This window comes from Henckelia pumila, chromosome 3 (assembly GCF_033568475.1).
Source record: "Henckelia pumila isolate YLH828 chromosome 3, ASM3356847v2, whole genome shotgun sequence".
Taxonomy (NCBI): Eukaryota; Viridiplantae; Streptophyta; class Magnoliopsida; order Lamiales; family Gesneriaceae; genus Henckelia; species Henckelia pumila.
The window spans coordinates 113,436,655-113,508,743 of record NC_133122.1 but is presented as its reverse complement, the minus strand read 5'-3'; the positions used below and the strand labels follow the sequence as shown (position 1 = coordinate 113,508,743).

The window sequence follows — 72,089 nt, the reverse complement described above, 5'->3', positions numbered from 1 at the left end:
TCCAACTGGTTAGAGCCATCGCTGTCAAGTGGGCATGTAGGTAAGTGTCCAGGATCCACAAATGAAATGCAATCTGTACGGTCTTCTTCCTTCAAATATTTGTAGAGGTGACTGCACTCAATATTACATACATGGGTGAAAAATTTATCATAGAATGGACACAAACCAAACAAAATATTAAATATGCAAACAAAAAAATTAAGTGCAACATAACATACCAAATGTAAACCAAAATCTGTCTCGCACCTATCTCCCTCATCTCCATAAATGGAACGATATCTTCTCTAATCAACCGTAGGCTTTGAGAACATCCAAACATAGATTCCTCAAACTCTATGTGAATGCTGTCATCTTCGCCCATCAATCTAACAACATATGAGTAGATATACTTGCAAGCCATGGGTAACTTTTTTTCAATCTCCATGAACGTTTCACGCTGTCCAGCAACATCCATAATTGCAAATGGTTGAGGTGTCTCTTTCTACAATTTAGAATATTCGTACTATTTAGAATAAAGTAAAATATTATCCAAGAAACATATATGACAATTGCTAACATATAATTCAATAAAGATTTTAAAATACCTTTGTCCTTGGAAAAATTACCAACACTTTTGGCCAACCAACGATGGCTCCAAGTGAATCCTTCATGACTATTGGTCCACAATTCATTGGGATTGGAAGCTCTGCTGCTTCATCTAGGACAGCGTCAATCAACACCTTGAAGTTCTCTTCCCCAAGTGGAAGATCTTGAATCGTAACAGTTGGACCTCCACTTGATACTATTGTGCCATATGCCACCACATCTCCACGTGTTTTCACGACAAGGTGGCATTTTTTCCCCTTGAAAAACAATAAATTATCATATATACATATATAATTCAAGAACCGGAAAACTTGGTACACCCACGGTTTTGGCCAACCAAAGTGGTCGACTGATTCATCTGGTACTGCACTAACAGCTACCAAGTAAGCCATGGCCAACATGCAGATTATGGTTGAGGGAGTTAGGGATGATGCAGGCCTTATATAGTGATATATGACATGCACTTATTATTGAAACTGACTTCAATTATTTAAGCTAAGGGAAATAAAACAGGCTGGCTATGTAACCTTCCAGTCAACTAAACATCCAAATTTGAATTTCAGCCAGCGCTTGGGGAAATAAAACAGGCGAGCTATGTAACCTTTCCCACACACGCACTGTTATATATATATATGTATTATTTTATCAGTCCCTTGGCTTAAAGTCATTATCAATGATCTATGAATTGGTCCTCAAATAATCTATACCAAATTTAAATTCATGGGAAATCGAGTAATAAATAACCTTCATGTCTGGAGGGCCGCATTCATAAAAACCTTCAAAATCATCAGACAGCTTTGGGTTCAGATTTTTGGATGCATTTGGGCCCTGAATTTCGGATGACTTGTTTGATGCTACCATCTCAGAAGCTCGATTGGTGATGATTGGCATAACAGCAGCAAGCTGCACCTTCAATTTCTCCAAATCCTCCTTCAAAAGTTAAGTCTCTTCCAACTGTTTTTGGGAGATTTCCATCGTAGTTGTAGGGACTGATTCCCTTTTCTTTCTAGGAGTTTTAAAGAAAACTTGAGGTGTTACAAATCCGCCGACACCTCGAACCCTCCCATAATGTTCATGGCTGCCTAATGCAATGGTTAGGACATCATTCATTCCAGAAACTTTGAACTCTCCACTCTCCTTCTTTTCCAACAAGTCATCCTACATTTATAAACATAAAAAATCAATCCAAGAGATATATATATAAAGGCATTATGGAAATCGATAAAGTTAAAAATTTACAATTTTTGCAGCGATTTCTGATGTCTCTATATTTGTAATTTTTCCAGCTTTGTCTTCCCGAGCTTTGCGCCAAAGAATTGATCTGTCAACTTCTTCATCTTTGGCAATTATATTTTTTTCCTTCTGCAATTCAAAAATTCAAAATCTTAACTGAAGGGATATCAAAATATTTTCAAAAACAACATAGAGGATAATTATGTACACCAAATGTGATTAACAGATAAATATATACATGTACGTATATTCAAAAAAATAAGACAGTGTATTATACACGAAAAAATGACAATCGAATGACTCAAAGCTTACCAGCTCAGCCTCCAAGCCAATGTAACCTTTTCGAGACAGTCTATGGTGATATTTACAATGCTTGGTCCGGTCTTTTTGCTTTTCATGAGTAATCTATATCAGAATTTACTTCAGTTAAGTACGGAAATTAGTCATTATTAAAATAAACATGGAAATTCTTAAAGTACCTCCCATGATGGATGTAGTCTGGCATCCACAAATGCCTTCCAATCTGCTACTGGTAGCTGATATTAACTTGGTGGAGAAATCAACGTTTCAGGATTATGTCTGTTGGGCCAGACATATCTACTAGTCAATTTGTTTTTAAAATCTCTCCATTTTTGAGCTGTTGAACTCATCACAGCTGACTGGCTTTGTGGCGCTACTTCAAAGACATTCTGAAAATAAAATATGTTAGTTGAATGATTGAATCGAATGGATTCAATCCCATAAAGAAAATTTATGTGTATAGACAAGAAAACAGTCAATCTATAGAGTAATACAACAATGAACCAATTAATGTTCATATTTATTATGTTTGGAAGATAAACTTACCGATATCTCTTCCCAAACCTTCTGTTTTATGTTTTTTGGAACATCAGACCAAGACTTTATATTGATTGGCATCATGGATCTAGCAATGGAGCCAATGTATGATTGAAGTGCCCTCCCATTTGCATTGTATGTTGGCCGCCCCAAGTCATCATAGTCAATCTTTGATTTTTTTCCCCATCTTGCAGCAGCAGTTTGCTTAGCCATCATTGTACGACCTCGCTTGTTCTTTTGCACATCTACTTGTTCTTCTCCATTAGTAAGTGCATGTGGCTCTGCATATTCACGAGTCTTACCAACACTTAATCCATGCATCTCCTCAACTGCAGCTTTATTTTTCTGCCTTCTCTTACTCATTATATGTGTTGTCCACTGCATAAGAATATTCAAACCACTATTAACATATAATGATAACATAAATATAAACATAAACATGATAAATAATAACAAAAGACATAATAACATATACATAAACATAAGGAAGGGACAGGAGAGTTCATAACATAAACATTAATAATAACAATAATAAAACTAATAAAAGTTCATAACATAAATTTTTGAAATACATAGAGTGTCTTTACTCATACATAACAAAAAATGATATAAAAGTGCAAAACATCATTTTTTTCTGTTCGCTTCCCAGACACCCTCGTGTTCTGTTCTAAAGTATCTTCCATGAACGGGAATTTCATGAGTAACAACATTGTCAATTGGTCGAGTCTCGAGAATATTAGTCGAACAATCATCCTCCCCCTCATAACACCTATTTGGCACTGGGAGCACAATAGACCATCCTTTTCTTGTTGGGTCATCAATATAAAAGACTTGATTGACTTGACTTGCAAGGACAAATTCATCATTCCTGTGCCCTCTTTTGTTCAAATTGACCAAGGTGAAGCCACATTCGTCGTTGTTTATTACTCCTTTGTCATTCGCAACCCAAGCACACTTGAAAAGTGGAACTTGAAATTGATGATAGTCCAACTCCCATATTTTTTCAATCACTCCATAGAAAGACACATCAGCCATCAAAGGATTTTTATCTTTGGCACTACTAACAAGCATGGTGTTTGCAACTAGAGAAACCCCACTGTTTTGGCAAACTCTCTCATCATCTCGCGCCTTTGTCTGGTATAAATTGCTATTTACCACATAACTACTATACTTGATGACTTGGGAGCGTGGTCCATGAGCCAACCATGTCAATGTTGATGTCGTTCCACATTGCGGCTGTCTATTTCAGCAGCCACCTGAAATTTATTTAATTTGAACGAGTGATTAAAATAGTAGATGCAAATTACCGCAAAATGCTTCAAAAAATATTTATTCATCCACCCAACCTTTGCACGAAACCAGTCAATGAACCTCTTATTGTGGGCATCTTGTATCCATCTTTCATCTTTCTCTTTTTTCGGAAATATCAATTTCAGAAAGGTCTTGTGTTCACTGTGGAAATATTTTTCCATTAATTTTTAAAAGACAGCAGATATTGACAGATAAAAAAAGTGCAGAACTAAGTATTAATGCAATAACTTACATTATGTAGGGAAATACTTCTCCAGTATTTTCCAGCACAGTCAAATGTGCTTGTAGCATATCACTTTGTCGCACTGTCATTGGTGTGTTACATGCTAAGAAGCCAGGAACATTTGAATTGGGGTCTCAGATTGATTGAGGGATCCCAACAGGATCAACTCCATTGAGGTATTCAGAACAAAACTCAATTGCTTCTTCTGCTGAATATCTCTGAACAATGCAACCTTCAGGATGTTTTCGACTGCCTACATAACTCTTAAACACTTTCATGCATCTTTCGAATGGATACATCCACCGGAAGAAAACAGGTCCACATAATCGGACTTCTCGAACAAGATGGACTGTTAAGTGCACCATAACATCAAAGAAAGAAGGGGGAAAATACTGCTCCAATAAGCAGAGCGTAACAACCAAGTCAGATTGCAGCTTATCTAACTTGGCTACATCTATAACCTTACTACAAATATCTTTGAAGAAGAAGCATACTCTTATGATTGCGTATCTAACATGTTTTGGCAGCGCATCATGTATGAGTATTGGCAGGAAATGCTGCATTAGAACATGACAATCATGAGATTTCAAGCCAGACAACTTCAGCTCAGACATGAACACAAGACTCTTCATGTTCGATGAGTAACCTTCTGGAACTTTTACATCCATTAACGACTGGCACACTTGTAACTTCTCTTTTTTTGTGAATGAGCATGAACTAGGAGGAAGATATGTTTTTTTCTCACCAAATTTAGGTCTCAATTCAGGCCTAACTCCCATTTGAAGCATGTCCAACCTAACTGCCACATTGTCCTTAGTTTTTCCTTTAACATTCATCAAAGTATTAATGAGGGATTCAAAAACATTCTTCTCGATGTGCATCACATCGAGACAATGTCTAACATGTAGGTGTTTCCAATAAGAATGATTAAAAAAAATTAACTTCTTCTTCCAACATTTTCTGAAATCTGTTGCTCCTAAATCCTTTTCCTCTGTACTGCCTTCCACAATATTCTCCTTCTCCTTCTTTCTCTTTTTACCTTTCACACTGATCTTCTTTCCAAACTCACACTTTATGTTCGAAAACTTGTCATATAACATAACCCCAGATAATGGTGTAGGTGTTTCTCCATGTTCTTCTACGCCATTGAACTCCTTAGTTTGCCTCCGATAGGGATGAAACCGTGGTAAGAATCGTCTATGACCAAAAAATGACATTTTCCTCCCATTTTCCAAATGCTTTGCATAAGTATTTTCTCCGCATACTGGACATGCAAAATAACCATGTGTAGTACATCCACTAAGGTTACCATAGGCAGGAAAGTCATTGATGGTCCATAATAAAACTGCTTTAAGAGTGAAAAACTGTTTTCGATAAGCATCATAGACACCATCAACTCCTTCCCACAATCGTTGCAAATCTTCAACTAGCACATCAAGGTAGACATCTATATCGTTACCTGGCTGTTTAGGTCCAGAAATGAGCATAGTTAACATGATGAATTTCCTCTTCATGCACATGTTTGGAGGCAGATTATATGTGGCCAACATGACTGGCCAGCAGCTGTACCGACTACTAAGGTTGCTATGAGGATTAATTCCATCAGCTGCAAGTGCTAAGCGAAGATTTCTTGGCTCACTTTCAAAGTCGGGCCACATATGATCAACCAACCTACAAGATGGTGAATCAGATGGATGACGTAACTGACCAGCAACTCTTGTGGTTTCTTTATGCCAAGTTAAATTTTTTGAGGTCTCTAAAGATTTATACATACGTTTGAATCTTGGTATGGGGGGAAAATACCACATCACCTTGGCAGGAACACCTTTCTTCTCAATGTTCTTCTTGGTTAGCTTCCAACGCGACAAGCCACATTTAGGGCAGCTTACACAGTCTTTATATTGTTTTCTATAAAAGATGCAATCATTGGAACAAGCATGGATCTTTTCATGACTCAACGACAAACAACTCAATGTCTTTTTTGCATCATACGTTGAGGATGGCAGATTGTGATTATCTGGTAGCATATCCCCAAAATCTGTTAATAGATCTGAAAATAGAGCATCACTCATCCCATGCCTTGCTTTGGTATTGTACAGTTTCACTAGTGCACTCAACTTTGTGTAACGCTTACATCCATTGTACAATGGTTTCTCTGCGTCCTCCAAAAACTTCACAAATGCTTCTGGATTTTCTGTGTAGTTCTCGTATACTGCCTCACACATATTAGTTGTTTCAAAGTCTTTGTGATAATCATCATTTGAATCCTGGTTGGTACTCCAATTTACTCTATCATTTTCGACAGACTCGCCATGCCAAATCCAATTGACATAATTTTGACTAAAACCATGAAAAAAAAGATGTTCTCGAATGGACATAACCGGTCCTTTTTTTCAGATTTATACATTTGCAACAAGGACAATGAATTAAATTGGGGTCAACATGGATATTTTGCAAACAACTGCTGATGAACTGTTCAACACCCTCCTCATACTATTTAGATCTTCTATCCGAGCGAATCCAAGATTTATCCATAATTCACAACTTATCTTCAACCAACAATTAAATTTATGAAATTTATATATAATAACATATACTAAAAGATTAATATACAAGAATCATGAATGATTTCCACTTCAAGCACTAGTTACTTGGTTTTTAAAACCAAATGGATTTTTTTAAAAATGGATGGCTTACAACCACCTCTATAGCGCAAAACATCAATGTGACTCCAAAAATCAATGCTAATTTTAGGAATATTTCCAGAAAACAATTTTAAATTCAAATATGACTGAGCCAAGATCAAATACAGGAAACTGTTTTCAAAATCAAGAATGAATACTTTTGGTTGCAAAGTAGAAACTAAAAATTAATTTTACTAGTGAACAGAAATAAAAAATATAATATGCAAAATATTAATTTGTCAAGGGAATAACATGTCATATTGAGTAAACCTACGTTTTACAAGGGAAAGTTGCATCTTTTTTAAATCAAGTAAGTTAATAGGAGGAAATTAAATACTGTACGACACAAGTTGAATCAGCAAAACAGAATAATTATTGTTTGTATGTGTAAGTAGAGGGGAAATAATAAATACTTGTCAAATTGTTGTTGAAGCAACAAAAGCTATAGTGCTGGAAAACCAAAAAAAAAAAAACCAAATGGAGTGGTAACTATCAGAACAGTAGATTGTTTAGCAAAGAAAGCAACATAAAATAATTTACTAGCATTATATTGTGGAATGATTCAGGCATGTCCCAGTGCTGGGATCCAACACTCCAAAGACCAAACGAATTGATAGGTAACTTTTTTTCAGTGTTTCCTAGATTCAGACTGTCATCTACTCGGTATCACTTTCCCATTCTATTTTGCATCAAACCCTTACACGTTACTTAACTTGTCCCCAAGCCCCTACATGAAAAACTCTCTAACCAAAGACCAAAGCTGCTTCTAACCACAATGGCATAAAATAGAATAGAATAGAATAGAAAAGAATAGAATAGGTGGCTTTACTTTACTTCCTATCATGACAAGATGTTATAACCATACAAACAAGTATGGATAATTAGCACTTCAATTTTATCTAATCAGACCCACAATCATATGTCAACATCAATGTATGGAAATCATTAGAAAGAAAGAAACATGGTAATCAAGCAATACATCCTTCCCACTCATATCATGAAAATAACACATTTGCTCGCAGACCTAAACACAGAGATATACAGGGTTCGTCCTTTGACTAGAAAAAATAAATAGGATAATGTATGTTGATTAAACTTGCACTTCAAAGATTTAACTAAATGATCGTTTCTCATATGGTGCAAAAGTAGTTGGGCCGTGAGAATTATTTTCATTCATCATAATCTTTCAGGTGAGGCACCTATCACCCGTCACAATCAAGGTAATACTTACAGCAGATTTTACGAATCCATGAACACAAATGCGCACGAATATGAGAGCAACGTGAATTATGCCCCCTGGAGACACACACGACTCACCCGATCGTCAAGCATTTATACTAATTAGGCACAAATTTATAATGCATGCCGTTCAATCTCTAAAATATTTTAATCCAGACGAAATTAATGATGGCTAATATTTGAGTAGAATGAATCAATAGAGAAGTATTTTGTTACATTTGGAAAATGTGTTATCCATTCGGGGATTTCAGACAAGTTAACCAAATGCGGCTACTATCATACATACACAGCACATTCAACTATGAAACCAAAGCCAAGACCTAAGAGTATGAGATGAGCCCAAAGAAGGGAGACAGGAAGAGGGAAGTGGCAAGAATAAGTGAATGAAAGCAAAACAAGAAAACATTGAAAACCAACTAGTAACGCAAGTTCAGATAAAACAAGACACACAAGAAATTTGAAGATACAAAGGGAAAGAGGAGAAAAAGGGGACTTCTTTAAATGAAAAGGGATCGATCATCAACCTTTTCTGATATTCTAAATTTGCTTTTGACTAACAAAGCATGTAAAGATGCATAATGTAGTTCCGAAGCTATCGAACTATATAGTAGACCCAACAGTAACGCTGAAAAAGCGGGAAAAAGAAAAGCAAGAGAGGCCACACTACACACCAAAAAGAGGTTCAAAAGGAGGCCATCATCACATTCTACGCACAACACTGCCACTCTATAACCCAACCAAAAAGGAGGAAACATCAAGAAAAAAACTTGCTCCATTTAAATTTTCATTTTTTTTAAAGGTTAAGAAACAATAAAACAAGGAAATAAGAGGCAAAGATTGACACTTGAAGACCAGAAAACGGAACTCAAAATGCATCAGCATATGCATTCCACTTTACCTAAATTGAAACAAAAATAGAGAGATTCAGACCTTTTGCTTTCGAAATAGGGCGTTGGCGTCGGTTCCCGGCGGTGGTTGATGGTGGGCGGCTGAAGAAGAAAGGGATCGAGCACCTAGGTTTTCTTTCCCACGACGAAGAAGAAAGGGGATCAGATCGAGTTTTGTTTTTTCACAAGTGTTGAAAAAGTTAGGAAGGTCAAAATATCCGGTTAATCCTTTTACTTCATCAATTATAATAAAAAATATTAATTTTTTTACTTTTTAATTCATCAATAATAGTATGCCGAAGTAAAATACTGTCCAAATTAATTAGTGAAGCCCGCGTTTTTCAAGTACCGAAGTAAAAGGTGCGTTTTTACTTCATTCGTGTTATTACCGAAGTAGATTCTAGCCTTTTACTTCGTAATTACTAATTGGCGAAGTAAAATCTGACGAAGTAAAAGGCACAATTTCTACTAGTGTTCTCGCATGTGATTGAGTTATTTCTTTGATTGTTTGAATTACATGCGAGCATGCTTTATTATTTGAGAATTATTTGAATTACATGGTTATGTGATTTAATTTATAAAGCATGGACTACTTGAGATATAACTGTTTGTTTATCGACTTGTATCCGAATTCCTAAGAGGTTGAAGGGCACCGAATTGTATAGATTGAGATATCTTGTGTCCTAACCCTTTGATTATCAGATGGGTCCTCGTCGAGTAATTAACAGAAACCCACCGCCAGTTACTCCTCCGAACAAAAAAGCTAGTACCAAAACTGATCAGATGGACGTCACAGCAATGCCTATGGAAACTTTACTGAAGAGGTTTCAGTCGTTTAATCCGCCAACCTTGAAAGGGCATAGATCAGTTGTTTGATTCTCTCGACTATTCAGATGACCTCCGAATCAGGTTAGTGATTCATCAGCTGCAGGGTGTTTCTAAGAGCTGGTGGATTTCGATGAAAAGGGCTCTTGAGAATCGAGGTTCAGTTGTCTCAAGGAGTTTGTTCAAGACAGAATTCTATAAGCGTTTCTTTCCAATGTCTTATAGAAAGGACAAGGGTGCTGAGTTTGCCACTCTGAGGCAATGGAACATGAACATTGAAGAGTATGTGTCTAAGTTTGATAGCTTGCTGAAGTTTGCACCGCACTTTGACGACAACAAAGAAGCAAAAGTCGATTAATTCATTAATGGTTTGAACCCTGAGATCTTCATGTTGGTAAACACTACTAGGCCTGATAATTTTGCGGATGCCATGAATCATGCAAAAGGAGCTGAAGCAGGTTTGATGAGACAGAACCAACCATCTCAGTATCAAAATCAGCCATCGCATATATCAGAACCAACCACCGAGGTATGAAGGAGGAAGTAGTGGAGGTAACAGAAGGGATCACTTCAGAGAAAAGGGGAAACAGTTCAAGAAGCCAGGGAGCAGTTCTTCTAGCTCTAGTGGCTCCAAGCAGTTCGGTTCAGGATAGAGTTTTGGATTTTCATCTATGTTTTGCAACAAGTGTGGAGGTAGACAGTCCCAAGAGCAGCGTATAGGAGTTTTCGGGAACTGCAGCATCTTTTAGCAGCCAGGACACTTTGATAAGGTGTGTCCTCAACGAGGTAAAGAACGAGCTCAGAGTGGGAGTTCTTCTAGACCTACAGCTCAGCCTGAGAGGAAGACTTGTGCAGTTCACTCCTTCCAGCCTCAGCAACAGAATAGATAGGGAGGTAACCCGAGGGCAAACCAGCCTCCGAGACAGCAGGCACGAGTCTTTGCTCTGACTGAGGATCAGGCTCAGGCTGCACCAGACGATGTTATAGCAGGTAACTGTTCGAATTTCGGTTATTCTGCTCATGTATTGATTGATACGGGTGCGTCTCACTCTTTTATATCTAAGAAATTTTTTTTGATGCATGCCTTGTCTTGTGAGCCTTTTCCTGCTGTAGTAGCTGTTACTTCAACTTTGGGTGGGGGAATTGTGTCCGTAAGATTGGCTCGGAACTATGAACTTCATTTTGAAGGTAACATGATTATTTTCAATTTTGTTGTTCTTGGGTTGTCAGATTTTGACTGTATTATCGATATAGATGCTTTGACCAAGTACAGGGATACAATTGGTTGTTTTCAGAAAGTAGTCCGTTTTAGACCGGAGATGGCAGAGGAGTGGAAATTTTTTGGTAAGGGTTCTCGATCCAGAATTCCTTTAATTTTTGTTTTGTCGATGACTTGTTTGCTACAGAAAGGAGCGGAGGGATTCTTGATCTATGCAGTGGATGTACTAAAATCTAGCCCAAAATTGGTTGATATACCAGTGGTTAGAGAATTTGCTGACGTCTTTCCAGATGAGATTCCTGGTTTGCCGCATATTCGAGTTTATAGTCGTGCCGTTCAGTTTGACTAATGATCTTGCAGTTTTCATGGGTTTGATGAACTATATCTTTCAGCGTTACTTGGATGAGTTTGTTATTATTTTCATCGATGATATTCTAATCTATTCGAAGAATTGTACGGACCATGAAAAGCACTTGAGGATCGTATTGCAGATTTTGTGGGCTGGACAATTGTTTGCCAAGCTGTCTAAGTGTGAGTTCTGGTTGGATCGAGTTGTCTTTCTCGGTCACATTATTTCAGGAGATGGGATTTCAGTTTACCCCAGCAATATCGAAGCGGTTATGAGTTGGCCTAGACCGACATCAGTGCCTGAGATCCGAAGCTTTATGGGTTTAGCTTGTTGTTATCGCCGATTCATCGAGGGATTCTCATCTATTTCAAAACCGATTACTCATCGAACTCAAAAGAATGCGCCTTTTTTCTGGACTGAAGAGTGCGAGGCCAGTTTTATTGATTGGAAGAAGATACTGACCAGTGCTCCGATTCTATCTATTCCATCAGGTACTGAAGGTTTTACCGTTTATTTCAATGCTTCTCACCGAGGTTTGGGATGTATTCTTATGCAAAGGAAGCATGTGATAGCTTATGCATTGAGGCAACTAAAGCCGCACAAGACTCGTTATCCGGTTCATGATCTTGAACTCGCCGCGATCGTATTTGCTTTGAAGATCTGGTGCCACTATCTTTATGGTGAGTCTTTCGAGATCTTTTCTGATCATAATATCCTTAAGTATTTGTTTCACAGGAAGAACTGAAAATGAGACAGAGGAGATGGTTAGATTTGTTGAAGGATTTCGACTGTGAAATCAAATACTACCCGGGAAAGTCGAATGCAGCTGCAGATGCTTTAAGCCGAAAGCTTTGTTCTTTATCCCTTTCTACTATCGGTGTTTCTCAGTTGATCGATGACTGTTGGACTTCTGGTTTGGAGTTTGAAACAATAGGAGGACTATCAGAGTGTTTGCTATTTAAGCCGAGCCAGAGTTATTGGTGATGATAAAAGAAGCACAGAAGTATGATCCGAGCATTCAGAATTCGATAGAGAAAGTCAGATCTGGGCATCAGTCTGAATTTCAGGTCAGGGATGAGGTTTTGTTTGTGAATAACCTTATTGTTGTGCCTGATATTTCTTAGTTGAGACAGCGTATTCTTTGAGAGGCACATTGTAGTTGGTTCAGTGTTCATCCAGGTGGCCGGAAGATGTATAACGATCTGAAGAATCAGTTCTGGTGGAAGAAGATGAAGAGCGATGCTACGAGATTTGTATCACGATGTTTGAACTATCAGCAAGTGAAAGCAGAGAGGAAGCGACCGGATGGTCTGTTGCACAGTTTAGCTGTTCCTGAATGGAAGTAGGATCACATTTTGATGGATTTTGTCACGAAGCTACCGCTTTCTGTTCGAGGATGCGATGCTATTTGGGTAGTGATCGACAGATTGATGAAGTCTGCTTGCTTTATTCCGTACAGGATGACGTATCGTCATGATCAGATGGCTGAGTTGTATGTTAGCAACGTTGTGAGATTGCATGGTGTGCCAAAGTCGATAGTTTCAGACCGATACCTGAGATTCACTTCACACTTTTGGCACAGTCTTCAAGAGGCACTTGGTAATCGATTGCATCTGAGTACAACATATCATCCTCAGACCAACGGACAGTTAGAGCGGACTATCCAGTCTCTAGAGGATATGCTACGAGCAGTAGTGCTAGAATTTGGCACTAGTTGGCAGGATTCTTTGCCTCTTGTCGAGTTTTCTTACAACAACAGTTATCAAGCGAGTATCGGACTGACACCTTTTGAGGCTTTGTACGGTAAGAAGTGTCGATATCCTTTGTTTTGGGACTATGTGTTCGAGTCACCTGATTTGGGACTGGATATGCTTAGAGTCATGGCAGAGCAAGAAAATATCATTCAGACGAGAATGAAGTGAGCTCTGGATAGGCAGGCGAAGTATGCGAATATCAGACGTAGATATTTGAGTTTCGATCAGGGAGACCGAGTATTCTTGGAAATTTCTCCTTTCAGAGGCACTGTTAGATTTGGGAAGAGGGGAAGTTATCTCCGAGATTCATCGGACCGTATGAGATTCTTGAGAAGTTAGGCGATCTTGCCTGCAGAATTGCACTTCCTCCATCTTTATCTGGTGTTCACGACGTTTTTCACGTCTCTATGTTGCGGAAATATCATCCAGATCCTTCTCATATTCTTCAGACTGAAGAAGCCGAGCTTGACGAGACTCTGAGCTACTTTGAGCGACCGATTCAGAACCTTGACCGAAAGGAGAAGCAGCTCAGAATCAAGTCGATTCATTTGGTGAAAGTTCATTGGAGCCATCACAGAGTCAAGGAAGCTACTTGGGAGACAGAATCTGACATGAGACAGCGGTTTCCAGAGTTATTCGGATGATGTGAGTTCTTCTTATAGTCTTAAGTTCTTAATTCTATCTTATGTAATTGATTCTTATTGATTTCGAGAACGAAATCTATTCTTAGAGGGGGAGAATTGTAACGCCCCAAATTTATCTTAATTGAGTTTATTTGAGATAATCGGAGATTATAGAATTCGAGGATCGATTTGTTTTTGATCAGGGTCTATTTTACAATTTTTGGATTTTTCAGGGACTTAAATGCAAAATTGGACTTATTAGATATTTAAGCTCCTTTGACTTGTCTTCTTCACTCCTCCATCACCTCCAACACGCCTCTCCTCCATGGAAGACTTCCAAATACATCTTCAAGATTTTATTTTTCGGTTTCCGGTCGATCCGTCCGGTAGAATTTTAATCCGAAGTTAGTTTAGCGATCCCGGCAGCGAGAGCTTTGTTCTATAGTAAGTTTTTCTCCGATCAGTTATATTTCTTTTTTCGGATGTTGTCATAATCGATTGAGTTTTGGATATGATGTTCTTGAACAAGTTCTTATCGTTTATTCTCAGTCGGATCGGAAAAAGAGCATTGTTCGGAATTGTTATGATTTTTGTAGCATATTTTGAAAATGGGAATTTTGTGATTTGTTGGTTTTGAATCGATATTGTTGTTTTGGTAATGGTTTGAGTTGATTGCGATGTTATACTGCTGTCTGTTTTTCCAGTTTGATCAGAATATAGCCGTTATGCCGCCGGTTTAAGTTTTGGGAATTTTGATTCATTTGAATTTTTGAACCATTAACAGTTGTGTTTGATTGTTGTTGTTGATCTTCTTTTGCCTCCGTACTGATTGATTTGAAGTTTGTTGAGCCCAGAGTTAGCAGAAGTCGATCGTCGAAGAGTTAGACGAAGAGCGGTAAAGAGTTTTAACTTGAGCGTTTGTTTTAGTGGTTGTATGGATTTTGATATAATCTCTTTTTGTAGAGTATCCAGAGTTGGAGCTATTTGAATCTAGAAAGGTACAAGCAGACATCGTTTAAGCGGGATAGAACACTCAAGACAGATGGTTCTTGAGTTTTTCTTAAATCACATACTTGCATCAATACTTGTTCTAGAGTGGGGAACATGTATTTTGTGATTGAACTCTTGTTATTAATTGAATTATGGTTTAATGCTTTTTGTTTTCTATATGCATTCATCTCAAGCCTAAATCTTGATTTCAGCGGGCTATACGGCCCTTTTTGTTAGACGATCTGGGGGCTATAATCGAGGGGCCTGGGTTGTAGAAGTTCACTTAGTGTCAGCATAATCCTTGTAGTCGGACCAAAGTCTAGAGGATGGAGATACGTGACACCACCTCGATCGGTAGAGTCGGTGAGTTGTTAGGAGATCTCATTCTTGGGATCCCAAAAGAGTAGCAGAAATTCCTTGATTATCAGATTTGATATCCCGATTTTAAAGACATGCATTTCATTCGTATTAACATTGAATATGTTGTCTTTATATCATGTTATTGAGATATTACTTGTTATTGCATGTTATGTTTCTTTTTGTAGTGACCCGTATCCATAATTAGCGATTAATGAGTATGTTAATCATGTGATCATGTTTTGATTTATTAATACATGATTCAAAGAGATTCCAGATGGATTAACGGACTTAAAAAATGGATCCAAAACACTCGAAAATGGTCCAGAGAGTCCCAAGACTCGAGTGGGATCGGAGCCACTGATCCAGGATCGGAGCTTCCGATCTTGTTGAGTTTGGAACCACATCGAAAGCAGGACGATCGGAGCTTCCGATCAGCAATCAAAGTTTTTGATCGGCCTTCGGTGACAGGTGTGTGGTTGCATGTAAAAGAATCGACGCGTGGAAATCGGAGCTTCTGAAGCAGGAACGGAGCTTCTGATCTACGGCGTTCGGAGCTTCCAATCATGGAACGGAGCTTCCGATTGCTGTCTATAAATATAGGTGCGAGGGCCTCATTTCAAAGCGCACTGAGTTCCTCTCCTTCGCCTGCATGGCTCTCTTTTAGGGCTTTGGGTACTCTTATTTTAGAGTTGGAGTAGGAAATATATTATTGCATAGTCAGACAGTGTCTCACATAGTAGCGGAGCGGCATCCGAGTAGCGGAGCGGAACTCAAAGCTGTGGAGCTGCAGCAGGGGTGTGCCCCTAGTTGCGGGATAGTCTCCATCAGTGGGATGACGATGAACGTAGGTATAGCTTTGGTCTCCTTAAATAATTTAGGAGTATGCAATAGCTTAGTTAATACTTTTAGAGCTTATTTAATGATGCATGGGTATTTGCATTGTAGAGTTGATGATAGGATTGGAACCTAGAGTAATACTGCTAAGACTTCTTGTAGAAAGGTACGTAAGTACAGACTGAGATGGCCAACATGATATATATTATATGTGTTGCATGAGTATGTGCTATATGTTTTACCATGTTTTACGGCTTTAGCACATGCATGTTTTTACGGCGGACGGCATATGGTATGATGTGAGTCATGACAGTTTCCATCGGTGAGGGGTTACTCCTTATGGATTCGTGTCTGGGGACACTTAGCCCCTGGTTTTGCTATCACTAAGAACGGAAACGATGGTGGGTTTTGACGCTTTAGTCGATAGGAGAATATGAGAGCGGCACCGCGGATTAGCTATTTGGCACAGCCCTGCATATTCTTGGCGCCCTGAGTGTACTATTTTACCCTTGTTTTAAATACACTTATGTGCTGCATATATTATATATATCATTGCTTATGTATTGAGCTTAGAGCTCACGTCCAGTATTTTTTGTATATCCTGTAGGTCTTTACCCTTAGGATTATTTGTAATTCAATTGGGTTGTATATTGGATTATTTAACCAGTTGTATTCTGCCGGTCTGCTTTTATTTTAAGTCTTTTGCAGCGATTTATTTTAAAGGCATGCTTAATTATACTCTAACTCTGATTAGGTAATGGATCCGGGTTGGGTCGCTACACTTTTACTAAGAATATCATTCTCATTGGAGTTATCCGGTTTTTGCTTTTTTTTTTGTATGTGTACTTGGCAACAGGTGGGGCAGGATCGAGTCAGAGGAGACTTGGTTAGCATCAAGATGAGGGAATATAAGTGAGACTCGGTTTAGAAGTCGAACAACATGTCAATCTAGTTGTATTTTGAAGCATGTTTAGAACTCGAACTTGTTTGATGTTTGTAGTATCTAATATTCTAATATTGAGGATTGAATGTTTTCGTTGCATGTATTTTATACCTCGTTATGTATTGAATGGAGTTTGAGTTGGAGAAATGAGTCGAGAGCAATTCTGAGTTTTTGTTCAGGGTTGGGCTCGCTCGATCTGCAGTTTTTTACCGATCGAGCGAGGAGTCCTAATTCTGTGAGGCAGAACTTTTCTCGCTCGATCGGTAATTTTTAACCGATCGAGCGAGAGGGCCTGGTCTTGGACAGGGTTTTGCTCGCTCGATCGATAAAGATTTATTGATCGAGCGAGGCCTGCAGCAGGAGCAAAATAAATTTTTTTTTTATTTCCGTTTCTTATTGCTTCTTGTATGGTTAGTGATCGTGTATCCGAGATTAGAAGTTTAGAATCGAGGTCTCACAGTAGAGAATTTATGTCCCATGCGGAAAACAATGAAATGTAAAACTCAAAACAACCATGAACTTGACAACATAAGAGGGGGGGGGGAGGGGAAGACCTATAGCCCTATACAATACTCACATTTAACAGAATGAGAAGGGAGGCAAAGGAAATGGTCCCATCCCGTGGCATATAATTTTAAAAGAACGTATTCCCAAAATTTTGCTTAAACAAGATAGAAAGAAAAAAATATATTACCAACTAATACCTTGGACTGTTTCTCCTTTACAGCTAAGAGCATTTCTTCCTATTTCTTAAGCGTCTCAGACAAATCAAACGACTGTTAATATGGTAGACTAAGAGTAAGTAACAAGGAAACAAAAGAAAGAAGCTAAAAACACAGAGGACAATCTCCAAAGATCAGGAACATCCAGAGCAAACTTACATAGTTCCAAGGAGATGGTGGTCATCCATGCCTGCAGGCATGCAACCAAATAATTATCATTATGATTCATGCAATGGTGTGGAAAAAAGGGGAGGAGGGGTGGGAAAAAACAAAATAATGGTTATGAATTGAGCTATCATTGAAGGGATGGTTTTTAGAATCTGAGCATGGATTTCAATAGTTTTGAAAACCTTCACGGGAAAATGTGTTTTAATAAAAGAGTTATCATGTTTCCGCTTCAAAATAGTGCAGAAAATCAAGCATCCGCAAAAAGACAATTGTGAGGGTGAATTTTCCTCATAATACTGACATGGAGGAAAAATAAATGACCGGCAAAAAACAAGCCTTCAGTCCAAGAAGAAAGTGCTGGTGTTACAAGGAGGTGAATTCTAAATCCAGAGATGTCTGTTCAAGTTATTAAGGCTATAAAATGGTGAATTCTTCCTCTTTTTCACCATTTAGAGTATCAACATAAATTGGCCACATGTATTCTAATTACAAGAAGTCAGAAGAAGTGAAATATGCTTAAAAAAATTGTTAAAAAGCAGTGAAATATGCTTCAGAGATGAGCTTTTCACATTTCGGAAGAGCCAGGAGACAGTGTAACTCAAGCTTCAAACCTATCCATAACAATAGTACATTAATTAAAATGAATTCTCAATACACAATGATAAGTGCATTTTGTGTGCATTATTTTTTGTTATTTTTATGTTTATTTTGTGTGCATTCATTTTATTTTATGTATTTTTATGTGTTTTAAGTGCATGTGTGTGTATTTCACTCCTCGGGTTGATTTTGTAGGAAAGTGGATTTTTGAAGTGTGAATTATGGAGCAGCTTTGGTAGAAAAATATTATTTAATTTTAAAGAGATCCAAATCCGATCTTCACTGTTCAGAATGAATTTCAAGATGTTTTGAAGCTGCTGTCAAACTTTCAGCTCGATCCAACGGCTAAAACTTAATATATGAATTTTTCAAAATCGTCGCGCGGAGCAGAAAAATTGACTCGCTCGAGCGAGAGTCTATGCTCGCTCGAGCGAGCGAGACCTGGACTGAAAAAAAATATGTTTGGACAGAGAGTTACTCGCTCGAGAGAGAGGCTATGCTCGCTCGAGCGAGCGTGGCGTGCAGATTCCATATATTTGGAAACTCTTGGTCGAAATAGATGCTATCTTTTAGAGATCCTTGGACACTTAAATACCGATTTTTGCATCAGATTGAAGGGTTCGAACACGCAGAGGTCGCAGAGGGCGGCTTCAAAGCTTGGGAGAAGATTTCTACACTTTTTCTTCTTCTGTTCTTCTTTATTTTTATTTATTGAATTATAATTTCAATTATTGAGTAGTTTGTTTTCAACCAAGACGGCGTGATTGAGCCAAACAAATTCATGTAGAAAACTTGGATGTTTGTTTTGGATTTTTCAGAGTTGATTTTATTTTATTGATTGTCAGATTTATATTTGTCTTGTGAATAGTCTGATCAACTGTTTGCTTGCATGTTAATCGATTCCAAGTCGATAGAGGAGGTTTCGATTTTGATCACTTTGATAATCAACATATTGTAAAACCTACTAGAAATAGAATTCGGTTTCAGTGTGCGGTTTGGGTGTAAACTGAATTTTCATAAATATTTAATGCATTCAAATTTGATTAGAATTACGAAAGACTAATCCGTCAATATTTGAGTAGGTTTGATTGTTCTAGAAATAGACCTTTGAACAAGATAAGAGAATTCCCGTGATCTAAGATTAAATCTGAGTCATGAATCAACTACATGTTACATGATTTGTTTGGTACCTACGTGTGTCTTGGTTGTCTTTGTTTTAATTATTTTTATCTCCAGTTATTTTTATTCTTATTTCTTAAGCAGTTTTTATTTTATATTCTTATTTTATTTAATTCAAAATCCTTTCTATTATTTTGTCTAGATTAAGCTAAATAATTAATTTTTGAGAATTGACAACAGTCCCTGTGGGATCGATACTTGGACTCTCTGTCCACTTTACTATTACTTGACCTGGTACGCTTGCCAGTAGATTTATATCACACCGATTTTGCCGGTCATGTTTTTGGCGCCGTTGCCGGGGACTGTTTAGTTAATATTAGGATAGATTATTTGCTTGAGACTAGACATTTTTTTTTCCTATTTTTTTGTTCCTTTTATTAATTTTAAATTTTAATTTTTTTTCTCTTTTTCTTGTGAGGTACTTGGAGATGGACCATCGACAGGTGTTCACAAGATTTGGCCAGCAATACTTGGAGCCTTTCTATGTTGCTTGGGGGAGATTCAATGATTTGACAAACAGATTTCAATGCCATCAGTTTTCGACTTACACCCTCACTAAAATTTTTTATGGTGGTTTGGATGAGATTACAAGAAGTTGGGTAGATTATGGAGCTTTGGCCACTGGCAGTCAATTGGTTAGAAGAAATGAAGACAGTGTGATGCACTTGTTAAATGATATGGCAGATTTCGACTACCATTGGCATTGTGATCCTTCATTGCAAGGTTGGAGTCACAAATATCCCTCAGATATCAACTGTAAAAATTTTTCGAACCAACCACCGGAGCGTCAAGAAGAGTGTGTATGGTATTTTGTGGATCATGTGGCTCAGTTGGAGAATCTTTTGCGGCAACAAACAGAGACAAATCAATTCTTAGAAAGCTGTATCAAGTTTTGGAGTTTTTTGGATGAACAGATTGCGCTTCTTAGAGAACCAAATTTGGAGATCTGCCAAGAGAGTGAAGTAACTGAGCCAGAGCATGAGGAAATTATTTTTGAAGAAGAGCCAATAGTGGACTTGGAGGAGGAAGAAACATACAAGGCTACATATTTTACCTCGTCAATGGTCGTTCCATGTACACCGTTAGAAGATTCTTTCTTGCCATTGACGCCACCTCTAGCTTATTCCATCCTCTATGACCTTCAGTCTAGATTCGGAGTCTCCTTCCAAAAGAAATAATTCATGCCGAGTGTTGTTGGACCGACAAGCCTCAACTGCATATATCACGCCAAGCTTGAGGGCGAAGGAAATAAAAACCCACATGTAGATTCGTATGATTCTTACTATGGGCGGCAGCCGCTCTTTGATGGTTGCTTCTGTATAGTCGGGCTGTAGACTATAAACTTAGCGCTTACTGGGAGGAAACCTAGTATTATTTCCCTTGATATTTTAGTTTAATTTTTTGTTTTTGTTTATTTCTATTTGATTTTTCTTCTTTCCCATTCCAGTTTGCCTAGCGTGCCGATATACACAGTGTGTTGTTGCTCTCCCAGCTGATACTGTCAAGAAGGAAGAGGATGAATCGAAAACCAGGGGAGTGTTATTTTTGTTCTCATTGTGTTTTTGTTCGTATTTGCATTTGTGTGTTTGTTATGCATTCTGTTCATTGTTCTGAAGCATTGAGGGCAATGTTTTGGATAAGTATGGGGGGTAGATAGACTAGTTTATTGCATTGTTTGTTATGTTTGTGTTGCATCTGTCATGTTTTGTGTTTGTTTGCATCTAATTTGTTTTTGTTGTTGTTTGTTTAGTCTTGCATGAGTAGGATGAGTCATAATAGCCAATGATGATGAAGTTTATTTGAAAAATTGGTTTTTTGAAAAATTTTGCTCTTGACTTGACATGAAAAACCATAGGTTGAACCGTGAATATTTATAAGCGCTAATGTTAGACCAGTGAATTGTAGCGAAAGATTTGATGAAGTTTCTGTCTGTTTGACCATTGCACGACAATAGGTGGTTTGTGGATCTTGATTGTGTTCTATGAATTTTGATAAGGCTCTAGATTACACTTATGATCTTGGGCGCACCTAGAAAAAAAAATTTCAATTCCATCCGGGCCTTGAAAGGAATAAAATCCTATAAAGATTAAATTTAAGTCTAAGTATGCGGATTAAATGGGATTGATGCTCCATCCGGGCTACAGATGAGGGGATTAGAAAGAAAAAATAGAATGATTTTTCGTATCCTATCAAAGTTTTAGCTAAGTATGCGAGTAATTATTGGGGCTAAAGCAATACCGGGTGCAAAATTCGGAGGTGTGTAATTCATTATCTCAAGGGAGGTGGGTATGTCTAGAGGTCATTGGAAGGAATGTACACTTGAAAAGTGAAACTTGCACTGGTTTGTCATAGGTCGCTAAGCAGTTTTGAGATGAATTCGGTCTAAACTGCATAAAACTGGAATGACATTCCACACACACACACGTTCACGTTAAACCGAAAGTGTATTATGAAAAGTTGAGAGCATGTCTGTGTTTCTGGCTTTGTGATTGAACTTCTCGGAGGCTGTGCACATTTATGAATTGTCCTTACTTATGTTTTTGTTTGCATAGTGTTTTTGCATGTTTTGCTCGAGGGCGAGCAAGGTTTAAGTATGGGGGTGTTGATAAGTGCATTTTGTGTGCATTATTTCTTGTTATTTTTATATTTATTTTGTGTGCATTCATTTTATTTTATGTATTTTTATGTGTTTTAAGTGCATGTGTGTGTATTTCACTCCCCGGGTTGATTTTGTAGGAAAGTGGATTTTTGAAGTGTGAATTATGCAGCAGCTTTGGTAGAAAAATCATATTTAATTTTAGAAAGATCCAAATCCGATCTCGACTATTCAGAATGAAGTTCAAGATGTTTTGAAGCTTCTGTCCAAATTTCAGCTCGATCCGACAGCTAGAACATTAGATATGAATTTTTCAAAATCATCGCGCGGAGCAGGAAAATTGACTCGCTCGAGCGAGAGTCTATGCTCGCTCGAGCGAGCGAGACCTGGACTGAAAAAAAAAATGTTTGGACAGAGAGTTGCTCGAGAGAGAGAGAGGCTATGCTCGCTCGAGCGAGCGTGGCATGCAGATTCCATATATTTGGAAAGTCTTGGTCGAAATAGATGTTATCTTTTAGAGATCCTTGGACACTTAAATACCGATTTTTGCATCAGACTGAAGGGTTCGAACACGCAGAGAATGCAGAGGGCGGCTTCAAAGCTTGGGAGAAGATCTCTACACTTTTTCTTCTTCTGTTTTTCTTTATTTTTATTTATTGAATTATAATTTCAATTATTGAGTAGTTTGTTTTCAACCAAGACGGCGTGATTGGGCCGAACAAATTCATGTAGAAAACTTGGATGTTTGTTTGGGATTTTTCAGAGTTAATTTTATTTTATTGATTGTCAGATTTATATTTTTCTTGTGAATAGTCTGATCAACTGTTTGCTTGCATGTTAATCGATTCCAAGTCGGCAGAGGAGGTTTTGATTTTGATCACTTTGATAATCAACATATTGTAAAACCGACTAGAAATAGAATTCGGTTTCAGTGTGCGGTTTGGGTGTAAACTGAATTTTCATAAATATTTAATGCATTCAAATTTGATTAGAATTACGAAAGATTAATCCGTCAATATTTGAGTAGGTTTGATTGTTCTATAAATAGACCTTTGAACAAGATAGGAGAATTTTCGTGATCTAAGATTAAATCTGAGTCATGAATCAACTACATGTTACATGATTTGTTTGGTACCTACGTGTGTCTTGGTTGTCTTTGTTTTAATTATTTTTATCTCCAGTTATTTTTATTTTTATTTCTTAAGCAGTTTTTATTTTATATTCTTATTTTATTTAATTCAAAATCATTTCTATTATTTTGTCTAGATTAAGCTAAATAATTAATTTTTGAGAATTGACAACAGTCCCTGTGGGATCGATACTTGGACTCTCTGTCCACTTTACTATTACTTGACCTGGTACGCTTGCCAGTAGATTGATATCACACCGATTTAGCCGGTCACACAACTTACTTCCCTTTCCTCTTCTCCATCATCAGCCTCCAAATATTATTGTCCCATTTCTATGGGAGTAGATAATGCAGCTGCTCTAGTTGAGCGCCGACGACATTCTTTCCGCTCCTTTATTTCAAGCAATTTTGACTCAACCGCTTTTATGCGTTTGAATCGAGCAATCTGAAGTAATTCCCAAGACTTAAATGCGGCGGAGTACAATCACTTGTTCAAGAAATCTAGTCGTAGTAACGAGGCGGACAAAGAAATTATGAAGTTCAATGAAAGACATCTGAGAGATGATGCCAACCTTCTTAGCTCTTTGATCAGCAGAGGAATTACTCCTTGATTGATAGATGATTCCAGTTCATATTCTGCCACTAGCTTCATAGCTTCAAAAAAGGAAATAAATTCCTGGACATATGGCCAAATGAAATTCGACATTTTACAAAAATATCAATAACTTTTGTAAGCACATGTCCTTATCGTGTGACCAAAATCTAAAACCAGTACCTTTAACATGTCTAGTGAAGCTTTAAGAATTTGAATCCGGTCTTTATATTAATTTTTTTCTGTTAACTCACCGAGATAATATTGAACTTGTATCAAAGACCGCGAGTTAAATATTTTTAAATGATAGCTTTCAGAGGCATCCAATACATCATATTATCACATAAATGAAAATAAGTTGTAGTTTTTTTTTCAATCACATTTGAAAGAAAGTGAGTTAAAGATCAAAACAGAAAACAAAATCGTACATTCACCCATTTAGACTAATTTGTCTATCATGACACTCCAAAAAAATATTCAACACCTACAAGAAGATATTTGAGGTTGGCATTACAGATATCATCCTTCGTCTCATTAGACGAAAATAACCCCAACTTTCCAATCATATACTGACATTTCCTCACGAGGTTGCAACCGTTTCTCACAGTTTCCTGATAATTATTATGAAAGAAAACAAAACATATTAATGAGATCGTGATCAAAGGAAAAGATAGCAGAATATAACCCATATCTTCGCACATTCTTTATTAACCTGTTCGATTGAGGAATCGGAGGCAATTTGGTGAATCTTTTGAGCCTGCTCGAATAGAGCTGGCAACGTAACGTCCTCCATCTGTAATTCCATAATAGCTGAATAGGTTTCTCTACTCAAGTTGTGAAATTGAAAACGCAGATTAAAATCAGAGGAGAATTCAAGAACTTTGTGTAACACAACTTTTCTGACATGTAGAAACTTGTGAACGTTACACTTATTTCAAGAAACTAACTACCACGATTTTTCAGCATTTAGGGTTGATTTTACCTGCTGTGTCACCAAGTTTCTGTTGGAAAATACTGGCGGTCAGATCAATCACGATTGATACCCGGTGCAGCGGAAGTTTAAAATTTTATCATGGAACAATTCCATGGTGTGGGTATCAACCATTCAACGATTAAATTATTGTGTGTGTAAAATTCAAATAACAATTAATTAAATTTTACCTTCAATCTCGAATCGAGATCAATGGACACCACACAGATTTCTCTGCGCTTCTTGTATCTCCCAGGAACTGATGAACTCCTTCAATCAGGTCCACGAATGGGGTTTAAATCCCTCTGATAGATTGCACTAGAAAATCTATCAGAAGTTTTTCTGCGAAGAGATTAAACGAATCTGATTCGTTATTCCTGACTGCGATTCAAAATCACAGACCGAAATTTCTCGGGCAGAGAACAGGGAGGGGACGGCCGAAAACTTTTGAGAGAGAGGAGGGTTTCGATTTTCTGTCTCAAAAATTATGAGCTGTTATGTCTAATTTCTGTACTGCAATAACTTATTTATAATGCAGGCCACTAACACCTTAGGGCCCATTAGTCATAAGTTGAGGCCCGACAAGCAAAGCCCGCTCGTTCAGAAATTAATATAAAATTCATCGTGACTCCGATTGATAAACGATTTTACCAATGTGCACAGAAACCATTTCTGCACATTTTAAAGTCAAAATAAATTTTCCTGAATCCGAATTCAGTGGTTTCCTAAAATGTCCATCCCTATGTCATTTTAGGAAATCCTACTCCCTTACTCTTATTTAAGAAGTCCAACTCATTAGTTCATTAAATTTAACTCTTTAAATTTAACTATCTCAACGGGGATTAAAACTCCATTACACTGTGTGACCCTCAATGGTTCAGGGATACAGCTAGCCGTGGGCTCACAACTCCTTGTGACTCGGAACAACACTTTCCGACTTGCCCAACGAATCAAGGTAAAGCGCCTAGCAACATCGCCCCATGATTCCCTAGGTATCACTGATAGTGCCTACAAGAACCAGTAGATTTTGGTTAGCGTACAGTACGGTCCCTTCATCCATATATCCCGATCGAATCAACAACCATTGGTATATCGAGAGTCGCTCAAGATTCGATAACTATGCAATACATCTTGAAGATCAAATTAGTGACATCGCATGTGCTACTAAGAAACCATTTCTTAAATCACATCAAGTACTCTGGCCAGAGATTTATCACACTAATATCTCCTCAGATCGCATAGGATATCCACACTCGCAAGTATGTGGTGAATCCTTGACAACAATGCATTGACTCCTATATGTGTCGTAACTGTACCAATCTCGACACCTGATGACCCCATAGAGTCGGTAAACGAGTCAAAGCACAGCACTAGCATATAGAGTCTCCATGATGTTTCAAGTCGTAAGGACTAATGGTGTACAACCAAAACCGCGGACTTTATCCACTCGATAAGTGATAACCACTTGGAAAGTCCGGATAGGGTAGTTCGATTATTCATCCTATGAATATCCATTTGCATGCTTCGAACATCTCCATGTTCCCTACCAATGAAACGTGGTACTCCGCATCGCAAATGCTAGTCTCAAACTCGAGCGATCCTTATCCTTATTATCGGACGGCTCAATCGACTAGGAACGGTTTTTAGAATATACAGTGACTATAAGATGTATTTCATGATAGACATCTCCATGTTCTACCACATCTTACATACACTATAGTATATTCAAGGTCTTTATCAAAACAACAATAGTATATCACAATAAACAATATGAAGTAATATAAAGTCATTGCCATAAAAGTGTAAATAATATAAACAAAAGATTGTTTATACAAAGAGTCATCAAAGCCCATAGCCACACAGTTGGCTCACTGGGCACCCACTCTTACATCTCCCACTTGCCCTATAGCCAACTAGTCATACTACGTAGACCCATTGCTTTGCGATGTTTGTCAAACAATGGTCCTGGCAAAGGCTTAGTAAGCGGATCAGCGATATTGTCTGCAGAGGCCACTCGTTCGACAATGATGTCTCCTCTTTCCACAATCTCCCGGATTATGTGGTATTTCCTCAGTACGTGTTTGGATCTTTGATGAGACCTTGGTTCCTTTGCTTGAGCAACGGCACCCGTGTTGTCACAGTACACCGGGACTGGACCAACAAATTCAGGAATGACGCCCAACTCTTGGACGAACTTCCTCATCCAAACGGCCTCTTTAGCAGCAGCTGATGCTGCAATGTATTCAGCCTCAGTGGTGGAATCCGCTGTGGTGTCCTGCTTGGAACTCTTCAAGAGACAGCACCGCCATTGAGCATGAACACAAATCCAGAGGTTGACTTCGAGTCATCCACATCACTTTGGAAGCTAGAGTCGGTATAGCCTTCCAATTTGAGTTCTCGTCCTCCATAAACCATGAACATATTCTTAGTCCTTCGCAAGTACTTAAGAATGTCCTTCACGGCTTTCCAATGCATTTGACCAGGATTAGACTGATATCTGCTCGTGACACTCAGAGCAAATGCTACATCCGGTCTGGTAGATATCATCCCATACATGATACTACCTATAGCTGACGCATATGGTACATGTGTCATATTCTCTATCTCTTCATCAGTCTTGGGACACATAGACTTGGATAGAGAAACTCCATGACACATGGGTAGATGTCCTCTTTTGGACCCATCCATTGAAAACCGTTTCAATATGGTATCGATGTAGGTTGATTGAGTGAGTCCTATCATTCTCTTAGACCTATCTCTATAGATCTGTATCCCAAGAATGTAGGATGCCTCTCCCAAATCCTTCATCGAAAATCTACCTGATAACCATATCTTTGTTGACTGCAACATCCCTACATCATTCCCAATGAGTAGGATGTCATCAACATAAAGTACTAAGAATGTCACCGCATCCTTAACTACTTTCTTGTACACGCAAGGTTCCTCCGGGTTCTTGATGAAACCAAAATCTTTTATTGTTTCATCAAATTTCTGGTTCCAACTTCTTGATGCTTGTTTTAGACCATAAATTGATCTCTGAAGCTTGCATACCTTATGCTCGCTTCCCATGGATGTGTACCCCTCAGGCTGCTTCATATAGATTTCTTCCTTAATGTCTCCATTAAGAAAAGCAGTCTTCACATCCATTTGCCATATCTCATAGTCATACATGCAGCTATGGCAATCAGGATTCTTATGGACTTGAACATTGCAACTGGTGAAAAGGTTTCATCATAGTCAACTCCTTGCCTTTGAGTATAACCTTTCGCCACCAATCGCGCCTTGTAGGTCAATACCTTACCATCAGGCCCAAGCTTTCTCTTGTAGATCCATTTACACCCTATTGGAACAATTCCATCGGGAGGATCTACTAAAGACCAACTTGGTTTGTATGCATCGAATCCAATTCTGACTGCATAGCTTCAAGCCATAAATTCGAATCCGCATCAGAAATTGCTTCCTTGAAGTTTCTTGGATCACATCCAATGTCGGGTTCATCTTGATCCCCTTCAAGAAGAAGACCATATCGAACTGGAGGTCTAGAAGTCCTTTCGGATCTTCTAGGTGCATGCGTTCCAGCAATGGTTCCTGAGGTGTAGGATCGTTATTTTGTATTTCGGGTTCTTCTCGAACTTCTTCGAGTTCCATCATCTCGCCTTTCTTATCCAATAAGAACTCCTTCTCCAAGAAGGTGGCATTCCTAGAAACAAACACCTTTGTTTCAGCAGGATAATAGAAATAATATCGATTGAATTCTTCGGATACCCTACAAAATAACATAAGCTGGATCGACTATCCAACTTATCTCCCACTGTCGCTTCACATAAGCAGGACATCCCCAAATCCTCAAGTACGAATACTTAGGAGCTTTGCCATTCCATAACTCGTATGGTGTTTTGTCCACTGCTTTAGTGTGGACGTTGTTCAACAACATACCGCCGTTTCAAGCGCATAGCCCCAAAACGAAGGTGGAAGCTCAGTGAAGCTCATCATAGATCGAACCATGTCCAACAAAGTTCGATTACGACGCTCCGATACACCATTAAGCTGTGGTGTCATAGGAGGAGTCCACTGAGAGAGAATCCCATTCTCTTTCAGATAGTCCAAAAACTCGGTACTCAAGTATTCTCCACCTCGATCGATCGAAGTGCTTTAATACTTTTACCTAGCTTGTTTTCTACTTCAGCCCTGAATTCTTTGAACTTTTCAAATGCTTCAGACTTATATTTCATTAAATATAAATACCCATACCTTGAATAATCATCAGTAAAGGTAATGAAGTAGGTGTGGCCATGTTGAGTCCCTACTCTAAATGGACCACAAACATCTGTATGGATCAAATCCAACAGATTCTGACTACGCTCAGGTTTCCCCTTAAAAGGAGATTTAGTCATTTTTCCTTTTAGGCAGGATTCACAAGTAGGTAGAGAATTAATATCAGACATATCAAACATGCCCTCTCCCACTAGCTTGTTCATCCTCCTTGAGGAAATATGACCTAGCCTAGCATGCCAAAGGTTTGCCGGGTTTTGACTATCGATTTTCCTTTTGTTTGTTGTCGCCGGTTTATCAACATAATTCACTGGAACGTCTTTTAGTTTTAAGTTGTATAGATCGTTTTCAAGTTGTCCATTCCAATTAAACATTCATTCTTGTAAATATTGCAAATCCCATTCACAAAATTGCAAGAATAACCATCTCTATCAAGCATAGAAATAGAAATAATGTTTTTAATTAAATCTGGCACAAATAAAACATCTATCAAAAGTAACTTAAAACCGTTCTGCAAAAAATAAATATTTCCCATAGCTATGGATTTAACTCTGGAACCATTCCCGAGCCTTGATTGGGTCTCACCCATCCTTATTCTATTACTTCTTGTTATCATTTGCAACTCATTGCAAATATGAGATCTACATCTGGTATCCAATACCCAAGAAGTAGTATTAAGAAAAACATTTATTTCAATGTAAAACATACCCTTTGCAGTTCGCAACTGCTTGGGGTATTCCTTGCAGTTACGTTTCCAATTACCGGGTTTCTTGCAGTCATGGCAAACTTGTTTAGACTTGTCCAATTTTGCATGTAACATTTGGCCTTGAGATCATGGTCCAACCATTTCTCTAATTCGGCCAACCTTTCGGCAGTTACATCAGCCGGGGCTGTTTTCGGAGAAGCCTTTTCTAACACTTAGAAAATCTTTTTCCGAACTTAGGACAATCTTAACTTATGGAATCATTCTGTATTGTTTGCGTCAATAAGTTTGTTTTGTTGGAGAACAGAAACATGTGGATTACTGAGATAAAACAGACAATTATCGATGATTGTTTAAATAATTTACTAAGACATAAAATTGGCGAATTTTATTTTATGAATCTCACTCCCACTATTTTAACGATTTCACCACCTCTAGTGAAAACGGGAAACTTTTTCCTTAGTGAGAACATGGAGTCCAATTGACAAACTTATGGTCCCGAATAATATCAGCCAACCATAATTCTCAAAAGGTAGAGCCCAATTGCTTCCAAAGCAACCCCCATGTGTTTACCTCATGTCCAATAAGGGCCCAATAATATGACGCCGTTTAAAGTGACATGTCAAGATGACCCATCAATATTAAGTTGTGATGGACGGTCGCCATGTGGATCCCCCAATAATATGAGCCGATCCCATGGGAGTTCCACCCAACTTACAACATTTTTCGATCCAATGTACAGCTTTCCGACGGACGGGCCCCCCCAATAATATGAGCCGGACCGTATCCGCGGGTAGCATCACATACATTGACCGTTGATGGAAGGTGGGAACATTTAAACAAATTTAAATTTCCTTTATTTATCTTGATATAAATTTTAAATCATATTTAAAATGAGGGATTTTTAATTATAAAAATATTTGTCTCATCATATTCATTTTATTGCATGCTTGCCGGATTCACGCAATTTATGTCTAAACATGCATACAATCATAATATCAAATATTATATAGGATGATCGATTCCATTTCTAATTGACCCGTGGTTGCCAATCACGGGTCTTAGTCCAATCCTAGGTAATATGCAGTATGCAATGCAATCCTATTACATGTGTAAGAGTGGGTGCCCAGTGAGCCAACTGTGTGGCTATGGGCTTTGATGACTCTTTGTATAAACAATCTTTTGTTTAATATTATTTACACTTTTATGGCAATGACTTTATATTACTTCATATTGTTATATTGTGATATACTATTGTTGTTTTGATAAAGACCTTGAATATACTATAGTGTATGTAAGATGTGGTAGAACATGGAGATGTCTATCATGAAATACATCTTATAGTCACTGTATATTCTAAAAACCGTTCCTAGTCGATTGAGCCGTCCGATAATAAGGATAAGGATCGCTCGAGTTTGAGACTAGCATTTGCGATGCGGAGTACCACGTTTCATTGGTAGGGAACATGGAGATGTTCGAAGCATGCAAATGGATATTCATAGGATGAATAATCGAACTACCCTATCCGGACTTTCCAAGTGGTTATCACTTATCGAGTGGATTAAGTCCGCGGTTTTGGTTGTACACCATTAGTCCTTACGACTTGAAACATCATGGAGACTCTATATGCTAGTGCTGTGCTTTGACTCGTTTACCGACTCTATGGGGTCATCAGGTGTCGAGATTGGGTACAGTTACGACACATATAGGAGTCAATGCATTGTTGTCAAGATTCACCACATACTTGCGAGTGTGGATATCCTATGCGATCTGAGGAGATATTAGTGTGACAAATCTCTGGCCAGAGTACTTGATGTGATTTAAGAAATGGTTTCTTAGTAGCACATGCGATGTCACTAATTTGATCTTCAAGATGTATTGCATAGTTATCGAATCTTGAGCGACTCTCGATATACCAATGGTTGTTGATTCGATCGGGATATATGGATGAAGGGACCGTACTGTACGCTAACCAAAATCTACTGGTTCTTGTAGGCACTATCAGTGATACTAGGGAATCATGGGGCGATGTTGCTAGGCGCTTTACCTTGATTCGTTGGGCAAGTCGGAAAGTGTTGTTCCGATTCACAAGGAGTTGTGAGCCCACGGCTAGCTGTATCCCTGAACCATTGAGGGTCACACAGTGTAATGGAGTTTTAATCCCCGTTGAGATAGTTAATTTAAAGAGTTAAATTTAATGAACTAAGGAGTTGGACTTCTTAATTAAGAGTAAGGGAGTAGGATTTCCTAAAATGACATAGGGATGGACATTTTTGGAAACCATGAATTCGGATTCAGGAAAATTTATTTTGACTTTAAAATGTGCAGAAATGGTTTCTGTGCACATTGGTGAAATCAGTTCATCAATCGGAGTCACGATGAATTTTATATTAATTTCTGAACGAGCGGGCTTTGCTTGTCGGGCCCCAGCTTATGACTAATGGGCCCTAAGGTGTTAGTGGCCTGCATTATAAATAAGTTTATTTCAGTACAGAAATTACATACAACAGGTCATAATTTTGAGACAGAGAAAATTTTCGAATCCTATCTCTCTCTCTGTTCGGCCGACCCCTCCCCCTCTGCCCGAGATTTTCCGGTCTGTGATTTTGAATTGCAGTCTGGAATAGCGAATCAGATTCGTTTATTCTCTTCGCAGAAAACTTCTGATAGATTTTCTAGTGCAATCTATCAGAGGGATTAAACCTCTGTTCGTGGACCTGATTGAAGGAGTTCATCGGTTCCAAGGAGAGACAACAAGAGCAGATCAAATCTGTTGGTGTCCAGTAATCTCGTTGCGAGATTGAAGGTAAAATTTAATTAATTGTTATTTGAATTTTACACACACAATAATTTAATCGTTGAATGGTTGATACCCACAACATGGAATTGTTCCATGATAAAATTTTTAAACTTCCGCTGCACCGGGTATCAATCGTGATTGATCAGAGAGCCGCGTATTTTCCAACAGTGGTATCAGAGCCAGGTTGCTCAGATCAAACGATTAAATTAATCAATTGTACAAAATTTTTGAGTCTCGGTTTTTGAAACAAAATAAATATTTTTAAATAAAAAAAAAAAAAAAAAATTTTCGGGTCAAAACCCGGGCAGCGATTGGATCGCTGCCCGGTGGGGCAGCAATTGTTGCTGCCCCGGGCGGCGCACGGCGCCGCCCAAAGGGGGCGCACGGCGCCGCCCAAGGCGGCGACCGTCGCCGCCCAGGGCAGCGCTGTGCGCTGCCCAGCGCAGCGCTGGGCGCTGCGCAGGGCAGCGCTCGGCGCTGCCCAGGGGCGGCGCTCGGCGCCGCCCAGGGCAGCGCACGGCGCTGCCCTAAGGGGGCAGCCGGGCTGCCCCCGGCCGCGCCCCGGGTGCGGGCCGGCCCGGGAGTGTCCCGGGCGGCCGCGGGAAAAATAATTTTTTTATTTAAAAATTAATTTTAATATTTAAAATTTTATTTTTGGTCCGGTCAAAAATTGTTTTTGATTGGTTCACGAGATTTCGGATCGAATTGTTCGAGTCCGTAAATTTTAAAATTGATTTTGGATAAATTTGAATTTTTGGAAAATTTTAATATTTTATCCGTAAATTGAATTTTGAAATCAATTATTTTGGTACAATTGATGATAAGATATGATCTTATGATATATTAATTAAAATATGATTTTATTTGTAAAATTGGATTTTATAGATAAAATATGATTTTATTTGATATAGAGATAAAATATGATTTTATATGTGAAATGAGATTTTATATATAAAATATGATTTTATCTTGTTTAAATTTGAATTGCCACAGCATGTTATCCAATAAATTAATTTTGAATTAAATGTTATTGGATAAGGATGATCGATTGCCATGACCAATTTTGTAGGTGTATGTTAGGAATTTACATTTTGTCTTTATTATTGTTGGTTTTATTAATGGGCCTGGTTTATGGCCCGATATGAATGTCATATGTAATAAAAGTGGGCTTGGTTTATAGCCCGTTCCCACCCCCTAAAAATGTATCCCCTACTTGTCATTGTTATTTATTGTAAATACATTAGATTTAGTGGGAGATCAAGATTTGAAGATGGTGGGCCCAGCAGACAATGAAGACTGAAGAAATGTAAATTGGAAGCATATGTAATAGGATTGCATTTGCATACTGCATATTACCTAGGATTGGACTAAGACCTGTGATTGGCAACCACGGGTCAATTAGAAATGGAATCGATCATCCTAAATAATATGTGATATTATGATTGTATGCATGTTTAGACATAAATTGCGTGAATCCGGCAATGCATGCAATAAATTAAATATGATGAGACAAATATTTTTATAAATAAAATCCCTCATTTTAAATATGATTTAAAATTTATATCAAGATAAATAAAGGAAATTTAAATATTGTTTAAATGTTCCTACCTTCCATCAACGGTCAATGTATGTGATGCTACCGCGGATACGGTCCGGCTCATATTATTGGGGGGGCCCGTCCGTCGGAAAGCTGTACATTGGATCGACAAATGTTGTAAGTTGGGTGGAACTCCCATGGGATCGGCTCATATTATTGGGGATCCACATGGCGACCGTCCATCACAACTTAATATTGATGGGTCATCTTGACATGTCACTTTAAACGGCGTCATATTATTGGGCCCTTATTGGACATGAGGTAAACACATGGGGGTTGCTTTGGAAGCAATTGGGCTCTACCTTTTGAGAATTATGGTTGGCTGATATTATTCGGGACCATAAGTTTGTCAATTGGACTCCATGTTCTCACTAAGGAAAAAGTTTCCCGTTTTCACTAGAGGGTGGTGAAATCGTTAAAATAGTGGGAGTGAGATTCATAAAATTAAATTCGCCTATTTTATGTCTTAGTAAATTGTTAAACAATCATTGATATATGTCTGTTTTCTTTTCAGTATTTCATACAATGAATTCGCGAAATCCATTATTCTCGATCCTCGAACAAAACAAGTTGACTGGCGCCAACTATACGGAATGGTTCCGGAAGTTGAAGATTGTCTTAACTTCGGAGAAAATGCTCTACGTGTTAGAGAAAGCACCTCCGAAGGAAGCACCAGCTGACATAAGTCCGGAGGAATTGGCCAAACTTGATGCATGGTGTGACCATGACATCAAGACCAAATGCTATATGCAAGCCTCGATGTCTGATGAACTCCAGAGGCGATTTGAGGACACGGTGAATGCTGCTGAAATTCACACGCAACTCAAGGAACTTTTTGGGGCTCAGTCGAGGGCTGAAAGGTTCGCTACTGTTAAGGAGTTGATGACGTGCCGCATGCGTGAAGGGACTTCGGTCCGTGATCATGGGGTACGAGTGATTTGGCTCATACAGAAGTTGGCGACCCTAGATTTGGTGTTGGAGCATGAACTCAATGTGGATTTATTGCTTCTGTCTCTTCCTTCTTCATTTGATGGATTTGTGATAAATTTTAATATGAACAAGATAGAGGCCACCCTTGAAGAGATGGTCAATATGCTCGTTACATATGAATCCACACTTAAGAAGGATAAGCCAGCTTTCTTGGTGGGCTCCTCATCTTCTGCGAAGAAGGGGCCAAGTATGAAGGGCAAGAAACGTTCTACCCCACCCAAGAAAGTCGAGCCCGAGAAGAAGCAAAAGACAAAGGCTTCAAACAATGGAAAATCCAAGGATGTTTGCCATTACTGCAAGAAGCCGGGTCATTGGAAGCGCAACTGCAAGGAATATCTTGAGCAGTTGGGAACTGCAAAGGGTATGTTCTATATTGAAATAAACATGTCACTTAATACAACTTCTTGGGTATTGGATACCGGATGTGGATCTCACATTTGCAATGATTTGCAGGTGATGACAAGAAGTCGCAGGCTTAGAATGGGTGAGACCCAGCTGAGGCTCGGAATGGTTCCAGAGTTGAAGCTACGGCCATTGGAGATGTTTGTTTGACTTTGCAGAACGGTTTTAAATTATTGTTAAGAGATGTTTTATTTGTGCCAGATTTAATTAAAAACATTATTCTATTTCTATGCTTGATAGAGATGGTTATTCTTGCAATTTTGTGAATGGGATTTGCAATATTTACAAGAATGAATGTTTAATTGGAAATGGACAACTTGAAAACGATCTATACAACTTAAAACTAAAAGACGTTCCAGTGAATTATGTTGATAAACCGGCGACAACAAACAAAAGGAAAATCGATAGTCAAAACCCGGCAAACCTTTGGCATGCTAGGCTAGGTCATATTTCCTCAAGGAGGATGAACAAGCTAGTGGGAGAGGGCATGTTTGATATGTCTGATATTAATTCTCTACCTACTTGTGAATCCTGCCTAAAAGGAAAAATGACTAAATCTCCTTTTAAGGGGAAACCTGAGCGTAGTCAGAATCTGTTGGATTTGATCCACACAGATGTTTGTGGTCCATTTAGAGTAGGGACTCAACATGGCCACACCTACTTCATTACCTTTACTGATGATTATTCAAGGTATGGTATTTATATTTAATGAAATATAAGTCTGAAGCATTTGAAAAGTTCAAAGAATTCAAGGCTGAAGTAGAAAACAAGCTAGGTAAAAGTATTAAAGCACTTCGATCGGATCGAGGTGGAGAATACTTGAGTACCGAGTTTTTGGACTATCTGAAAGAGAATGGGATTCTCTCTCAGTGGACTCCTCCTATGACACCACAGCTTAATGGTGTATCGGAGCGTCGTAATCGAACTTTGTTGGACATGGTTCGATCTATGATGAGCTTCACTGAGCTTCCACCTTCGTTTTGGGGCTATGCGCTTGAAACGGCGGTATTGTTGTTGAACAACGTCCACACTAAAGCAGTGGACAAAACACCATACGAGTTATGGAATGGCAAAGCTCCTAAGTATTCGTACTTGAGGATTTGGGGATGTCCTGCTTACGTGAAGCGGACAGTGGGAGATAAGTTGGATAGTCGATCCAGCTTATGTTATTTTGTAGGGTATCCGAAGAATTCAATCGGATATTATTTCTATTATCCTGCTGAAACAAAGGTGTTTGTTTCTAGGAATGCCACCTTCTTGGAGAAGGAATTCTTATTGGATAAGAAAGGCGAGATGATGGAACTCGAAGAAGTTCGAGAAGAACCCGAAATACAAAATAACGATCCTACACCTCAGGAACCATTGCTGGACACGCCTGCACCTAGAAGATCCGAAAGGACTTCTAGACCTCCAGTTCGATATGGTCTTCTTCTTGAAGGGGATCAAGATGAACCCGACATTGGATGTGATCCAAGAAACTTCAAGGAAGCAATTTCTGATGCGGATTCGAATTTATGGCTTGAAGCTATGCAGTCAGAATTGGATTCGATGCATACAAACCAAGTTTGGTCTTTAGTAGATCCTCCCGATGGAATTGTTCCGATAGGGTGTAAATGGATCTACAAAAGAAAGCTTGGGCCTGATGGTAAGGTATTGACCTACAAGGCGCGATTGGTGGCTAAAGGTTATACTCAAAGGCAAGGAGTTGACTATGACGAAACCTTTTCACCAGTTGCAATGTTCAAGTCCATAAGAATCCTAATTGCCATAAGCTGCATGGTATGACTATGAGATATGGCAAATGGATGTGAAACTGCTTTTCTTAATGGAGACATTAAGGAGGAAATCTATATGAAGCAGCCTGAGGGGTACACATCCATGGGAAGCGAGCATAAGGTATGCAAGCTTCAGAGATCAATTTATGGTCTAAAACAAGCATCAAGAAGTTGGAACCAGAAATTTGATGAAACAATAAAAGATTTTGGTTTCATCAAGAACCCGGAGGAACCTTGCGTGTACAAGAAAGTAGTTAAGGATGCGGTGACATTCTTAGTACTTTATGTTGATGACATCCTACTCATTGGGAATGATGTAGGGATGTTGCAGTCAACAAAGATATGGTTATCAGGTAGATTTTCGATGAAGGATTTGGGAGAGGCATCCTACATTCTTGGGATACAGATCTATAGAGATAGGTCTAAGAGAATGATAGGACTCACTCAATCAACCTACATCGATACCATATTGAAACGGTTTTCAATGGATGGGTCCAAAAGAGGACATCTACCCATGTGTCATGGAGTTTCTCTATCCAAGTCTATGTGTCCCAAGACTGATGAAGAGATAGAGAATATGACACATGTACCATATGCGTCAGCTATAGGTAGTATCATGTATGGGATGATATCTACCAGACCGATGTAGCATTTGCTCTGAGTGTCACGAGCAGATATCAGTCTAATCCTGGTCAAATGCATTGGAAAGCCGTGAAGGACATTCTTAAGTACTTGCGAAGGACTAAGAATATGTTCATGGTTTATGGAGGACGAGAACTCAAATTGGAAGGCTATACCGACTCTAGCTTCCAAAGTGATGTGGATGACTCGAAGTCAACCTCTGGATTTGTGTTCATGCTCAATGGCGGTGCTGTCTCTTGGAAGAGTTCCAAGCAGGACACCACAGCGGATTCCACCACTGAGGCTGAATACATTGCAGCATCAGCTGCTGCTAAAGAGGCCGTTTGGATGAGGAAGTTCGTCCAAGAGTTGGGCGTCATTCCTGAATTTGTTGGTCCAGTCCCGGTGTACTGTGACAACACGGGTGCCGTTGCTCAAGCAAAGGAACCAAGGTCTCATCAAAGATCCAAACACGTACTGAGGAAATACCACATAATCCGGGAGATTGTGGAAAGAGGAGACATCATTGTCGAACGAGTGGCCTCTGCAGACAATATCGCTGATCCGCTTACTAAGCCTTTGCCAGGACCATTGTTTGACAAACATCGCGAAGCAATGGGTCTACGTAGTATGACTAGTTGGCTATAGGGCAAGTGGGAGATTGTAAGAGTGGGTGCCCAGTGAGCCAACTGTGTGGCTATGGGCTTTGATGACTCTTTGTATAAACAATCTTTTGTTTAATATTATTTACACTTTTATGGCAATGACTTTATATTACTTCATATTGTTATATTGTGATATACTATTGTTGTTTTGATAAAGACCTTGAATATACTATAGTGTATGTAAGATGTGGTAGAACATGGAGATGTCTATCATGAAATACATCTTATAGTCACTGTATATTCTAAAAACCGTTCCTAGTCGATTGAGCCGTCCGATAATAAGGATAAGGATCGCTCGAGTTTGAGACTAGCATTTGCGATGCGGAGTACCACGTTTCATTGGTAGGGAACATGGAGATGTTCGAAGCATGCAAATGGATATTCATAGGATGAATAATCGAACTACCCTATCCGGACTTTCCAAGTGGTTATCACTTATCGAGTGGATTAAGTCCGCGGTTTTGGTTGTACACCATTAGTCCTTACGACTTGAAACATCATGGAGACTCTATATGCTAGTGCTGTGCTTTGACTCGTTTACCGACTCTATGGGGGTCATCAGGTGTCGAGATTGGGTACAGTTACGACACATATAGGAGTCAATGCATTGTTGTCAAGGATTCACCACATACTTGCGAGTGTGGATATCCTATGCGATCTGAGGAGATATTAGTGTGACAAATCTCTGGCCAGAGTACTTGATGTGATTTAAGAAATGGTTTCTTAGTAGCACATGCGATGTCACTAATTTGATCTTCAAGATGTATTGCATAGTTATCGAATCTTGAGCGACTCTCGATATACCAATGGTTGTTGATTCGATCGGATATATGGATGAAGGGACCGTACTGTACGCTAACCAAAATCTACTGGTTCTTGTAGGCACTATCAGTGATACCTAGGGAATCATGGGGCGATGTTGCTAGGCGCTTTACCTTGATTCGTTGGGCAAGTCGGAAAGTGTTGTTCCGAGTCACAAGGAGTTGTGAGCCCACGGCTAGCTGTATCCCTGAACCATTGAGGGTCACACAGTGTAATGGAGTTTTAATCCCCGTTGAGATAGTTAAATTTAAAGAGTTAAATTTAATGAACTAAGGAGTTGGACTTCTTAATTAAGAGTAAGGGAGTAGGATTTCCTAAAATGACATAGGGATGGACATTTTTGGAAACCACTGAATTCGGATTCAGGAAAATTTATTTTGACTTTAAAATGTGCAGAAATGGTTTCTGTGCACATTGGTGAAATCAGTTCATCAATCGGAGTCACGATGAATTTTATATTAATTTCTGAACGAGCGGGCTTTGCTTGTCGGGCCCCAGCTTATGACTAATGGGCCCTAAGGTGTTAGTGGCCTGCATTATAAATAAGTTATTTCAGTACAGAAATTACATACAACAGGTCATAATTTTTGAGACAGAGAAAATTTTCGAATCCTATCTCTCTCTCTCTGTTCGGCCGACCCCTCCCCCTCTGCCCGAGATTTTTCGGTCTGTGATTTTGAATTGCAGTCTGGAATAGCGAATCAGATTCGTTTATTCTCTTCGCAGAAAACTTCTGATAGATTTTCTAGTGCAATCTATCAGAGGGATTAAACCTCTGTTCGTGGACCTGATTGAAGGAGTTCATCGGTTCCAGGGAGAGACAACAAGAGCAGATCAAATCTGTTGGTGTCCAGTAATCTCGTTGCGAGATTGAAGGTAAAATTTAATTAATAGTTATTTGAATTTTACACACACAATAATTTAATCGTTGAATGGTTGATACCCACACCATGGAATTGTTCCATGATAAAATTTTTAAACTTCCGCTGCACCGGGTATCAATCGTGATTGATCAGAGAGCCGCGTATTTTCCAACAACATGTGCTTCCAATTTACATTTCTTCAGTCTTTATTGTCTGCTGGGCCCACCATCTTCAAATCTTGATCTCCCACTAAATCTAATGCATTTACAATAAATAACAATGACAAGTAGGGGATACATTTTTAGGGGTGGGAACGGGCTATAAACCAAGCCCACTTTTATTACATATGACATTCATATCGGGCCATAAACCAGGCCCATTAATAAAACCAACAACAATAAAAACAAAATGTAAATTCCTAACATACACCTACAAAATTGGTCATGGCAATCGATCATCCTTATCCAATAACATTTAATTCAAAATTAATTTATTGGATAACATGCAGTGGCAATTCAAATTTAAACAAGATAAAATCATATTTTATATATAAAATCTCATTTCACATATAAAATCATATTTTATCTCTATATCAAATAAAATCATATTTTATCTATAAAATCCAATTTTACAAATAAAATCATATTTTACTCAATATATCATAAGATCATATCTTATCATCAATTGTACCAAAATAATTGATTTCAAAATTCAATTTACGGATAAAACATTAAAATTTTCCAAAATTCAAATTTATCCAAAATCAATTTTAAAATTTACGGACTCGAACAATTCGATCCGAAATCTCGTGAACCAATCAAAAACAATTTTTGACCGGACCAAAAATAAAATTTTAACATATTAAAATTAATTTTTAATAAAAATATAATTTTTCCCGCGGGCCGCCCGGGACACTCCCGGGCCGGCCCGCACCCGGGGCGCGGGCCGGGGCAGCCCAGCTGCCCCCTTAGGGCAGCAACAATTGCTGCCCTGGCGGCGCCTAGCGCCGCCCCTGGGCGGCGCTGTGCGCCGCCCTGGGCAGCGCCCAGCGCTGCGCTGGGCAGCGCACAGCGCTGCCCTGGGCGGCGCCGTGCGCCCCCTTTGGGCGGCGCCGTGCGCCGCCCGGGGCAGCAACAATTGCTGCCCCACCGGGCAGCGATCCAATCGCTGCCCGGGTTTTGCCCCGGAAAAAATTTTTTTTTTTTTTTTATTTAAAAATATTTATTTTGTTTTCCAAAAACCGAGATTCAAAAATTTTGTACAATCGATTAATTTAATCGTTTGATCTGAGCAACCTGGCTCTGATACCACTGTTGGAAAATACTGGCGGTCAGATCAATCACGATTGATACCCGGTGCAGCGGAAGTTTAAAATTTTATCATGGAACAACTCCATGGTGTGGGTATCAACCATTCAACGATTAAATTATTGTGTGTGTAAAATTCAAATAAAAATTAATTAAATTTTACCTTCAATCTCGAATCGAGATCAATGGACACCACACAGATTTCTCTGCGCTTCTTGTATCTCCCAGGAACTGATGAACTCCTTCAATCAGGTCCACGAATGGGGTTTAAATCCCTCTGATAGATTGCACTAGAAAATCTATCAGAAGTTTTTCTGCGAAGAGATTAAACGAATCTGATTCGTTATTCCTGACTGCGATTCAAAATCACAGACCGAAATTTCTCGGGCAGAGAACAGGGAGGGGACGGCCGAAAACTTTTGAGAGAGAGGAGGGTTTCGATTTTCTGTCTCAAAAATTATGAGCTGTTATGTCTAATTTCTGTACTGCAATAACTTATTTATAATGCAGGCCACTAACACCTTAGGGCCCATTAGTCATAAGTTGAGGCCCGACAAGCAAAGCCCGCTCGTTCAGAAATTAATATAAAATTCATCGTGACTCCGATTGATAAACCGATTTTACCAATGTGCACAGAAACCATTTCTGCACATTTTAAAGTCAAAATAAATTTTCCTGAATCCGAATTCAGTGGTTTCCTAAAATGTCCATCCCTATGTCATTTTAGAAATCCTACTCCCTTACTCTTATTTAAGAAGTCCAACTCCTTAGTTCATTAAATTTAACTCTTTAAATTTAACTATCTCAACGGGGATTAAAACTCCATTACACTGTGTGACCCTCAATGGTTCAGGGATACAGCTAGCCGTGGGCTCACAACTCCTTGTGACTCGGAACAACACTTTCCGACTTGCCCAACGAATCAAGGTAAAGCGCCTAGCAACATCGCCCCATGATTCCCTAGGTATCACTGATAGTGCCTACAAGAACCAGTAGATTTTGGTTAGCGTACAGTACGGTCCCTTCATCCATATATCCCGATCGAATCAACAACCATTGGTATATCGAGAGTCGCTCAAGATTCGATAACTATGCAATACATCTTGAAGATCAAATTAGTGACATCGCATGTGCTACTAAGAAACCATTTCTTAAATCACATCAAGTACTCTGGCCAGAGATTTATCACACTAATATCTCCTCAGATCGCATAGGATATCCACACTCGCAAGTATGTGGTGAATCCTTGACAACAATGCATTGACTCCTATATGTGTCGTAACTGTACCCAATCTCGACACCTGATGACCCCCATAGAGTCGGTAAACGAGTCAAAGCACAGCACTAGCATATAGAGTCTCCATGATGTTTCAAGTCGTAAGGACTAATGGTGTACAACCAAAACCATGGACTTTATCCACTCGATAAGTGATAACCACTTGGAAAGTCCGGATAGGGTAGTTCGATTATTCATCCTATGAATATCCATTTGCATGCTTCGAATATCTCCATGTTCCCTACCAATGAAACGTGGTACTCCGCATCGCAAATGCTAGTCTCAAACTCGAGCGATCCTTATCCTTATTATCGGACGGCTCAATCGACTAGGAACGGTTTTTAGAATATACAGTGACTATAAGATGTATTTCATGATAGACATCTCCATGTTCTACCACATCTTACATACACTATAGTATATTCAAGGTCTTTATCAAAACAACAATAGTATATCACAATATAACAATATGAAGTAATATAAAGTCATTGCCATAAAAGTGTAAATAATATTAAACAAAAGATTGTTTATACAAAGAGTCATCAAAGCCCATAGCCACACAGTTGGCTCACTGGGCACCCACTCTTACAGTTTCCATCTTCTTCTACGTTGCCAATTACAAAAACTACGGTCAAGAAGATCCGTTGCGGCGGATCTTACCGAAAAAAGAAAATCAAAATACTTTTTGGCTTTATTTTCAATTAAGTTTCATGTTTAGTTCGACATGCCAAAATAGTCCCTTTTGAGTTTTCTATTTTCGGTCAGATCTGCCGCAACGGATCCCCTTCAAATAAATTGAATCCAATTAAAATTAAAATCTAAAATAAAGAAGCGAATTGAGACTCAAAATCCTTCCATTTGATCAACTCCAGGAAAAGAAAAATCCACACATTTGAAACCCTCAACCATAATCTGCTCCCACCTTGAATTCGTGGCCGGAGATTCTCGACCATAGTTTTTGTAATTGGCAACGTAGAAGCAGCTGCAAACTCGGTGACACAGCAGGTAAAATCCAACCTAAATTCTGAAAAATTGCGGTAGATAGTTTCGTGAAAGATGTGTAACGTTCACAAGTTTCTACATGTCTGAAAAGTTGCTTTACAAAAAGTTCTCGAATTCTCCTCTGTTTGTAATCTGCGTTTTCAATTTCACAAATTGAGTAGCGAAACCTAATCAGTTATTGTGGAATTACAGATAAGAACATTATGTTGCTAGTTCTATTCGAGCAGGCTCAAAAGATTCACCAAATTGCCTCTATTCCTCAATCGAAGGAAATGTTCATAATTTATAACAGCGACACAAAAAAACTGGAACTGAATAGCGAGGAAGACAAGGAAAACCGAAGCAATTATCAAATAATTTTATTTGTGTAAATTCTACTTTATGACATGATAGAAATTTCAACAATATCTTCAACCTTAGCCACAGGGTGTGAGCTTCTTATTGCCTGCACCACAAGGATTGTCATCTTTCCAGTCCTCCCACGCCATTGCCTTCTCTTTTGCCGCATCATCATCATCTTCCTCATCATCCTCGCCTAGCTTTGACTGACGATTGTCCTTATACCATGACGAGTTCGCTTCTTCCATGAGCTTTGCATTCTTCTCTTGCCATTTGTTCATAATATTCATCTCCTTTCCATGTAATAGGAGTTGCAGGTTTAGTATATCGAGCCCTTGCCACAACATCCCAATACCAGGCTTCAGCTTTGTGGGTGCGCTCTTAAGAGTAGATTGTGAATAGTCATCGTCCTCGTCCTACAAAAGGCGTTGTATCAATTCTTACAGATTGAAATATTGCGAAAGTTGAGCATGGTATATGAAATAAACACAAAATAGAGGATTCAGGTCCCATGCGGAAAACAATGAAATATAGGAATCAAAACAACCATGAACTTGACAACAGAAGGGGGGAAAAGACCTATATTCCTATATAATACTCACATTTAAGAGAATAAGAAGGCATGCAAAAGAAATGGTGCCAGCCCATGGCATATAATTTCAAAAAGAACGTATTCCTAAAATGTTTCTTAAACAAATAGAAAGAAAAAAATATATTACCGACTAATACCTTGGACTGTTTCTCCTTTACAGCTAAGAGCATTTTTTCCACTTTCTTAAGCATCTCAAACAAATCAAACGACTATTAATACTGTATACATAAGAGTAAGTAACAAGGAAACAAAATAAAGAAGCTAAAAACACAAAGGACAATATCCAAATATCAGGAACATCCAGACCAACCTTACATAGTTCCTAGGAGATGGTGGTCATCCATGCCTACAAGCATAAAACCGAACAATTATTATTATGATTCATGCAATGGTGTGGAAAAGAAAAGGATGGACAAACCAAAATAATGGTTATGAATTGAGCTATCATTGAAGGGATGGTTTCTAGAATCAGAGCATGGATTTCAATAGTTTTGAAAACATTCACGGGAAAATGTGTTTTAACAAACATATTAACTTGTTTCCGCTTCAAAATAGATCAAAAAAATCAAGGATCCGCAAAAAAAAGACAATTGTGTGGGTGAATTGTCCTCATAACACTAACACAGATGAAAAAGAAATGATCGACAAAAAATAAGCCTTCAGGCCAACAAGAAAGTGCTGGTGTTACAAGAAGGTGAATTCTCAATCCAAAAATGTCTGTTCAAGTTATTAAGACTATAAAATGGTGAATTATTCCTCTTTATCACCATTCAGAGCATCCACATAAATTGGCCACATGTATTCTAATTACAAGAAGTCAGAAGCAGTGAAATATGCTTCAAAAAATTGTTAAGAAGCAGTGAAATATGCTTTAGAGATGAGCGTTTCACATTTAGGAAGAGCCAGGAGATAGTGTAACTCAAGCTTCAAACCTATTCATAACAACATTACATTAATTAAAATGAATTCTCAATACACAACTTACTTCCCTTTCCTCTTCTCCATCATCATTCTCCAAATCTTCTTCCCCCCGTTTTTATGGGAGTAGATAATGCAGCTGATTTAGTTAAGAACCTACGACGTTCCTTTCGCTCCTTTATTTCAAGAAATTTTGACTCAGATGCTTTTATGTGTTTGAATCGAGCAATCTGAAGTAATTCCCAAGCATTAAATGCGACGGAGTACAATCACTTGTTCAAGAAATCTAGTCGCAGTAACGAGGCAGACAAAGAAATTATGAAGTTCAGTGAAAGATGTCTGAGAGAGGATGCCAACCTTCTTAGCTCTTTGATCAGCAGAGGAATTACTCCTTGATTGCATAGATGATTCCAGTTCATCTTCTGCCACTAGCTCAATATCTTCTCAAAAGGAAATAAATTCCTGGACATATGACCAAATGAAATTTGACTTTTTACAAAAATATCAATAACGTCCGTAAGCACATGTCCTTATCATGTGACCAAAATCTAAAACCAATACCTTTAACTTGGTTAGTGAAGCTTTAAGAATCTGAATCCGATCTTCCTGTGAATTTTTTTATGTTAACTCGCCGAGATAATATGAAACTTGTATCAAAGACCGTGAGTTAAATACTTTTAAATGATAGCTTTCAGAGGCATCCAATACATCAGATTATCACAGAAATGAAAATAAGTTGGCATTTTTTTTCAATCACATTTGCAAGAAAGTGAGTTTAAAGATCAAAACAAAAAAAAAACCGTACATTCAACCATTTTGACTAATTTGTCTATCATGACACTCCAAAAAAAATATTCAACACCTAGAAGAAGATATTTGAGGTTGGCAGTACTGATATCATCCTTCGTCTCATTAGACGAAAATAACCCCAACTTTCCAATTATATCCTCACATTTACTCAAGAGCTCGCAACCGTTTTTCAAAGTTTCCTGATAATTATTATAAAAGAAAACAACACATATTCGTGAGATTGTAATCAAATGAATAGATAGAAGAATATAAAACATATCTATACACATTCTTTATTAACCTGTTCGATTGAGGAATCGGAGGCAATTTGGTGAATCTTTGAGCCTGCTCGAATAGAACTGGCAACGTAACGTCCTCCATCTGTAATTCCACAATAGCTTATTAGGTTTTGCTACTGAAGTTGTGAAATTGAAAATGCAGATTAAAATTAGAGGAGAATTCGAGAACTTTGTGTAACGCAACTTTTCAGACATGTAGAATGTAAGGCCCGAAAAAATTAAATTATTAATTATGGGATTTGAGAATTAAATTCCATATTATGGGCTAATATTGATTTGAAAAGTTATGGAAATGATAGATTTAATTTCCGAGCCGAAAATATTTAATTTGAGAATTTACGGATTTTGAGATTTAAATTCCGAGAATTCTTAAATGAAAAGAATAAATATTCGATTTGAATATTTATGGAATTTAAGATTAAATTCCATATTTAGGGAATTAAAGAAGATTAATTTTGAAAATACAACCCGATCAGAGACTGATTTGAAAATATCGAAGTTTGAAGGGCTAAAATGCAAAAGGCCGGGATTTTTTATTTAATCCGAATTTATTTAATTTTAATCCGAGTATATTTAATTTGAGAATATTTAGAGTTTCAATTTTAATTCTAATATTCTTAAATTATTTTGGATTGAAATTTAATTAAAACGAAGGCCGAGGACTGAATTGCAATTAATGAAGACTTGAGGGACTAAATTGCAAATATGCAATACATATACAATTTTAACTTAATTATTCAGAATGATACGTGTATTTACTTCAGAATTCAGAAATGAAGAACAGGGGAGCCGAAGTCTTCCTTTTCTTTTGAATTATTGATTTTCAAAACGCCGTAACTTTTGATCCGATCGTCCGATTTCGATTCCGAAAGATGTTCTGGAATCCTTGCGATGAGAACTTCTATTTTATGTAAGTATTTTATTATCTCAGCATGTTTTGAAGATTGAAATATGGAAGAGATCAGATTATGAATTTATGTTTGTGTTCTTGAGTTGTATGTCATTCGATATCGAAGCCGGATTGAAAATGAATTAAGGAATGAACTTGTTATGATGTCCAGCTTGTATTTGATATACTTAGCTGCTGTTATGAGGATTAGAATGATGTATTAATGATTTGGAATGGACATATGAATTGGATTGAAGTTAAATAAGTTAGATTCGAATTCGATATTTTGTCGGTTACCGATTTTTAATCACTACGCCGTCGATTTGTGTTTTTGGATCGTTTTGATAGCCTATGACTGAGTTAAGACATTGTTTGAAATGTTATCGATGATATAGCATTTTTATTTCTCAGTTTTGGATGAGTTTCATAGGCTAACGACTCACGACTCCGAGTTGTACCGAATAAGCAGAAGTGAGGTTTGAAATGAATTTGATTGAAGATTGATATGAATGTTGATGATTGAACATTGTTGATGATTTTGACTTGATTCTGAAATGATTGAATAGAATGAAGATTGATATGAATGTTTTGATGCTATGTTTCAGATTTGAAGCGTTCAAAACAGAAGAAATACGAAGGTATAATGACGACATCACGAGTCAGGGACTTTGAAACTCAAGAACGACTATTCTTGAGTTATCCCGCCAAAATCACATACGTATTTATTGTTTTGATTTGATTTTGATGTTTTCGATCTATCCCAGGTAGTGGATCTTTGATTTGAGTCGATATGATTATGATACGAGACTATATTGAATTGATTCTATGCCAAGGTTGCAGTTAACCTTATTTTCTAGCCCAGAATGGCTACGTTAGATGAATATTCATGTCAAGATCAGATACGAATCTTGATGGCAATGAAGTTGAATGAATCAATTCTCGATCGATTGAAAGAAGCGTTATTTACTCTATTTGTTGAGTCGAGTTAAATAGAGTCAATATGATTTATTTAACGCTTTTGATATGTTTCTTATACTGAGATGATTTCTCACCGGAGTTTATCCGGCTTTTGCTTTGTTTTGTATGTGTGCATTGCAACAGATGGGGAAGGAGCTAGTCTGAGAGGATGTTGATAGCTCGGGAGCGAGATTTAGCAAGTGTGGACTCGGGTTTTAAGTTGAAAAACTTGACATGAAACTTATGTTTTAGAAGCTCACTTTTGAGACTTGGTGTAGCTTGTAGTTTCATGCCTTTTGAGCTATTTATTTGATGTAATAAATGCATGATTTGATGTTAGGAACTTGATATATGAATGTATGCATGTTCTTAGATTTTATAACATGTTTTAGACTTGAATTTGATAGCTTGGAATGAATGGAAAGGATCAAGAATGGCTGCTGAAAAACAAGGTGAAATTCTGCCCAGGAAGCGCCCGAGCTGCAGTTTTTAGCAGCCCGAGCGCGAGCCTTCTATTTTGGAAAAGATCAGGGGTGCCCGGGCGGTAGTTTATAACCGCCCGTTCCCACCCCTTTTTGAAAAAAAAAAAAATTTCTTCATCCTTATTCTTTCCTTATTAGATTAATAATGCTTATTCATTAATTGCCCTTAAGATTTGAGATTAGCAACCCGAGGCCCCCACAACAGGTGGTATCAGAGCATAAGTTTCTCGGACTGAGGTAGAAGTTGAGCGGGGTAGATTGAGTCACATGCATTTATAGTATTGCATGATTATGCATTACGCAATTTGATGATTTGATGATGTGATGATTCGCATGTGAGCGTGATCTATCTTTGAAATTCAACTGCCTGATTTTTTTATTTGTAAATTTTTGAATTTCTTACTGATTTTGTCATAAGATTTTTCTCGGGTGAGGTAAGCACCCAGAATCGAAGAGAACATTGTTCTTTGGGTGACGTAAGCACCCCAGACTGTCAGAATAGTATGGCCAGACGAAACAGATTGGTATGGTCAGATTGAACAGAACAATATTGCTCAGCTGAAAGAAGTATCTCTGATTGAACAGAACAGAATATCAGTGAATGAATAGATGTTAGTGTAGATAGAAGTTGGCCTGAAGAACTTGATCAGTTGTTCACTTACCTGAAAGATACAGATGAATATCGTATCAGATTGATTGTCTACCAACTTCAAAACCTAACAACCAGCTGATAGATTTTGACGAAGAAATGTTGAGAAAACATAAGTATATTGATTTGTTGGTAAGTGCTTAGAACAGAATTTTATTTACGATTCTTTGCCAAAACAAATAGAAATGATCAGAAAGCAAAATATACCCATTAGAAGTCGAATATTTTGAATAGTGAAGACTGCCTTATTTGATTTTCAAGTTTACTACAACTCTTTGAATTGTTGATGTTGATAATGAAGAAACTCAACATTGAATTGTTAGTTATGGCTTGAATTCGAAAATTATGTCTGAATAAATGTTGACGACTGAAACATTTTATGAAGGACATAGATAAGGCTAAGAGAATTGAAGTTTAATGACGAGTTAGGAGAATGCAATTGTAGGCATGCAAGAGTATGTGAGATACACACAACTTTATCTACAATTTTTATTCCAATATAGATATGAAGTGAATGATATGAAAGTAGTTCTTTAACTCCAGCGGACCGAGATAGATTTATCTGAGTCTGAATGCAGAGTATGATAGAATTAGTACACTCATTTTGAAGGGAGATATCTTAACAATCAGTGTAAAGACATTTCAAGCTGATGTGATAGAATATGTTAGAAGCAAATCCGATTCAGAGAAAAGATTCGAATGAAGAACAAATTCCAGGAGTATACAGAGGATCAGAATGAAATTGCACCTGAGAATGAAATTGCAGGTAACATATTTATTTTGTTTTTACCTGTTTATTATTGGTGCAATAGATACATGATAGCTGAAAGCTTATTATATGATCACCTCTGTATCAAAAAAGAGAAGTTGTGAATTGAACTGAAGAATGGAACTACTGAATTTATGAAATGAGACTGAACATGATTTTGTTCATATTGAAATATCTATTTATGTTGCATGATAGATGATGATGCAATAATCGAATACAGATTAGCAAAAGAATTGATGATAAGAAGCGATAAAATTAGATCAGCAAGAACATAATGTGCATATGATCAATATGATGATATGAAAGAGAATCTTGAATTAAGATTCTGTGATTTCGGTTTGATATATGATGTTTGATTACAGAAATATTCCAAAATCAGTATCTTCGATGCACTAGATATGTTCAAGATCTAAATCAGCATTGATAGATACGCCGATGAATAGAGATGAAATATATATTCCAGTAAGATTTTGACTTTAGTTTAAGTTGTGAACTGGAATTTTATAACGAATTGGTGAATTGATGAATTTATGAATTACCGACGTGATGAGATTATGAATTGAATATTGATCTTGAGGTTTAGAAGATAGATGATGATATGAAAATCAGTTACAGATGAGTCTTTTCTTTGATTACGCTGAATCGAATACATCAATTGGACATATAATTCTTGAAATGTTTGATTTCGAGTGGCTCTCCTTGTTTTGTTCATAGAGCCTGAGTGATTCACTCATTCTGAGTTGTGCGATGCAAGTGAGTTGTTTTCACTTTGCAGAGTTTGTTATCCCGAAGATTTGATTTTTGGATGACCTTGATTGAAAGATTTTCTCAATCTTGATTTATTTCTTTTGATTTTGAGAATTATTGATCCTTTGATGATATTTCAGCGTATTTTAAGATTCTTGGCTCGTAACTGATAGAAGAATTTGAATATGATCCATGATTTTTGAGTTAGATGATATGAATTGTCGGTATTTGGAGATAGAAATGAGAAATGAAATAGGCATATGATGAATTGATTCCAGATTTCTGTGTATTCTGGTTTGAATATTCAAACGAATATATCACCAATCAGAATGATTTTAGATTGGAAGTAAGCCAGAACTGTTCAGAATATGAAAGAAACACATAAAGTAAACTTAAGTGATGAGAATTCAGTAAAGAATGCCAGATTGAGATATGAATTGAAGCCTCAGATCAGAATGAATGAATTCTATTATGATTGATTATCTGATTGTGCTTGATATTTCCGAAAAAAAATATCAGATTTTGAAGAAAATGCACAACAATGAATTTAAGATTCTTTCAATAATTGTTTTATCAGAAGATAAATCAAATAGATGTAACATAATTAGTACGTTTTCGAAGTTAAATGTATAGAGAGTTTCTGAAGAGGTTGAAAATCATTGACTAGATTAGTTCAGTGATAGTTTAGAAACTCCAAAAATTGAAATGAGATTATGATTTGAAAGAATATTTTGCGAAACTACCATGATGAAACAGTATAGATGAGGTAAACAGGTGGTAGTTATGAACAAATTTATTGAAATTACTGTATACGATGATCTGTCTGTATGATCAAATCACTGAATTGTGATTAGATTCGTTGCAATAAGAACAGTAAGCCACGAAATAATGTTTCAGATTGAAACATTGGGTTTACTATTAAATTGTAATACAGATGATCCGAAGACTTTGAGTAATTTTTGAGGTAAAGGTACATTTTATTATCCTTGAATTGGAAGAATAGACAGAGAAGATGAATCGAATTTCGAGAATAAACTTCACTTGATATGGTACCGATTATCAAAAGCTCTGAATACTTTGAAATCTGTGAATACAACATAGTATTCTATGATTAATGAATAATCCGAATAGACTAATTAGATTTTTTCAGTATACACTGTATGAGATGTGAATAACAATTATCTATTTAGATCTGTGAAGAAGATAGAGATATGATGAAAGTATAGGAATGATTAAAATCTATTGTCAGGATTAAAACTTTAGATTTATTCTACAGAATGTGGAATTGATTGATTGATTGTTGTTCTGAGAGTTGGTTATATGTGATTACATTATACCATTCTTCGATTGATGGATTATCTGATTTGATTTTCCAGATATTGAGAATATTCTCAGAACTTTAATACCTAATTCGGTATTACTTGACTTGATGTGTTGCCACTTGATGATTATAATTCCTGTAACAACTATTGAGCCGATTTTGAGATAATGCTATAAGGATATGATGAAAGAAAATCCGTTTTCTTTGTGTTGAAATGATAATACTGAAGTATATGACATCAAATCAGACATGATTTGTCGATATCAGATCAGATTTGATTTAAGACACACAAAGATGATGAATATGAATCTGTACGAAGTGAGAACAGAGAAGAAGAAACATAATTAGTAATTGAATGATAGATATAACTTTGAAGCTGAAACTGATTAGTTAAGCGGAAAAGTTATTCTTGAAATATCCTTTAATTCAGAATTGAGAAAGAGCAGAGGTTAATTTAAAGATTCAGAATATGAAGTTGAATACTGATCTTGAAGCGATGAATAGAATGACAGTATAGACTTGATATACCTTCTATGCAGAGCATAGAATGATATAGAAAAAGAAACAAGTCGTCACTGAAACTTAATTTCACTGAATGAGATGTCGAACAGAATTGATGATTTTATTGAATGAATTATTCTTTCCAATTTGATATGAAGGATCAGATTGTTCCATGTATCTAGTATACGGAAGTGTCAGTTAGATACTTCCCATGTACTTTAATCAGATGAGTTAGATATTGAAAAGATTCAGAGTTAAGTCGATTATTCGACAAATCCTTGATTTGGGAAAAAGGCATCTCTGAAAGATTTCTTTTCAATTATTTAAAGTACAACTGAATAGATATCGAATACAAGAGACTAGAAGCAGATTTGAAGAAAGAATCTAATAAGAGATGAAGAGATGAGATACAAAGTTCAGAGCTATATGATTGAAGTGATAACTTTAGATAATTATTCAGTCTATTAGATTGAATAGTTCGATTGAATGTGATTTCGAGGACGAAATCATTTCTTAGAGGGGAGGAATTGTAAGGCCCGAAAATATTAAATTATTAATTATGGGATTTGAGAATTAAATTCTATATTATGGGCTAATATTGATTTGAAAAGTTATGGAAATGATAGATTTAATTTCCGAGCCGAAAATATTTAATTTGAGAATTTACGGATTTTGAGATATAAATTCCGAGAATTCTTAAATGAAAAGAATAAATATTCTATTTGAATATTTATGGAATTTAAGATTAAATTCCATATTTCGAGAATTAAAGAAGATTAATTTTGAAGATACAACCCGATCAGAGACTGATTTGAAAATATCGAAGTTTGAAGGGCTAAAATGCAAAAGGCCGGGATTATTTAATTAATCTAAATTTATTTAATTTTAATCCGAGTATATTTAATTTGAAAATATTTAGAGTTTCTATTCTAATATTCTTAAATTATTTTGGATTGAAATTGAATTAAAACGAAGGCCGAGGACTGAATTGCAATTAATGAAGACTTGAGGGACTAAATTGCAAATATGCAATACATATACAATTTTAACTTAATTATTCAGCATGATACGTGTATTTACTTCAGAATTCAGAAGTAAAGAACAGGGGAGCCAAAGTCTTCCTTTTATTTTGAATTATTGATTTTCAAAACGCCGTAACTTTTGATCCGATCGTCCGATTTCGATTCCGAAAGATGTTCTGGAATCCTTGCGATGAGAAATTCAACTTGATGTAGGTATTTTATTATCTAGGCATGTTTTGAAGATCGAAATATGGCAGAGATCAGATTATGAATTTATGTTTGTGTTCTTGAGTTGTATGCCGTTCGATATCGAAGCCGGATTGAAAATGAATTAAGGAGTGAACTTGTTATGATGTACATCTTGTATTTGATATACTTAGATGCTGTTATGAGGATTAGAATGATGTATTAATGATTTGGAATGGACGTATGAATTGGATTGAAGTTAAATAAGTTAGATTCGAATTCGATATTTTGTCGGTTACCGATTTTTAATCTCTACGCCGTCGATTTGTGTTTTTGGACCATTTTGATAGTCTATGACTGAGTTAAAACATTGTTTGAAATGTTATCGATGATATAGCATTTTTATTTCTCAGTTTTGGATGTGTTTCGAAGGCTAACAACTCACGACTCCGAGTTGTACCGAATAAGAAGAAGTGAGGTTTGAAATGAATTTGATTGAAGATGTGTTGATGATTTTGACTCGATTCTGAAATGATTGAATAGAATGAAGATTGATATGAATGTTTTGATGCTATGTTTTAGATTTGAAGCGTTCAAAACAGAAGAAATACGAAGGTATAATGACGACATCACGAGTCAGGGACTTTGAAACTCAAGAACGACTATTCTTGAGTTATCCCGCCAAAATCACATAAGTATTTATTGTTTTGATTTGATTTTGATGTTGTCAATCCATCCCAGGTAGTGGATCTTTGATTTGAGTCGATATGATTATGATACGAGACTATATTGAATTGATTCTATGCCAAGGTTGCGGTTAACCTTATTTTCTAGCCCAGAATAGCTACGTTAGATGAATATTCATGTCAAGATCGGATACGAATTTTGATGGCAATGAAGTTGAATGAATCAATTCTCGATCGATCGAAAGAAGCGTTATTTACTCTATTTGTTGAGTCGAGTTAAATAGAGTCGATATGATTTATTTAACGCTTTTGATATGTTGCTTATACTGAGATGATTTCTCACCGGAGTTTATCCGGCTGTTGCTTTGTTTTGTATGTGTGCATTGCAACAGATGGGGCAGGATCTAGTCTAAGAGGACGTTGATAGCTCGGGAGCAAGATTTAGCAAGTGTGGACTCGGGTTTTAAGTTGAAAAACTTGACATGAAACTTATGTTTTAGAAGTTCACTTTTGAGACTTGGTGTAGCTTATAGTTTCATGCCTTTTGAGCTATTTATTTGATGTAATAAATGCTTGATTTGATGTTAGGAACTTGATATATGAATGTATGCATGTTCTTAGATTTTATAATATGTTTTAGACTTGAATTAGATAGCTTGGAATGGATGGAAAGGATCAAGAATGGCTGCTGAAAAACAGGGTGAAATTCTGTCCAGGAAGCGCCCGAGTTGCAGTTTTTAGCAGCCCGAGCCCGAGCCTTCTGTTTTGGAAAAGATCAGGGGCTCCCGGGCGGTAGTTTATAACGGCCCGTGCCCACCCCTTTTTGAAAAAAAAATAATAATAATTTCTTGATCCTTATTCTTTCCTTATTAGATTAATAATGCTTATTCATTAATTGCCCTTAAGATTTGAGATTATCAACCCGAGGCCCCCACATAGAAACTTATGAACGTCACACATCTTTCACAAAACTATCTACCGCGATTTTTCAGAATTTAGGTTTGATTTTACTTGCTGTGTCACCGAGTTTCCAGCTGCTTCTACGTCGCCAATTACAAAAACTATGGTCGAGAATCTCCGGCCACGAATTCGAGGTGGGAGCAGATTATGGTCGAGGGTTTCAAATGCGTGGAGTTTTCTTTTCATGGATTTTTTTCAAATGGAAGGATTTTGAGTTTCAATTCTCTTCTTTATTTTAGATTTTAATTTTAATTGGATTCCATCTATTTGGAGGGGATCCATTGCGGCGGATCTTACCGAAAAAAAAAGTAAAAAGGGACTGTTTTGGCATGTCGAACTAAAAGTGGGACTTAATTGGAAATAAAGCCAAAAATATAGGAACGTTTTGTTAATATTTTATTACTCAAAATACTTTTTTTTCGAGATTGCTAAAAAATCGGATTTTTTATATTTAATTTTAAAAAATATTAATTGCACAAATATTTCTTGCGGTGGGGTAATGTAAAAAAAAACTTTAAAATGATAATGTGAAGAGCGGACGCTGCACGAAATGATGTGGTGGCGTCCTTTGCGCTCAGAAGCGGATGCTGACAAGATTCCCACAAACACTGAATACTTTGACCACATTGAATAACGTGATTTCACGCCTAGATACAGAATTTGAAATCAAAATTCAATCATTCAATTTTCTATATAATAAATAGATTCATAAATCATTTTCTCACAATTTTTTGGTATTAATTGCCAAAATATTACTATTTTTTGCGCATTAGAATTTATTATTGTTAACTTTTGCGAAAATTAGTATTTTTATTTCCGATTTAGTAATATCAAATTTAATATATTAAATTAGGATTTTTTTTAGCTTGTATTTTTTTATATAGTGCGATTAAATTTATAGTTCCAATTTTATTTATTGGTTTGGCATTTTTAGTGTATAACACTTTTTCCTAAATTTCATAACACTTTCATTTTTCTAGGATTTACCTACATGTACACTTGAATTCAAGATTCAATCCTAGCCACACATCCACACACTCACACTCACACAAAATTCACGCACTCACACACTCAAACACAAAAGAGCCGATCCTTGCCCTGTTCTTCAAGAGGGACGTCGGCTCCTTCATTTCTTCTCCACAAAGCCCTTTAATCTTAATTCATTAATTCTTCCCCGGCACAGTCGTACCACATCAGCTGGTCAGAGTTTCGAACATGAGATAGCTCCATTTTCAGCTTCTTTCCAGCTCTCCTTAGCTCAGCCGCGACTCACTTCTTTTGGCTCTCGTCGATTTCTTTTCTGTTCTAGATAGGCAAGAATATGGTTCTCTTGGCTCTAATAGCTTAATATGTATTATGCTGTGGGGTGAATGCATATCACTGATTTCCCTTCATTTATGTTTCTTTTTTTTACCCCGTGCGTGCCCTGATGTCGTTCTCCATTGAACATTCTGTGCCAGCTTATTTTCGGTGCATACATGCTGGTGATTTACAAGATTTTGATCCTTGTTTTTGTTGATAGATTTATGATGTTATGCACTTAATAAGAGTGTTTTCAAAGATGCCATTTATTTATGCGAGAACTTCAGATTTACTTCCTAGCTTATTGGGTTAGATTTATTTTTAGAAAAATGCTTACTTGTGATTTGAAATTTCTATGCTTATTGTATTGTTTTGGATGGCGAGTTAGGGAGCTACCATGGGTGGAATTGTAGTCCACATGCTAGTGTTTAAGAGGATTTGGTGTTAGCTTGTGGATCGAGTTGAGGATCATTGGAGTTGGGTATGGTTGAGGCTCGGTTTAGGTAATGATAGAGGCTGCCAGTTTCGAGTTTTGTTAAGCTGGTATGTGAGAGTTTTCTAAGTGGTTAAGATAAGCTTAAACGTTGGTCATGAATCTAGACTAGTGTCTAGGAACTTGAGTGATCCGTGGCTAAGTTTTCGTCTATTGAGAATAAGAGTGAGGCTTGAGCAGAATTCTAGAAGTGCTTTGGGATGTTCGGAAACGGGTTTAAAACAGGGATACAACTCGGGTTTTGGGTTGAGTGATCGGGTTTGGAAATGGTCTAGGAAGTTGGGAATATGTCGGTTCAAGTAACAAATTAATTCGATAAGGATTTGGTCGAGTTCTAGGCTTATGAAGGAAGTTGGGCAGAATTTTCGAAGTCCTAGGGGCTGTCTCAAGATGGAATTTTTATAGAATAATAGGGTGGGTGAAATGCATCGAGGATGACTCTTGTGTTGAGTTCTAAGTGCGTGGAAGAGGAGATTTCAAGCGGAACCCATTTTGAATAAGTATGGAGCGAGTTATGGGTTTTAAAGGTGAATTGTTCGAAATATCCTAAGTGCGAGTTTAAGGCCTAGATTCCTACCTTTTGGTTGACTCCTAAATCACCATCCCGATCACCCACTTTTGGGTCTTTTGCATGATAATTGAGTAAATATATATTTTTTAGAACATTACATCTACATATGCGTGCTAAGTCCATGACTTAAGAAGGAAAGAAAATATTTTGAACGAAGTGAGCTGGTTGTGACCACAGAAAGACGTGTATGGACGGGCTGGGAGACATTCTAGCTTCCCTTACCAGTTGACGTGTATGGACGGGCCGAGAGAACTCTTGGTTTCCCATACCAAACATTGGCAAGATGAGTAGGGAGATTTCCTGACTTCCTTGCGGCATAGTGCACTGCAGCCATGATCATGATCGAAACACAGAGTCACAACTCAAGGATTTAAGCTCACTAAAAACATTATATGTTTATGCTTCAGTACAGTTATTGCAGATACAGTGATTATGTTAGACTTAGTCATGCATATGTTCTTTTATGTTCTCTCATTCAGGTTGGAGGTTATTTCTTGTTTAAAGTAAAAGGGCACAATACTACAGTTCTTTTAGTATCAACTATTTTAATCTGCATGTGCTTGTATTTATGTAGTACTAGTTATCCCCCCCCCCCATCTTATTGCTGAGTCTTTTAGACTCACTCCACTTATTTGTTTTCAGGTGAGTACGATTTCCTAGGTACTGAGGAGCAGGATCCCAGGGTGAGGCCACTAGTGGTGCAGGCCCTTGACCGTCGCTGTTTTATTTTAGTTCCGCAAACTCTGATGACATGTAATAATGAATCGTAGTAGTTTAAACATTTACAACTATTCGCAGGATGAGTCTTCCCTGCTTTTGATCTTTTGGCATGTAAACTCTTCCACCTGTCGTACCGCATCAAGCGGGGTTAACTTACTTTTATTTCATGGTATTCTGATTCAAATTTTATTCGGTGGTTATTTTATTTGTTTGAACTGATGCTTGTGATAGGTTGGCTTGTTAATAGTTTTAAACGAGTCATGGCAAAAGTTTTCGAAAATCCCGTATTTTTCTTTATTAAATAAAATAACTATATTAGAGGTAGCAAGTCGTTTCAGTTGTTATCAGAGCGCGGTCATGGTTTGGGCTGTGCCTACTACCGGTTGCCGAAACTCGAAGGGATCTCGCTTCAAAGTCTGTAAGATTTAAGTGCATTTATTGCTATTTGTTTAAGTTCGTTTCCGCTAATCCATAAAATTTTCGAACTTGTTAAAGTTTAAGGAAAATATTTTCTTAAGGCATGAAATTTGAGTGTGGGAATTTGAACTTGTGTACAGATGGCCACTCGTCGTGGACGTGCTCTGCAGCCACCAACTCCTCCACCGCCGCCACCTCCTCCTCTGCCACCTCCACCAGCTATGGATGTTGGGACTCAGGTGCTAGCTGGATTAGCCCGTATCCTAGAGCGACATGTGGATGCTCTGACGGCTGGACTTGGGACTGTTTATGAGCAGTTTAGGAAGTTGAATCCAAAGGACTTTGCTGGCACCACTGACCCACTAGTAGCGAAGGGATGTATCCGTTTGCTTGAGGTGATTTTCTGCTATATGCAGTTGGGAGATCCGGATCGAGTCCGCTGTGCTGTATTCCACCTCCAGGATGATGCTGCCCTTTGGTGGGAGGGAGTAGAGAAGACTGTGGACACGACTACCCTGCCTTGGACTGAGTTTAGGAAGCTTTTCTTTGAAAAGTATTGTACTGCTGATGTGAGGGCCCGTTTGAAGACGGAGTTTTTGAGCCTGCGACGGGAGACCTATCAGTGGCTGAGTTTGTGGTGAAATTTGAGCGAGGTTGCCACTTTGTGCCTTTGATTAGAGACGACGAGGCTGAGAAGCTCCAGCACTTTATTGTTGGACTACGACCCACTATCAGACAAGATGTGCTCATGGCGGAGCCAGCTGATTATGCTTCGACGCTCAGAAGAGCTTTGAGGTCCGATCAGACTTTGAGGGACATCAGCACTGAGGCGCAGAGTAAGAGGCCGCTTCCATCTCATGGTCCGCAGCAACAGCACGGTAAGAGGCCATTCACTGAGCCGCAGCGACAGCAGGGACCTTTCAGTGGTGATCGACTTTCAGCAGTGGTGATCGACTTTCAGCAGAGATCAGTGTTGGTCAGACCAGAGGGAGAAGAACCGTTTTGGTTTGTGGCTACTAGGGATTCGAGGAGGACTCAAATTATATCTTTCATGAAAGCTAAGCAGTTGGTTCATGATGGATGTGAGACATTCTTAGCCAGTTTATCTTTGACGGAGTTTCCCGTACGTCCAGACATTTCAGATGTAGACGTTGTCAGGGCCTTTGAGGATGTTTTTCTAAGCGATGTGGCAGGCATTCTGCCTGATAGAGAAGTTGAGTTCTATATCGACCTGGTACCCGGTACTGTGCCAATTTCTAAGGCACCATACAGATTGGCTCCTATGGAAATGAAGGAGTTAAAAGAGCAGATTCAAGAGTTTCTTAACAAAGGGTTCATACGCCCTAGTTTTTCTCCATGGGGCTCACTAGTACTCTTTGTGAAGAAGAAGGACGAGAGTCTAAGGTTGTGCATAGACTACCGAGAATTGAATGGAGTGACGGTAAAGAACAAGTACGCACTTCCCAGAATTGAGGATCTCTTTGATCAGCTGCAAGGAACCTATTGATTTTTGAATATTGATCTTCGTTCCGGTTATCATCAGTTGAAAGTTAAGGAGTCGGATGTGTTCAAGACAACTTTTAGGACTCGTTATAGCCACTATGAATTCCTTGTGATGCCGTTCGGGTTGACGAACGCGCCCGCGATCTTCATGGATCTCATGAACCGCGTGTTTTAGCCGTACTTGGAATACTTTGTCATTGTCTTCATTGATGATATACTCATTTACTCAAAAGATAGAGTAGAGCATTCGCAGCATTTGAGGACGGTTCTAGAGGTTCTCCGAGAGTGGAAGTTATTTGCTAAGTTCGACAAATGCGAGTTTTGGTTGGAGAAAGTAGCATTCTTGGGTCATATCATTTCCGAGAGTGGTATTGAGGTAGACCCCTCCAAAGTTCAAGCAGTTAAGGAGTGGTCTGTACCTAGAAATTCATCGAAGATTCGCAATTTTCTCGGATTGGCCGATTACTATAGGAAGTTTATCGAGGGCTTTTCATCCATTGCAGTGCCTTTAACAGCATTGACCAAGAAGAATGCTAGGTTCGTTTGGAGCCCTCAGTGCCAGGAGAGCTTTGATGTGTTAAAGGAAGCTCTTACTTCGGCGCCAGTGTTAGCCATGCCATCAGGGCAAGGTTATTTTGTGGTTTACACTAATGCTTCCAAGCTGGGATTGGGAGAAGTTCTTATGCAGCGGGAAAGGGTTATTGCTTATGCTTCTAGACAATTGAAGGAGCATGAGAAGAACTACCCTACTCATGATTTGGAGTTAGCAGCTGTGGTTTTTGCACTCAAGATTTGGAGGCACTACCTCTACGAAGAGAAGTGTAAGATATTCACATACCATAAGAGCCTCAAGTACTTCTTCACCCAGAAGGAGTTGAATATGAGGCAGCGGAGATGGCTTGAGTTGGTGAAAGACTATGATTGTGACATTAGTTACCATCCTGGTAAGGCTAATGTCGTTGCAGATGCTTTGAGCAGGAAGACAGCGGTAATTGCCTCTATGAAGGTGTCTAGGCCATTGCAGGAGGAGATTCAGAGGTTTGGACTGGAGTTTTACGCCGAGGGTAGAACTCCTAGATTGTCATCTTTGACAGTGCAGACTACGTTACTTGACAGTATAAGAGTTGCTCAAGCAGTTGACGAGCAGTTGGAAAAGTAGAGACAGAGAGCTAAGGAGAAAGACAGTGGTTCGTATTCAGAGGTAGATGGGGTTTTGAGGTTTAGAGGTCGACTTTGGGTGCCCACAGGAGATTCTCTGCGAGATAATATCATGGCAGAGGCACATACATCACCATACACTATCCACCCAGGCAGAACGAAGATATATCGGGACCTTCAGCAGTTGTATTGGTGGCCGAGCATGAAGCGTGATATCGCTCGTTTTGTGTCAGAATGCCTGACATGCCAGCAGGTCAAAGCGGAGCATCAGAAACCTGCAGGATTGCTTAAGCCACTCCCTATTCCCGAATGGAAATGGGAGAATATTACCATGGATTTTTTTGTTGGCTTGCCGAGGACTGTGAGAGGTTCGAATGCTATTTGGGTTATTGTTGACCGTCTCACTAAGTCGGCACATTTCTTGCCTGTGAGGACGAATTTCTCTATGACTCAGTATGCGGAGTTGTATGTCCGCGAGATAGTCAGGCTTCATGGCACCCCTGTTTCCATAGTGTCTGATAGATACCCGTGGTTTACGTCGACTTTTTGGAAGATTCTTCATGCAGCTTTGAGTACAAAGCTCTTGTTTAGTACCGCCTTTCACCCGCAGACGGATGGACAGTCCAAGAGGGTGATCTAGATTCTAGAGGACCTTTTGAGATCCTGCGTCATTGACTTTCACGATAGTTGGGATTCGAGGTTACCCTTGGTGGAATTTGCATATAACAACATCTATCAGGCCACCATTGGTAAGGCGCCTTACGAAGCACTCTATGGGAGACCGTGTAGATCACCGGTATTATGGATCGAGGTTGGTGAGAGGTCAGAGTTGGGACCCAAGATTGTTCAGCAGACTTCCAAAGTTGTAGCCAAGATTCGGGATAGGACGAGGACTGCACAGAGCAGGTAGAAGAGTTATGCCGATCATAGGAGGAGAGACTTGGAGTTCTCGGCGGGAGATCATGTGTTTGTCCGAGTAGCTCCTATGAAGGGTGTAATAAGATTCGGGAAGAAAGGGAAACTTGCACCAAGATTTATAGGACCCTTTGAGATATTGCACAGAGTAGGGGCATTGGCTTATAGGTTCGCCTTGCCGCCTAATCTTGAAGGAGTCCATAATGTCTTCCATGTGTAGATGTTGAGGAAGTACGTATCGAATCTGTCTCATGTGCTCAGTTTGGAACCACTCCAGTTATCCCCTCACATGACAAGATTCCCACAAACACTGAATACTTTAAAATGATAGTGTGAAGAGCGGACGCTGCACGAAATGATGTGGTGGCGTCCTTTGCAATCAGAAGCAGATGCTGACAAGATTACCACAAACACTGAATACTTTGACCACATTGAATAACGTGATTTCACGCCTAGATACAGAATTTGAAATCAAAATTCAATCATTCAATATTCTATATAATAAATAGATTCATAAATCGTTTTCTCACAATTATTCATCTCACTGTATCTTACTCTCTTACGTGAAGTTCTTCACAATTTGTAAAAAATCTTGTCTTCTTTCCTTCTTCCCTTCTTCCTCCTAATGTCTTTGTAATTTTTTTCCTGAAATTTCTTCTTTTGTATGTATAACTGTGACGCCTAAAATTTCTTTAATTAGAGTTTCATGCCTAAATCTATTTTTAATATTTATAATTATTAACTATTTTAAATTTTTCGGTATTAATTTCCTAAATATTACTATTTTTCGCGCATTAGAATTTATTATTGTTAACTTTTGCGAAAATTAGTATTTTTATTTCCGATTTAGTAAAATCAAAGTTAATATTTTAAATTAGGATTTTTTTAGCTTGTATTCTTTTTATATAGTGCGATTAAATTTATAGTTCCAATTTTATTTATTGGTTTGGAATTTTTAGTGTATAACACTTTTTCCTAAATTTCATAACACTTCCATTTTTCTAGGGATTACCTACATGTACACTTGAATTCAAGATTCTATCCTAGCCACACATCCACACACTCAAACTCACACAAAACTCATGCACTCACACACTCAAACACACAAGAGCCGATCCTTGCCCTGTTCTTCAAGAGGGGTGTCGACTCCTTCATTTCTTCCCCACAAAGCCCTTTAATCTTCATTTTTTCCCCGGCACAGTCGTACCACAGCAGCTGGTCAGAGTTTTGAACATGAGATAGCTCCATTTTCTGCTTCCTTACAGCTCTCCTTAGCTCAGCCGCGACTCACTTGTTTTGGCTCTCGTCGATTTCTTTTCTGTTCTAGATAGGCAAGAATATGGTTCTCTTGGCTCTAATAGCTTAATATGTATTATGCTGTGGGGTGAATGCATATCACTGATTTCCCTTCATTTCTGTTTCTTTTTTTTTTTACCCTGTGCGGGCCCTGATGTCGTTCTCCATTGAACATTCTGTGCCAGCTTATTTTCGGTTCATACATGCTGGTGATTTACAAGATTTTGATCCTTGTTTTTGTTGATAGATTTATGATGTTATGCACTTAAGAAAAGTGATTTCAAAGATGCCATTAATTTATGCGAGAACTTCAGATTTACTTCCTAGCTTATTGGGTTCGATTTTTTTTCAGAAAAATGCTTACTTGTGATTTGAAATTTCTATGCTTATTGTATTGTTTTGGATGGTGAGTTAGGGAGCTATCATTGGTGGAATTGTAGTCCACATGGTAGTGTTTAAGAGGATTTGGTGTTAGCTTGTGGATCGAGTTGAGAATCATTGGAGTTGGGTATGGTTGAGGCTCGGTTTAGGTGATGATAGAGGCTGCCAGTTTCGAGTTTTGTTAAGCTGGTATGTGAGAGTTTTCTAAGTGGTTAAGATAAGCTTAAACGTTGGTCATGAATCTAGACTAGTGGCTAGGAACTTGAGTGATCCCTGGCTAAGTTTTTTTCGATTGAGAATAAGAGTGAGGCTTGAGCAGAATTCTAGAAGTGCTTTGGGCTGTCCGGAAACGGGTTTAAAACAGGGATACAACTCGGGTTTTGGGTTGAGGGCTTGGGTTTGGAAATGGTCTAGGAAGTTGGGAATATATCGGTTCAAGCGAGAAATTAATTCGATAAGGATTTGGTCGAGTTCTAGGCTTATGAACGAAGTTGGGCAGAATTTTCAAAGTCCTAGGGGCTGTCTCAAGATGGAATTTTTATAGAATGATAGGGTGGGTGAAATGCATCGAGGATGACTCCTGTGTTGAGTTCTAAGTGCGTGGAAGAGGCAATTTCAAGCGGAACCCATTTTGAATAAGTATGGAGCGAGTTATGGGTTTTAAAGGTGAATTGTTCGAAATATCCTAAGTGCGAGTTTAAGGCCTAGATTCCTACCTTTTGGTTAACTCCTAAATCACCATCCCGGTTACCCACTTTTGGGTCTTTTGCATGTTAATTGAGTAAATATATTTTTTTTAGAACATTACATCTACATATGCGTGCTAAGTCCATGACTCAAGAAGGAAAGAAAATATTTTGAACGAAGTGAGTTGGTTGTGACCAAAGAAAGACGTGTATGGACGGGCTGGGAGACGTTTTAGCTTCCCTTACCAATTTACATGTATGGACGGGCCGAGAGAACTCTTGGTTTCCTATACCAAACATTGGCAAGACGGGTTGGGAGATTTCCTGACTTCCTTGCGGCATAGTGCACTGCAGCCATGATCATGATCGAAACACAGAGTCACAACTCAAGGATCTAAGTTCACTAAAAACATTATATGTTTATGCTTCAGTACAGTTATTGCAGATACAATTGATTATGTTAGACTTAGTCATGATATGTTCTTTTATGTTCTCTCATTTGGGTTGGAGGTTATTTCTTGTTTAAAGTAAAGGGGCACAATACAACAGTACTTTTAGTATCAACTATTTTAATCTGTGTGTGCTTGTATTTATGTAATACTAGTTATCCCCCCCCCCAATATTCTTTTTGTGTCTTTTAGACTCAATCCACTTATTTGTTTTCAGGTGAGTACGCTTTCCTAGGTACTGAGGAGCAGGATCCCCAGGGTGAGGCCATTGGTGGTGTAGGCCCTTGACCGTCGGTGTTTTCTTTTAGTTCCGCAAACTCTGATGACATGTAATAATGAATCGTAGTAGTTTAAACATTTAAAGCTATTTGCAAGATGAGTCTTCCCTGCTTTTGATCTTTTGGCATGTAAACTCTTCCACCTGTCGTACCGCATCAAGCGGGGTTAACTTACTTTTATTTCATGGTATTCTGATTCAAATTTTATTCGGTGGTTATTTTATTTGTTTGAACTGCTGCTTGTGACAGGTTGGCTTGTTAATAGTTTCAAACGAGTCATGGAAATTTTTTTCGAAAATCCCATTTTTTTCTTTATTAAATAAAATAACTATATTAGAGGTAGCAAGTCGTTTCAATAACATTGATGTGCTTCTATATTTTGGTGGTCATGTTATTGTCGAGAATGGGTCGGTTGAATATAGTATCCCGTATATTAGATCAATTCAAATATTGAGATCAATTTCTTTGTTCGAGTTGGTTGATTATGTGCATAAAATATTGGTCATTGATAAGATGAATTTTAATCTGAAGCTGTCGACGAAATACTCATTCATGGAGAAATCAATATGGCATGAAATTCCAGTTGACCTCGTTGATGCTAACACTTTGGAGTTTGTAATGCAATACCACAATATACATGTATTGTATTTGTACTTTAAAGCAAAACAAATTGATCATGATGTTGGTCATGTTGATGAAGAACCATATATTACACATGTCACTGAAGGATTGAACAATATGCACTTGAATCATGAGGGTGGTTTGTGGGATCGACATATCACTGGTCCTTTTGAACATCTTCCTACATGCTGCCCAAATACGGGTCTGGGTTGGGATCAAAACGTCGGTGCAACAAATTTGAATTCAAACAACCAAAATTATGCTCCACACGATGATGTTCCTAGAATTGATGATGAAGATGTTCCTAGATGCGTGTAAGGCCCGAGATTATTTAATTTTAATCTGAGTATATTTAATTTGAGAATTTTGGAGTTTGAGTTTAAATTCTAATGTTCTTAAATTATTTAGGATTGAAATTGAATTAAAATATTTCATAAGGACTGAATTGCAAATAGTGAGGTTTTGAAGGGCTAAAATGCAATATCTTGTAATAGTGGATGACACATGTCTTGGTCTTAGCTTTTTACGTTTATATCATCTTCTTTGGATCAGAATTCAGAAGCAACATCTCGGTTCCTTCTTCATTTCAGAATTGCAAGTTAGTTCTTCATCTTCAATTTTGTGTATCTCAAGATCCGTCCATCCGAATAAAATTCTGAGCACGGTTTTGGAATCCTTGCGACAAGAGCTTCGTTGTGATGTAAGTATCATGTTGATTCAGTATATTTCGAAAATATGTTGTTGGGAGGGCTTGGAATTTGATTATGGTTATGCATTCTTGAGTTTGTATGCGTTATTGTATCGAAGTCGGGCCGGAGAAGAGACATCGTTGGAAAGTGATATGAATTTCCAGCTCTTGTTCGAAAATTATTCTCTCTGATTTGACTGGTTTATGATTCTATCTTGCTGATATATTATGTTTAAAAGCTGGTTAAGATGGTTAGACTTGTTGGTTGTGAGTTTTGGTTATCGGTTTTGTTACCGTTACGCCACCGGTTTACGAAGTTGATAGATTTTGAATCCTTTTGATTGAGTTGTGGTATAAATAGATTCTTGCTGATGTTATGGTCTTGAATACCATTTATTTCAGATTTAATCAAAGGACATCGACGTCGGGAGTTTTGGTTTCGAACCGGGAGAGATTTGATCAAAGTTGGTGAGCTTTAGACTTTGATACTTGAGTTTAGCTTGAGCAGATTTGTGATTGAAATTGTGTATTTTGTAGCTTGTGGATCTAGCTCATTTTGTATCAAGACTAAGGTATGATACAACGATGATCAAGTTGGGGATGTTCGTGGAGACGAGTTCACTTTCTCGATTCTCTTAAATCACACATTACTTGGCTTTATATGTTTACATCTTTGATTATGCATTGCTGGAGCGTTATAGCATGATTGTAGAGTTTAACATTCCTTCAAGCTTTGCCACAATATCATCGATGAGTTATAAACTTCGATATCAAATATCAATGACGAGCTTGTAGCATTGATATCTCGACTTCGGTTATAGCATCAGTGATGAGCTTGAGCCTGATGATGAGTGGTGCGTTCTAGCATCTAAACCATGTCGTTCACTAGGCTTGGAACTCTTATTGTATAGCTAATCGCCTTGCCATTTCTATTGTCTTTTCTATTGAAATGCATGAAACTTGTTAGCTATGTTTCAATATGTGTTTCCGTTGTTTCATACTAAGTTTTATACTTATCGGTGTATCCGGCTGTTGTTTTGTTTTGTGTGTGCATTGCAACAGAAGATGCAGGGCCGAGTCGTAGGAGGTCTTGAGCGATTGGAAGTTTAGAGAAGTGGCATTCTGGGTTAAGAATGTAAAAGTGCTACCAAGAACTTGAGTTTGTTTAGTACTTAGAACTTTTGAACATATAGATATGTATGTCAAGAACAAGAGAATGTAAGATTTTGTGGGTTGTATTTTAAGTTCCATGTTTTTTGCTTGATTAGCTCATGGTTATGCATGATTTTGTTTAGATTTTTAAGCATGAATCATGTTTGACATGTTAGATGGTGTTTGAGTTTCAAAACAGGGGCAAAACCATTATTTTTCAGCTGTTTTGGAGTGGTACCCGAGGCCTAGGCGCGCCCGCGCCTAACCAAGGCACTTTGAGTGCCTTGGCCCGGGCCTTAGGCGCGCCCGCGCGTCAACCCGGAACAAAAAAAACAAAAAACAAAAAAAGTGATCTTTTTGCGTCGTGTTTTTGCGTCGCCAAATGTAAGGTTTTGCATCGCCAAATGTCCGGTATTGCAGATTAACTATTTTTAATTATTAATCGCCCTATAAGATTTGATTAGCACCCGAGGTCTCTACATTGTTTGGTATTAGAGCTTAAGTGTCTTGAGTCGACATTAGAAGCTGAGCGGGGTAGATGGAGTCACATAAATTCATTATGCATGAGATTAATGCATGGTTTGTTGGTGTGAATTTGATGCGAGCATGTTCTAGTCTTTACTGTTATATGCTAGCATGTTTAGTTATTGCAAGGATGTGGTTATATGAATTACTTGCTAAACATGTAATATCAAGTGTTGTGTGATGGGAACAAGGCATGCTCATGAGATTAAAGAGTATGAGATATGATGTTGATATGTGGTGAATTATTGTCTACTCTCAGTGATCATCTATGCCTCCTTGATCTTTACCTTTTTGCAGTGGTCGTATTAATCCACAGACACCACCGACTGAGCAAGTACCTCTGAATGAACAAGTTCCTCCTCCAATCATTCCTAATATTCCACCAGTACATATGACTGAGCAAGGAAGTACTACTGTTACTCCAATGGATACTACTGCTAATCCGATGGAGGTGTTGTTGAAGCGGTTTCAGTCATTCAAACCACCTAGTCTGCATGGTACTGAGGATTCCGTAGCATGTGAAAGTTGCCTTGATGATATCGAGCAACTGTTTGAATCCATTGATTATACTGATGATCGATGAGTTAGATTGGTTATCCATCAGTTGCATGATGTGGCAAAAAGTTGGTGGATTATGACTAAGAAAGCGTTGGAAAATCGAGGTACTGTTATTACCTGGAATGTGTTTAAAGCTGAGTTTTTCAAACGTTTCTTTCCTCAGTCATACAGAAAAGATAAGGGAGCGGAGTTTGCTAATTTGCAATAGGGTAATATGTGCATTGAAGATTATGTTGCGAAGTTTTCTACTTTACTCCATTTTGCACCTCATATTGCGGATAATGAGGAAGCGAAGGCCGATCAATTCATCAACGGTCTTAATCCTGATGTCTTTACCTTGGTCAATGCGGGGCGACCTAATAATTTTGCAGATGCTCTTGATAAAGCCAAGGGTGCTGAAGCTGGTATCTTTAGAAAAAAAGGAATTTCGTTCAAGCCTCAACCATCTCCACAGCCACAGCCACCACCAATGCAACCTCAAGCATCCTTTCCTCAATAAAAAAGAAGGTATGAAGGAGGTGGCAGCAGTAGCAACAAAAGAGATCGGTTTAGGCTCAAAGGTAAACAGTTCAAGAAGCCAGGAAGTAGTTCCTCTAGTTCTAGTGGTTCAAAGCCATATGGATCAAGTCAGGGTTCAGGGTCTACAGGTTGGTTTTGTAGCAAGTGTGGAGGAAGACATTCTAGTGATGCTTGCAAAGGAGTTTCTGGAACTTGTAATCTCTGCAATCGGCCTGGACATTATGCTAGAGTGTGTCCTACATGTGGACCATCGCAAGGAGAAACTCATGCTGACAGACAAGCTCCTGCTGTGCATTCCTTCCAATCTTCAGGTAGACCAGCTCAGAGTAGACAGGGAGAAAGTCAGAGTGTAGCACAACCTTAATGACAGCCAGATAGAGTCTTTGCATTGACAGAAGATCAAGCACAGGCAGCACCGGACAATGTGATTGCAGGTAATTGTGTTCTCTCTGGTTATCCTGCTTATGTGTTGATTGACACTGGAGCATCACATACTTTTCTAGCTGAAAAATTTGTTACATTGCATGCTTTTCTTGTTGAGCATTTGTCTTTTGTATTTGCTATCTCATCGCCCATGGGAAAAGATAAGACATCTGCAAGTATATTTAGGGGTTGTGAGTTACAGTTTGACAATAATGCAATTGAGCTTGATTGCATAGTACTTGGTATGTCTGATTTTGATTGTATTATTGGCATCGATACACTAACCAAGTACAGGGCCACAGTTGACTGTTTTTATAAGATTGTCAGATTTAGACCAGACATGACAGATGATTGGAAATTCTTCGGTAAGGGTTCTCGTGCTAAGATTCCTTTGATTTCTACCTTATCTATGGAATAGTTATTGTAAGGCCCGAAAATATTAAATTATTAATTATGGGATTTGAGAATTAAATTCCATATTATGGGCTAATATTTATTTGAGAAGTTATGGAAATGATAGATTTAATTTCCGAGCCGAAAATATTTAATTTGATAATTTACGGGTTTTGAGAATTAAATTCCGAGAATTCTTAAATTAAAAGAATAAATATTCGATTTGAATATTTAGGGATTTAAGATTAAATTCCATGTTTCGGGAATTAACGAAGATTAATTTTGAAGATACAACCCGATCAGGGACTGATTTGCAAATATCGACGTTTGAAGGGCTGAAGTGCAAACGGTCAGGATTATTTAATTAATCCGAATTTAATTTATTTTAATCCGAGTATATTTAATTTGGGAATATTTAGAGTTTCGATTTTAATTCTAATATTCTTAAATTATTTTGGATTGAAATTGAATTAAAAAGAAGGCCGAGGACTGAATTGCAATTAATGAAGACTTGAGGGACTAAATTGCAATTATGCCATATATATCTGATTTTAATCAGATTATTCAGCGTTATACGTGTATGTGTGATAAGGAATTCAGAATTGAAGAACAGAGTCGAGCTTCTCCTTATTTTCTTTTGAATTCGTTTTTTTCGAAACCCCGTAACTTTTGCGTCGATTGTCCGATTTTGATTCCGAAAGATGTTCTGGAATCCTTACGACGAGTAATTCGATTTGATGTAAGTATTTAATCCTTTCGGCATGTTTTTAAGAACGATATATGGCAGAGATCAGTACTTTGGTATATGATCATGTTATTGATGTGTTATACCGTTTAATTTCGAAACCGGGTCGAATATGGATTAAGGAATGAACTTATAAGTATTTCACCATGTTGTTGATTTGTTAAAATGTGATTTTAGGATCAGTTATGATAATCAAAGATTGAATTGAGATGTTAGTGATGATATAACATTTTTATGTCTCAGTTT

The 72,089-nt window shown here is 37.9% G+C and overlaps 1 protein-coding gene and 2 pseudogenes across 1 annotated transcript; all 3 read right to left on the bottom strand.

Moving 5' to 3' along the window:
- Positions 1-4,323: 4,323 nt before the first annotated feature.
- Positions 4,324-6,567, bottom strand: LOC140889322 (uncharacterized). The gene has a single exon (XM_073297040.1). The coding sequence runs from the start codon at positions 6,565-6,567 to the stop codon at positions 4,324-4,326; it is 2,244 nt and encodes a 747-aa protein (XP_073153141.1).
- Positions 6,568-17,530: 10,963 nt separating this feature from the next.
- Positions 17,531-56,232, bottom strand: LOC140889321 (PP2A regulatory subunit TAP46-like; annotated as a pseudogene).
- LOC140892591 (PP2A regulatory subunit TAP46-like) lies at positions 44,220-46,963 on the bottom strand (annotated as a pseudogene).
- Positions 56,233-72,089: the final 15,857 nt, after the last annotated feature.

Bases quoted from the DNA above. Each gene is read 5' to 3' on its own strand.
- LOC140889322 (XM_073297040.1), bottom strand. From the start codon at position 6,567: ATGTCCATTCGAGAACATCTTTTTTTTCATGGTTTTAGTCAAAATTAT.